General features: G+C 39.2%; 1 protein-coding gene across 1 annotated transcript; it reads left to right on the forward strand.

Annotated features, from left to right (window-relative positions):
* Window positions 1–14,658: 14,658 nt before the first annotated feature.
* LOC134866282 (BMP/retinoic acid-inducible neural-specific protein 3-like) lies at window positions 14,659–37,316 on the forward strand. Its single transcript, XM_063886368.1, has 8 exons — window positions 14,659–15,006; window positions 15,130–15,400; window positions 21,435–21,637; window positions 25,089–25,306; window positions 28,984–29,089; window positions 30,787–31,023; window positions 34,008–34,230; window positions 36,158–37,316. The coding sequence occupies exons 2-8, from the start codon at window positions 15,162–15,164 to the stop codon at window positions 37,281–37,283; spliced, it is 2,352 nt and encodes a 783-aa protein (XP_063742438.1). The 5' UTR covers window positions 14,659–15,006; window positions 15,130–15,161; the 3' UTR covers window positions 37,284–37,316.
* Window positions 37,317–72,089: the final 34,773 nt, after the last annotated feature.

Raw genomic sequence — 72,089 nt, forward strand, 5'->3', positions numbered from 1 at the left:
TGTTAGCAACTGCTGTTTTTATGACACAGAAGTTTATGACATTTAAAAGTAAGATATTTCCTGACCTATTTAATGTCAAAGAACAAGATGTGAAATCTATTAAGTTTGTATTAACGACAGATTTATTCAGGCATCTTACTATGAACGCGTTCAAGAAACTGTTGACTTTGACGGTGACTTTTTAGACAAGGGAACTGGAATTGGCAAAATGCTAACTCATTTCCTGGTTTGAGGACTCATACTTACACCATTCAATATGTGTTGTACGCCCTAGAATGAATTTCACTTCATATTGAGACACAAGTGAGGCTGCAGCCACCTACTCCTCATAATAATCACACAGACAGGCATATTGTAAATGCTCACACACACTTGCATGCTCCCCTCAGATGGACTCTCAGAGCTCCCGGGGTTCCAGCTGAGAGGGATCGATGATGCTGTCCTCACCTCCTGACCCCAGCTCCGAGTCACTGCAACTGTTCTTCCAGCCTCTAACAGCCAAGAGGCTTTACAAAAAAAAACACGCTGCACAAACTCACCGTGAAATGAGATACTCGCTCTGAAAAATGTCTGCGGCTTTCTGCAGTCAATGCCACCAAAGGTCCTTGAAATCCACTTACACTTACAAGAGTGCCATCTTAAACAAAAGGTTGAAAGAGATGGGTTGGAAATTTAACTTGGAAGTGCTGCTAAACTTTGTTGGGTTTCAGCTGCGTGCAATGTTCTGTCACATCAGTGCTTCTTAAGAGTACTCTGCCAAGGATAACGCCTTTAATTCATTGTATTGCAATAACTTGGGTTTAGTTATAAGATAATCACAATTAGAATACAGTGGCAAAAAAAAAAACACACACAGAGGGGAAATAAAATGAAACTTGTGTAGGTGATATTAAAAACCCAAGGGGTTCATGAAAGCTTCCCACTTCAAAACAAAGAACAAAAACACAACACTTTGATCCTCTTCTATTTATACCCTCACTTAAATTCTACATTTTTGTTAATCTTAATGATTAAAGCTGCAATAAATTAGAATCCTTTTGATCACAGAGTTGCTGGATACGAGCCGTCACATGCTATTGAAATGATTAAAAAGTCTTCTTTCAAGTGAAAATGTGTATGTAATCTCTCCAAAACCGCAACTGTTTGAGATTCCATTATTAGTACGGGGAAACACAGCCATGTGTCATTTCATGTGATCCCCGTTATTGTTACTCATGTAAAGCGACCTTGGATTTCCTGAAAGGCGCTACATAAATTAAAATTAACATTATGATTATTATTAGTCATTAAAAACATGGCCAGGCAAGATGATTTCCCTATGTGATAAAAAGTGACTAATAGCCCAAATGTAGGTGTCATCAGCTGCTTCAAACCAACAGTTATGTAGACTTGACTCTGTTAAATCTGTCCTACAGTGAACCTGGCTGTATTAAATGCAGGAGGCTGCAGAGCGGACAAAGTCCAGCTGATGTAGATCTAGACTCCGCTGCGTGGATCATGACTCATTAACCCAGACTTACTAAACAGACTGTGCAGCAGAATAGGTCTCAGACACATAACAACTCTGTCTGATACAGAATAATATCCTAAATTACGTTTTTTATTTCAAGCTGGACTTAATTTAAAATGGGTGCAACAGTGATGATGTATTTGTGTAGGGTGTTAGCATTGTAAGCGGTCCCTCGACTAAAGGTTAAAGGTTCCCTATTATGCTCATTTTTTAGGTTTCATAATTGTATTTTGTGTCTGTGACATATTAACATGATTTAATACAAAATAAAAAGGGGTTATTTGTCTCATACAGCCTGAGCTGCAGCACCTCTTTTCACCCTCTGTGTGAAAAGAAACCAGAGCCATGTCTGCTCTGATTAGTTAGCTGGGGGTTGTCTGCTGTGATTGGTCAACCACTTAGAGATATCCCACCCCTTAGCCTATCACGTACAATGTATTGGAGCACTTTTCAATAAAAGAAAGAGTGATTTTCTCTTTGCTTACTGCGAGGTTGGGCACAGAACGTTAACAATAAGTTATTTTTTAATTTTATGGCTACCTCCCCTGCTTGTGCTGCTTGGTACTGCTGTCATCTGATTGGTTGCGTGTCAAAAAGGTCAGAGGTAAAGGAGGTCAAAGTTTAAATAATTTGAGCTTCAAGCGCAGCGCTCATCGGCAATGTTGAGCAATGCACGAACCCTCTCTCCATAGAAAGAAGACCGCATGCCACGGCAGAGCCGTTTCACCACATGTCATGCGAATGCAGCTTAACAATCATTAAGTCAGTTGTTAGCAGTAACCGTTTTTGATACATGTAAAAGCTACAGACATTCAGCAGTTTGGTGTCTACAGACGTATTTTATGTTGTAGACCATAGCGCAAAAATCTTGTAAGCCTGTATTAACCTCAGACCTTAATTTGGAAGCTAACAAAAATGTTGAGTTTGAGATTAGGGAGCCCGTAAATGGTAAAATGCTAACTAATTTTCGGATTTAAGACTCATTACCACACCACTTTATTGTGTCTAAGCCAGTGGTTCCCAAATGGTGTGCCACACCACACTGGTGTGCCTTGAGACAAATCCCGGTGTGCCGTGGGATTTTTAAACAATTAGGCCAAGTGCATTTACCTGTACAAAAGTTTATGAAATGGATTCTTAAATTATCTAGTTTATAAATGATTAATGAAAAAATATAATTGTCTGTGAAATTTTTATAGAAAACCACTGGACTGAGCGACTAATGGGGAAACGTTTTTTTTCTTTTAATTGGTTCAGTATTGAACGAGAACACTGAAAATGCAAAATGGCAGCAGTGTTATTGCTCAGAGAAATTCCACATAGTCAATGTGTGTAACTCATACTGTAATTGTGAGTGTCTGACAACATAATGAAAAGGACACCATGGAGAAATTAATTATTTTTATTTCCACTTCATTCGCAGTCCATTTCTAAAAAAACAGACACATATGCTGACCAAGCAGATACACAGACAGATACACATAATGATGTCTCTGCATACCTCCAGTAGGGGTTGAGGACATCTGCTTATGTGTGCAAACTATCGCAAAGAGCAGGTGTTAAATGTAGCTTCTTTTAGTTTATTCTCGCCAAAACTTCAAAATTAATCCCTAATCCAAAATCCTTATCCTCAATTAGCAAATGGTCCGGGAGAAGCGAGGACTGGCTAAAATGTTCTCTCTTCCCCCAAAAGTCCAAAGCTCAAAATGTCACTCCTAAGCAAAACAAAACTTGTCACACACACACACACACACACACACACACACACACACACACACACACACACACACACACACACACACACACACACACACACACACACACACACACACACACACACAGTCTATCTCTTTTTGTTCTTGATCTCTTTTCCAGGCGGGGGATTGGACACACTTGAGCCACTGGACAGCATAATCTCACACCCGCTGTCTTCAACTCACTGAGAATTTAGTACATGAAAGCAGGGATGTCATGTATCCTACTCGTGGTGCAAGAGTTGTCATGACAGCCAGACGACTGCCGTTAAAGAGGTTAATGAGAAGCAATAGCTCCTACACAGGTTACAGAGACAGGGAGGAAGTGATTTCCATATAACCACAGGTGTGCTGCAGAGGAGCATAGAGCGAAAGAAAACATCAGTAAGCAACTGTGCTTCCTGAATTTGAACTAATCAATGAAAAGTGTAACGCAGGAGGGTTTTAACTAAATCAGCTTCCTCCTCAAACAAGCCTCAGACAGGTTTGGGTGCCAGAAGTTGCAGGCCGAGATTAATAGATAAGTAGCCAGACTGATATGCACGGAGACGGGGAATTGGAGAGGAAGAGCACATGAAAAGAGCAAAAGACTTAAAGTTCAAGTAAGAGGCTTAGTTTTAGTCAAAAAACCCTTCTTGGTGTCCTTTGGTTCTTTATGAAAGCTGACAGGGCAGATTATCCTGACAGCATTGGGGTCAGAGTGAATGTCACAAAACTCAACAATTCCTAACGTCAATAACACAGTTATGTGACAAGAAGGTAGAGGCAAGACAGGCTCTCTATTGGAATCAAATACAAACAAGACTAAAGCCCAATGGATAAAAAGCCCACACACACCTACTAACATCTGCCTGCTGTCTGTAGTTGCAAGGCAGTAATGGAAACAACACACCCGGGTGTTGATTTAATTGTTGCCCATTTTCCAACGAGAAACTGTATTTGACCCGAGTAAAGGTGAATATATTAAATCAAATCAAAAGGAATTTGGATAATTATAATTTTTCAAGTAAAAAACATATATTTCTTCCTCAAAAATCCACCAGTATCCACTACAATAAATGGTCATTATATCTTGTTGAATAAAGCAATCTTCATTTAGAGAAACAAACCTAAAACTGTAACAATGAATCTCAATCATATCTTTGTTAGACTTTCCAACACTCTTACTTGAGAATTTGAAAAAGCCCAAAAAAAGTAACATATATAAAAAACAATTTATGGCAAGTCGTTTCCGTCACATTGGCGGGGTTGAACATGACACACCAAAAACGATTGTACTAATAACAAGCGGCTCCTTGTATGCTAACATTAGCATGAAACACACTCATGGTGACCATGCTAACACAGGCATGTGAAATAAAGAGACTCAATAATTAACATATATAGAAACATTTTCTATGGTAACCTGCTCTCCGTCACATTGGCGGTGTTAAACATGATACACCAGAAAAAGAAAAATGGTATTTATAATGCCAGCGGCTCCTTGTATGCTAACATTATCAGGCTAACAAGTTCACAGTGACCATCAGAATCAGAAACAGAAATACTTTATTTATCCCAAACTTGGAAATGTTTTAATGCTCACATGTATAGCACATGAAGAGAGAAGAAAGGTATTTAGTAACCCTAACCCTAAAGGAATCACTAAAAACATTTCATAAACCTAATTACTCAAACATTAAAACAACCTTTTCAATCAATAAACATGCAAATTCATGCATACTGAACCACTCTCTATCTATGTCCTATAAATAACAATACGTCAATACAACTGCTATTTGCTTCGATAGAAAAAAAGCTCCTCAGAATAGTTTTACTTTCTGAACGCCTACATTTGCACTGTTCATTTGTGTGATTCATCCAGTACTGACGCATACAAATGAAATACATCACTGCAACAGTAAACCATATATTTAACAGCTTTAAATGGAGAAAAAGGATCAGAAATATGGAGGGAAAGAATTATTCAAAACAAGTATATTTTCACAATATGATAATAATTATCATGAAAGAAATATGTCCTTAGCAAGTTAACACATGAAATACACAAATAAGGTTCAGAAATCTATACCGTATGATTGAAAAGTAACTTGTTTCTATTTGTTCTTTTTACCACATATCTAGCTAGCATTTGCCGAAGTAATTTTGTAGGTACTAAGGAATGGAGCCTTGTAGTATTGTAAAAATTCAAATCTAAGGCTTCGTAAAAAGTTGATAGTTATTAAGTCGGTAAAATTAATTGTGGGGAGGATATGAATGTTTCAAAGGTCATGAACAACCTTTCAATACATTTGGAGACCTTTCACTGTAAACCGCATTTAAGAATGTTATGGTGTGGTGAGTGGAAACATCAGGGGATCCCCAATGTCATTAGGGTACTTCCTCAGGGGACCACAAATGTCTGCACAACATTTCCTCACAATCACTCCAATATATGCTTGATCATTTTAATATTCATCCCAATGGAGCCACACCATTAACATGGATACAACGGTCCTTCCATGCTGTTAAGCACTTTTGACAATAGCAACAAAGCATCACAACATCATTAAAATAACACTAAGAGGGACGTTATGAAGCCATGATAGGCGAAACCATTGTTTATCTGTCTCTTTTGACCAAAGGGAGCACGATAAGAGTGACCTTTCTGCTGGAATACATTATTATATATCGTAGTGTCAGCCAGTATCTCCTGCAGAAGTGTTGTTGGCAACTAAATGTCCATCTCGAGCGAATTACTAACTCAATGTGATATAATGAGAACTGAAGGTCAGGCTTTGTTTCAGAAAACTTCCACCTGTAGGCTACAGTTTGAATAAGTTTGCAGGTGCTCAAGCGAGATGGTTTATTTGGAAAGGGTGCGACAGGTTTCAGAATGTGTTCACACAGCGAGGAGGGATTTATTAGCAATTGTTTGAATTAGAAGTGATGTGATGTATTCAAATTGCAGGGTCCTAGCAAAGTGCTCATGATGTTTTCTTCCCACGTGTTAATGCGCCACTGACCGAGGAATCATTTCATATTCACTTAAGCTCTCAAGGCTCACAAAAATGCATTATGAGCAATTATGATGCATGAGGAGTATCGCAAGGCTGTCAGATAGAGTCCTCGTTACATTCATCGTTAATATTAATCAAATGATGACTTGGTTCTTCCGTATAGTCCATCAAGTAAACCTCTGTGGCTCTCTTTGTGTCTCTGAGTGGCCGGCTGTCGGACTGAAACCCCCCGGAGAACTTGACTCTGATTCTGAGGTCAACGGTGTCGATCGATGGAGCGGCACAGCATGGATAGTGCAAGTTCATAAGTGTTTCACAAATGCAGCAGAGAAAAATAATGATCTGAAAAGATTCAAAGAAAAAAACAAGAATCTGCAAGGTAACATTGACCATTATAATACCATGGAGCTAGCAAAACAGTTGCAGGGATATACCAGTGTTTACTTTTCTTTTAGGTGATTCATACGTCAAAGGGTTCTAGTGGGTGTATTTATGCTTTTAACTTCCTTCCAGACAGTCACATCATGTTATTCTTTTCACTTTTGGAATAAGACCTAGCATTTTTTCATGGTTAAGTCAAAGTAATATATTGGAAATCTTTTGATTCAAGGTAATTTAACTGCACTAACTCATGATGGTAATGCATCAGACCTAAAAGCACGAATCGGCAACCTAGGGGTCTGAAAATGAGAAGCAAATGCAAAATTACCTAAAATGCAACTCCTGTTTTAGCCAGCAGGTGAGCATTCCACTGATCATAAAAAAGGAAGCTAAAACATTGGTAAAACATTTCTTTTTTTACGCGTTTATGGTCTCAGTTGCTTGTTTTAAGTCTAATTAACATAGCAAATATATAGTAAATTAAAATGAAAATAGCCAATATTATGGCGTATGATTTAGGACAGGCTATATTGTGTTTGTCAGATCGCTATGGTGTTGTCTGGTATGAGTGTTGCCGTGTTTCTGTTTCACTACTCTGTATACCTCTGGGACTGTTAATTTGTACAGAAATATTTGATATGGCTCTTTCTTAATTCATTAAAAAAACAATAGTTTATTATACATAATAAATCCCCACCATTTACGTGATGAAGAAGAGTGATGTACTCAAAAACTCTCCTAAAAATGGGTTTCTTTGAGTTTATACATGTGGAATGAATGGAATGTTTTGAGCAATTCTTTTCTGATTCTTTGTGCTGATTGTTTAAATGCATTTTCCGAAATTGACCTATCAGCTTCAACAGGATTGCTGAATAATTTGGTTGGCCTGGAGCAAAATAACTTACAAATCTGTACAGGATGTGGTCCTACACAAACTCCTTTTGTAGATATTTATGTTTGTAAAATGATGTAGTAAATTTGCAGTAAGGTATCAACAAATCTTTTATATGGGCTAACAGTATAGCATTTTTCTTGGGCTTCCTTGTTTAATCTGGGATTTATTTGAGTGGCCATGCTTTCTTAAACATACAGTATGGTGCATAAATTGTTTGTTGAATTATCTTCTTCTTTCTGTCTGTGTGTTCGGCTAATATTAAAAGCTTTTAACTTCTCTCTCTCGAAGCAGTCTGTGTAGATTTTAATCTTGTAATTGCATCTTCCTTGTGTATTTCTGCACAATTTTTCTACTGATTAACGTCCTCAATAGCTCATTACTAAGTGCCTCAGTGTCAAAAGATGTCTCCCTGAAAGGAAATAGACAAATAGAATTGCATTGTAAAATATCGGAATGAACAAATCTTTTGAACTTCTTTTATAAAGCAAACCATAAAAGCAATCTACCTTGAGTCTAGGGTCATGGTGACTGCTCGACTTCTAATAAAAAGAAAGCTCAAATGTATTATTTCAAACCTGTGCTATTTGAAGCATTATATAGAAAATAACAAAATAGGTCAAAAAAGAGTTCTGCCAAGGACCTAGCTGCTTTGTGTGTGCCTTCGAAAAATGTGATATTTTCAAAACGTAATAAGAATGACTCTTACTAGATGGGGCAAAGCAACTTTTTTATATATTTTTTCAGAAAGCTCTAAATTACTTTACATTTATTGTACCCAAGGTTATGGTCTGTTATATAATCAAACAGGAAAAGAAGAATTCGATATTATTTTATAACTGTATTATTCTTTAAATGCAGTGAAATAACAACGTTATTTTCCTTGTATAGATAACATTGAAAGAGAAACTGTATAAGGAACACAAAACACTTTCTGATTCAACTTCCATGCATTCAGTCAGCATTCTTCTTTCCTTTCTCTAAAAGTATTTCTTTCAATGCACTGTCACTTTCTCATAAGTGAGTTTGAATTTATATTTTTGTCAGTCAAAGCTCTCACATTTGGAAAAGGTTACCTCTGCATAAATGATTGGTACGCCTCCAACCAAAAATGTAAACCGACATAAAAAAAAACAAGATAAAAAAAGGATTTTGCAGGAATAGTTTGACATTTGGGGAATTTATTAAAGCTAAATATGGAGCTAAAGCGCCAGCTGCTTAGCTTAGTTTTGCATCAAATCAGCTATAGCATGGCTGTATTCCAAGGTAACAAATGCCATAGAGTGGTGCAGAGATTACATGTTTTTGTAGGCAGAGCGAAAGTTAATGGGTCCATTGACAAACAATGTATTTTCCCCATTGGATTTCGTTATATTGCAAAAAATAAGCTTTGTGGTCAACACACGTTGATAATACATAACATGTTTTGTTCAGCATTATTATCTCCACATATTAACACCACTTTTTTTATTTTTGAAGCTTAAACTCAGCAGAAATAAAAAGCTATATAAACACATCACGATCGCATAGTTCCGTGTCACCACCGCTAAGCCAAAGGCTGACACGTGTTGGCGTGATGACGTTAAGTAGTCTCCTTTAGTCACTTGCAACCGGTGTTTTTATGAGACAAAAAAACATGAAAATCTTGTTAGCTTGTGTAAAATAATGTATGTGGTTAACATACATTATTTTACCTTTCTAAACCACAAACACATTGAATAAAATATTGACTTTGAGACATTGCAACCAGAAGTTGTAAAAAAGTATTTTCCGGGTTTTAGGACTCATTGCTGCACCACTTCATTTAACAGCATGTCTAAAGCCTACCAAATAATACATTATGGCTGCTGGCTTTTTATTAAAAAAGTTGTATATGGGTTATGTGCCTCAACTTCACAGTGACAAAGAATCTCAGTTGAAAGCTGTACCAGGAGTGTTTAAAAAAACATTTTTCCTCTGAAGTAAACTGATTTGCATATGCAGGTTATGCCAATAGTGGGTTTGTTTGTTTTTTGCGACATTTTTGGAGAAACATTAGTTGAAATTATATTAAGAGTTCATGAGAAGTGCTAGTACTTTATCAGAGTCCTTAAAAACAATAGGTTTAACCTTGATAGCACCCAATAATTATCCAGCAAAAGTGCATTATTGAAACACATGTGCAGTTATTCAAAGGTCATCTTCATTAGCTGTGCTTTTTAAAGAAAATAAAAGCAAGTTTTATTTCTCCTGTTACCTTTTCCGTGCGCAGATGTTCCTGTCCTGTTGTGTGACAGGCTTTCAGTATTCTAGGTCATCCCTCCAATGCTCCAGTGTGACTCAAGAATGAAAGGGCATGTACAGGGAAGAAGCAAAAATAGCAGCTAGGCCACAGAAGCCAAAGCTTTGACAAAGCCTCGGACATGTGTGATTCCTGACCTGAATAACCAAGAGTGCCGCGGAGCGCTCAACCAGGTAGGCCCCGGACACATTCGAAAACAACACAACTTTTCTTTCACATCCATCGACTCTTTTTATTTGATCGCCCAAGTTACTGTAACAGCAGATACTTGTTTCTTCAACAAAAGAGAGGAAATCCAATCTCAATTCATTTATTTTAATATTTGTCAGCGTTGAGATCATGTTTAATGTGCTGAGACAATCGCTAATGTGTCCCGGCCCCCCCTCCTCACACTCACATAAAAGCGCGGGAGCATTAGCTTTTCCAGGCATCTTTTCTGAGACGCTTGTCCAATTACTCACACCAGAGAGGTTTCGGTCCAATCGCTCTTTTCACTTTCGGGGTTAAATGGAATTAGCTAAGCCGAGACCTCATCATCATCGGTTCCATTTTGCCCGCACTCTCACAGTCACCAACTGCCAAGTTACATCGCCTTTCCATTGTGGAAAGCCTTTCAAAGAACACGGCACAAAGTGTGTCCACGATGTGTTTCACACTGTGCTCATCAAGCGCGATTCATTCTTTCACAATAAAAGGAGCAAGGGGAAGTAATTGCTCGGTAAAAACACATTTGTAGTACGGGTTGGAAGCTGCGGCGTGTTATCAGTTGAAACAGAAAGACGTGTGTGGAGTTCTTTCAGGAGAAGCCAGAACTCTTGAGAAAAATTAGTCATTTTTCTGTCATTTCAACAGAGCTTCACAGACACACAGGCATGTTTTACGCCAGAGCCTTCATGTCAGAAAGTGCTGCTGAATCTCATTCCACTGACTTTCTAGTGTGGGAGGAAATCACGATGTCATTCTTGACTTGTGATTAGTTTGGCACATTGCATGTTAGTGTTCTGGAGGCGTTAGTGTTCAGGCGTATTGACACCACTGCCACGTCAAGCCCTTTCACATCATCTTCCTGGACATTTCTGAGTTTCTCCGCCCGTTGCTCTTCTTTGGTTGATTCAGCCGCTAAATCGGGACCCAAATGATCAAAATCAGCTACATTACTCCTAAAGCTCAGCAAGCGGCCGAGGAGGGGGGGGATGACTCAAACGAGACAGAGAATTCAAAGAGACAGAAGAACTCGCTGAGAGAAAAGAGGAAGGACTGCTGTTTGGCTTGTGGAAGGGGAAAGAGAAGTCATACTGGGAAACTAGGATAGAGAGAGCGGAAGGGAAAGCAAAGGAAGAAAGAGAGAAATGGGGGGCTGGAACTTTTCAATTACAGCAGACAACAAAGACCCAGATTCCAAGAGACTATAACAGTCTGCAGCCCGTGGGGAAAAGCTCATTTAGCCTCCTTCATTTCTCCTTTCCTTTCTCTACACAAATTACAAGTTGGAATATTTAATGTGTTTCTATTGTTGCACAAACAGCCTTCTTTTATGAGCATAGATGTCCCAAATGCCAAGATCACCTTAGGGAGGCCGATTCTCCTGTTGGAAGATTACAAGAAAAACTGTCCCTTGGCTTTAAATTTCAAAGTGATTCAGTTGATTAAGACGGTCAGCAACACTGACGGTGACTACAGCTATTTAGGCTTTGAGGATGTGATTCCCAGTTATTGAATAGACTGTCTTAATTTGAGGTTGAAAAAGAAGAAGAAAAAAGACGTCCCCTGGCATCCTGGCGGGTGCTTGCCAAATAACATTAAAGCAAAAGGGAATCAATGGAAGCACGGTATTGATTCAACCCCATCATGGATAACTGACAGCCCATTTAACACAGGGAGGCCTTTGTCAATCGGGTTTTCCATGTGGATGACAAGCATAATGACGAGACGACTTGCAAGAGTGAGACAAAGGACTCTCTTGGCAAACATAGAGTATAATTGCTTCAACATCAAACAACTTCTGGCCCAGGAATTGAGCTTTCCCCCATTGTTGCAGTCCCCAGAGAGCAGACACAGGAGTCTCATTAGAGTTTCATCTGCTTTACCTGCTGACCCTCATCACCAAACACATATACCCGTTTTTATGCACTGTGAGGACCAATGTATGGCAGCTGTCTAATGGGATACACCCTTTGTTAAGGGTCTATAGACATAATTTTATACAATACATTTTATATAATTTAATGTGAATAGGAAAATCATCTCAAACTCCTTTTCATACATTTAAAACCTGAACTAATTTGGATATTTCAGGTCATTGACCCCATCAGGATAGAAAAACAAACTCACACACACATTTTGTTGCAGCTACTTCATCCACCATAATTTGAAGGTTTGTGACAGCTAACTTTCCTTAAACGTCATCCAGCTTCAACTTGTCTGAAAGATTTCTCAACGGCTCATCAAGTACTTCTGGTGTTGCTGCAAGAAAGGCAGGTGTGGGGGGGAATCATCCCCATCAGCATCTGTGCACCTGTCTCACCCATCACTGTCTGAGATATACTACATCATTAGCCAAGTAAATTCATCCTGAATAATTTTGATCGCACAAGGTCTGAACAAGTTACGCAACAAACCTTTGTCGCAAATGAGGCATTCTCTTATTGAATATGTGCATATTTGCACATATTTCCGTAACAGAAATCTGGAAATGTTATAAAGCAAGGTCTAAAAGTCATGGGGAAAAAATGCTTTATAAATTAGGTTATGAATAATATATGGAAACCCCCTCCGTAAAAACCCTCAGAATATAGATAGGAATGAAACAGAAATGTTTGGTGTTTGTCAATGCTACGGAAGTGAAGATGTATGGCTCAGAAGAAGAGAAAAATACATTTAACACAGGTGAATAGGAAACTGTGGAATTGTCCCAGTAGAAATAGTTTAAATGTGCAAATGAAGAAATATCAAATGTTACATTTTTGTTAATTTAGGAGAAATCTGACACAAAAAAAACGTTTAGTTTTTTTAGTATGAGTACAAAAAATCACATTCAAAATTATACAGTGCATAAAAAAAACCGCTCATTTTCCCAGCACTGCCTCAACGGAATAACAATTACGATGCCTGGAGTTGGCAAAAATGAACATGCTCTCCTGAACTCGAATCATATCATCCGAAAAACATGTTCTATGATAATGGGCTGTAATTAGACTCACTGGTAAATCCAGCTATGTGCATGTCACCATAGGAGAGGTTGATTGGGACCATTTAGTCTTGCGAACTGAAGGCTTCCAGGCACAGGACAATAAAAAAAGAGGAGAAAAAAAAAAACACTGCTGGGAGATAATTAGCCTATTATCAAGCTCCTTTAACACTTTTAATGTTTCTCGTTCACACTGAGAGGAACACGCTGTGATGGCAAATAATGAGGATAAATGACGTATAATGGTAGATGATCATCATCACCAGCTTCATCCTCCTGCCATCTAAAACTTGAATATACTTGCTTGAAGTATTTACAGTAGATGCTTTACTTGAGTTAAAGTACCAATACATTATTGTCAAAATACTTAATTACAAGTAAAAGTCCTGCAATAAAAACAGTTTTATCAGAAAAATATACTTAAAGTATACCAAGTAAAAGTAATCATTGGGCAAAAAATTGCCTTTATGTGTGTATATAATTGTATTTATATATGTGACATTTCTTGATAGTATTATTGCATTACGTAGCATTTCACTGTTGTATGTAAACAAAGTTCTTATTTACTTTTTGTAAAATATTTAAATAATTTGACTCTTTTGTGAATTAAAGCGTTATTGCGCTAGTAACAGTTTTAGGGATGCATTTCGTTAAAAGAAGGTAACGCTGTTAAGTAAAGGAGTAAAAGTACATCATTCCCCTTTTAAATGTAGTCGAGTAGAATAAAGTAGCATAAAATGGAAATATTAAAAGTAATGAACGAGTATTTAAAAATTGTACTTAAGTAGACAACGGACTGAACTGGAGGGTCAACACTGACACTGTGTACAAGAAGGGGATGAGCCGACTCTATTTCCTGAGGAAGCAGAGATCCTTCAACGTTTGCAGCAAGATGTTGGAGATCTTCTTCCAGTCTGTTGTTGCTAATGCACTTTTCTTTGTTGCCGTCTGCTGGGGGGGCAGCATCAGAGCCGGTGACACCAGCAAAATCAATAAACTGATTAGGAAAGCTGGCTCAGTCATCGGCATCAAACTGGACAACTTTGAGGCTGTGGTGGAGAGGAGGACTCTGAACAGACTGTTGTCCATCATGGATAACCCCACCCACAAGGACAGGTACAGGAGAACATTCCTGCCTACTGCCATAACTCTGTACAACAATTCACCTCTGGCTGGCAGACAACTCTCTGCTCCATAGCCTCTCTTTGTTAACTAGAACACAACATTCTCACTAGACACTTTACATTGTACAATTATATTTTATTTAATATTCCATTCGTTGCACTATTATGTATATAATAGCCTGCTTTAAATTCTAATTTGAGATGTCCATACTTTAGAATTAGATATTTTAAATGTATGTATTTCTAATTATTTGCTATGCCTTGTATTGTATTATGCTGCTGCAACACAACAATTTCCCAGTTTGGGATTAATAAAGTAATTATCTTATCTTATCTTACTTGAGTAAATGTACTTAGTTACTTCCCACCTCTGTTGACACACTGTATATTTCACCCTCATTGTGATGCACTTGCTCGCCCTCTTGCTATCTCACTTGTAAAAAAGAAAAAAGCTGTGGAAGAAACAGCTCTCTGTGTGGAAGCAGGAGCTCATTCATCCACCAGCTCACTGTGCGGAGGGGGAGGGATAACAGCTCGCAACATTAACGGGAATCCACAAGAGCAGCAACTTTAAGGATCGTATAGTGCATTAAAAGGGTTCTGCACAGGATGGGGACATACATATTTTGCCATATCCTGCGCGTGGACATCCCCGGAATTATCTCTGTGTTTAAGTAACGTCTGTGTGCACGGATGCAGGAGGATCGTCACCCAAAATAAAGTTGAGTGCCAGCAGAGAACAAGTTGGAGTAGCTTGGGAACATCACGGATGAATGCATTTGGTCGGCTCACTGAACTGGAGAGGTTTAATTTGGGACTCTCTCAACACAGAGTTCACTTATTCCCGAGTGCGCATTTAATCGTTATTGCAAAATCGGGTAAGTGTGTTATGGTTAGGAAAATCGCTACTATAAATACTGGATATAAAAGGAATTTTTCAAATGTTCGCGACGCACTACTTTTTCACCCCTAAAATGTGTGAACTGTTTGTCCTCTTGCAGTCCGGAGAGGATGAGGTGTCGCTGGGTGAAGCATGAGCTGTCAGAGAATCAGTCATAAGCGGCTGTCTCTGCTATGGGAGGGGGCGGCTCTCAGCCTCTGGCTCTGCTGCTGCTGCTGGAGCTCCGCGTCCGCCGCCGGACAAGGAGACGGTGGACCCGGCTCCCTGGGCTGGCTGCTGTCCGATAAAGGGCCCTTCCAGCAGTCCGTGGAGTTCACGGAGGCTGCGGAGAGGTACCAGCAGGGTTACAGCACCAGATACAAAATCTACAGGTGAGGTGTATGGCGTGTGCTTTATGCAGTGGCGCAAAGTAACTGAGTACATTTACTATCAAATCTAGTACCATCTAAAAACAATTTGGAAATAATTGTAGTTTTATCATTGTATACTGTTTCATACTTCAATTACACTGCATTTTCGGAGTAAACATTGTAACTTGTGTACTGTGTTAATTTAATTGACAAGACCAGTTCCATTCCCATTCAAACTATTAACACAACATATAAAACCACTAATGAATTATGATCTATAGGTATGTTAAGACACCTTGAAGTAAAAAAAAAGAAAGAAGTAAATTGGTTCAATTTAACATGAAGTAATTTAAAATTGAACCTAATAATTTGTATTTAGACTTGATATTTCGAATGCTAATACTTTTTGTACTAAAGTAACATTTTGAATGCCAAACTTTTACTTGAGTATTTTCACAGTTAAGTGTTAGAACTTTACCTTAAGTAAATGGTCCTTTTTCCTCCTTTGGCTTTGTGTGTATTGGTGTATTTACCTTTTTGGGGTTTGAATGTTTGCAGCTATTCATTCCACCTGAAATACCACCAGATAATTCCAGCGAATGACTTTGAGCCAGAAATGAACTAATCAGTGGAAGCAGCAGCTGTAGAGTTTAGAATTAAAACCTGGACACTCTCAGAATTTGGCCTCGCAGGTATCAAACACCTGCACCGTATTAGTTGCAAGTGAATGAGCAAATCTGAAAAGCTATCGTAGCGATGCAAAGAGTGCCCCTTGCTGACCGAGAGCTGATCAGTCATGTGAATAGCACCAAATATTGATTTATGCCTTTCTTGCGCTTTTTGCTTCATGGTGTGACATTTGATTATTGGGTAGGAGTTAATTCCCTTGACAGTGTGTAGACAATTACTTCCTTTCAGTGACTTCCTTCAGTGTCCCTGAGCCAAACTCCACTGATGCTTCATTTCTCTAAATGTTCCTCACAAGCATTTTGAAGTGGCAGTACACTGCAACTCTTAGGAGTCCATTATGTTAATTGACACATTTTCTTCAGTGTTTAAAGGTATGAAAGTTTCCCATTTAACGGTCTAAAAACAGCTAGACCTTGAATACATACGTAGTTGAGTTGTTTACTTATAAAATCCCAAATGTTTCAAACAATGTTCAACCCAGGTAAAAACTATAATTTAATCAAGCTAGGGGTGCATGTTATTTCATTACCTATAATGGAGTCGTATTTCCCTTCAGCATGCGTTAGCGCTGTGGTCTTGTGCTAGAAGCTGTCAAAAATTAAATTATTATTTTGTTTTAAGCCTCATTTTTACAATACACTTTTAATGTCAGAACAAAGGATTTTAGACATTGGATGTCCTTAAAGTTCTTGGAAAACAAGCTAAGGTAACATTAGCGGTAGCCAAACATTGTCGGAGAAACCAAATCATTTTTATGTTAAACTGATTCATTTGGTGTTTTTGGCAGTTATATTCAGCGTGTCTGTTTGTTTTGGAGAGGAGGAAACCCATATGGATAGTTGGGTGTACAGTAAAAACTTCTTTAACAGATCTTACGTTATCAGAGAAACAAGCTAAGCTAACGTTAACGTAGTTTAAAACACCTCGGGAACATACAACCTCTGGGAATTCTGCACCTGGTAAAAACCTCCGGAAAGATTAAAAATAGAGGACTCTAAAGGAGTAAAGCTGACTGCAAACTCCTATGATCCCATGCATGCTACATCACAACTGCAAAACTACATATTTTCTTGTTATATTGTTTGAGAGACCCCTAGTGGCATCAAAATGCTATATTGTGCATTAAATTAGGTTACGCCCATGCAATAATATTGGTCTTAATTGGATATTTTATATATAAACGTTTTTGGTTTCTTGAAAGTCCTTTGGTATTTTGAAGCTTGATCTAGTAACAGGGTCACTATTGCTGAGGAGAAGACATTCTTGTGAAGTCTGTTCTTTCCAGCCATGACACTGGTATTGTGTGTGTCATCATTGAGTGATGTGTGTCTGGAGACCAAGTGTAGCTACAACAACCATGAAATAAGTTTTCATTACTTTTTCAGGTGCTATATTTCTGCCCAGTAGACAACTTCTTACATAAAAGCGTCGCAACAATGCAAGATGCCTTCACTAATCAAGGTCTGAATTCGAAAATGGCCGTGATGCGAAAAAAGGGTTGAAAGTGGCTCTGGTCCCTCGAATTTCGCCCTCCAGACCAATAGGGCTTAACATATCTTTACAGATGTACAGTTGACATCAAATGAAGGCTGAGATTGAAGACAGTGAGGTCAGAGGAAAGGCATCCGAAGTAAGGGGTTGCGAAGGGACCATTTGGCGGCTCACTTTTATGGCCCAGCCCAATTTGGCATCGTGGCTAGAGTGGCCCCATAGAAAGATGGTAATAATTTAGGTGACTTATCAAAGTCTCAAGGCCAAAGTTTCTCCTTCTGAAGAACAAACTTTATAGTCTGCTATATGTCTAGGTGCATAAATCAACCGTTATCTCCACTCAGGGATCTTTCAGGCTGTGGTGTTTATCTTGAAGTCAGCTGCATTTTTTCCAATAGACCTGCTGAACAAATATCCCAAATGCCCCCTGACTTGAGGCTTCTTTTTCGACACTCTTACATAGTTAGCAGAAATCATTGAAAGTGACAAAGGAGCGGACACATTGGGCTGGAGGAACACCCTTCTGTATTGGTCCGCTGACGTCTCACTGCTCACGAGTGTTTCATCCCCAAGCATTAGATCCTGCACCCTGTCAAATCCCTGCCGGAATTTCTAACACAAAAGCTGTTTTTAGGATTAAGGATTTTAGAAACGACCTCAATATGAGACTCAATTTCTGTTTTAGAAAACTGCTGTAACAAGATAACTGACAGTTCATTTTTCTGTTTGGGCCTGTTGCAGTGATGCTATCAGTATTTTTCCCCAATGCATTTTGGGAAAACAGAAGGCATTTATTCTTATAATAAATCATACATTTTTTACCGGTCCCTACAGGCGTGTAGATGCTCAGTATTTTCTGTGTGCTCAAAAATAGCCCGGAGGCTAAACTGCTATTATGCCCCTTTCTGACCTCTGTAATAACTGAACCATCACCATTAGCATCACATTGCTGTCATTCATGAAGCAGCAAGTGCTTAAGATGTCAATTCAATCTTCAAGGCTCCTTGCATAATGTTTTCCCTTCTAGGAATTATTTTTTCATCACTATTGATTGCTTACAGTATACATTAAGCCTTTAGAAAGCCAATATATTCCTGCAGCACACACCGCTCCATATGTGCATGCTGATGCAATAGCTTCAGGCTAAACTCTGGGCCAAAAAGCCTGTCTCTCTACCAGACACGGACACTCAGCCTGTCCCCTCGTTGCGATGATTGGCTGTAATGAGACTCTCCACACTGTCCCGTTTCCCCAATTATATCAGTGCCGATCATTTTTCTCTGGGCAGCGATTTGATTGCGTCCCAGAAGGAGAATGAGGTACACATAGCTTTAGGCAGCATGGTGGGAGAGGTAGACTGATGCTATGTTAGGACAGAGGGAAAGAGAAAGAGTGATGCCACAGAGGTAAGGGGGGAGAAAGAGAAATAGAGAAAGGGAGAGCAGCGGTATCTCCCAGATGGCTTGTGAAGTGCTAGAGTTCAGCAGACTTGTGTCCAAGGGGCACAAGATAACAAATGATGGCAGCTGATAATGTGCGACTTTATTTTGGTTTTTACGCCTCTCTGTTGCTGTGGGAGTCACAGCGCTGCATGTCAATAAGTTGTGTTTTATGGGCGCGGGAGTTATTTAAAGCTGTGAAAAGCTTGTTCAGACAACAGTGACAGATGATAGAGATTCACAACTAGTGGGTTACGTGGAAATGTTGCAGAGTAGCCATGCTAATTTGAAAAAAAGAAGAAGGTAGGATCTGTTAATATATAATTACAGGTATAGTTGTTTTAACGAGGGCACATTTGCAGATACATTTGACAACCTGAGTTATTTGTAACACCTCAACATGATCTTAATAACAAAAGAAGTAATTTCAAATGTTGTGACATTTTGAAAAATAGACTCATTAGTCTTGACGAAAGTTGGATGAGACGATATGGTGCAACTGAACTAGATAGATATTGCAAAACGGTTTTATCTTCCCTTTTTTTTCAGGAAACTTCCAGCGTTAAAGTAAACTTTATTATCAAAATCTCTGAGTGTTTTACAAACATGGAGACAGAAATGCTGATTCCCCCTGTCCTAAGGATAATAAAAAAATAAAATAAAAATATATATCTATATATATATATATAAAGCTATATATATATATATATATAGCTTTATAGATATATATATATATATATATATATATATATATCTATAAAGCTATATATATATATATATATATATATATATATATGAACAGTACACAAAATAAGAATAAAATATTTTTTTTAAAGGCACAACAATAAATACATAAAAATTGAATTGAACAGCGCATATATCTACAGGTAGTGCAATGGGTGTTTAAGCATGATGTAGAGAAGAAAAAGTGCCTGGAGCTGGATGTGTGTGTTGGTCTCTGTGTGTGTTGGGGGGGGGGGGTTTGGTTAAAATCCAAATCCATTCGGGGTAGGGGGGAGAGCCAGGAAGGAAGGGATAGGGTTCAGCATCCTAACAGCCTGGTAGAAAACTGTTTTTTAGCTGGACCGGAGGCTGCAGAACCTTCTCCCTGAAGGCAGGATGCTGAAGAGGCAGTTGGAAGGATGGGAGGGGTCACCCACAATGCTCTGAGGGTGAGGCGGGTGTTGAATATGTCCAGGAGTGATGGGAGCGAGGCACCGATTATCCTCTCAGCAGTGCTCACTGTGTGCTGCAGGGTCTTGCAGCTGGAGGCTGTGCGGCTTCCGAACCACACTGTGATGCAGCTGCCGAGGATGCTCTCGATGGTGCCTTGTTAGAAGGTGTACATAATGGGTTTGGGGGCTCCAGCTCTCTTCAGTTAGCGGATGAAGTAGAGGCGCTGCTGGGCTTTCATGATGATTGATGTGGTGTGTTTCATAGTGATGGTCACCCCCAGGAACTTACGTGGCCAGCTTGTTCACCTTCTTCCTGTATTTGCTTCTTGTCGTTGTTGCTGATGAGACCCACCACGGTCGTGTCATCTGCAAACTTGACGATTTGAGCTGGAGGGGATATTATACAACTGTTTAAAAATAAATGCTGTTTCAAAGTCTCTTACAAAAAACCCAATGCAGAATATAAACAAGGACAATTATAAAAACGATAAAATATAAATAAAAACTTGCAAAAAAACATAATTTCAGGCCTCCAATTAAGACAGTACAATACAAAAAGGAAAATATTATAAATAATATGTAACATTTAAAAAAAACAAAACTGTGAAAGCAAAAATGTGTTAACGTGTCATAAACTACCAAGAAAACAGGCTATTTGAAATGAAAAAGTAAAAGTGCTGGAGAAGGGTTGAAATCAAGCTCCTTCACTGAGTGTTAGCAGAACAAAGAGAACATTTACTAAATGCATTGTTGAAGAAAAAGTTTTAAAGCTTAAACATGAACAGTACAATTTAACATCCAGTTCCAATCTATTTCATTGAAGTTATTTGGAATAGTGCAAGTAAAAAGCTAACAATGCATAAATAACCAACCACAACCTGATTGACATGAATCTTTCCTCCCTTTGTATAAAATAAATCGTTTTTATACATCAGAGGCATATAGAGGTCCCCAGGGGTTACATTACCTCTTCATCTTGTGTTAATGATTCATGTGCATGTGTGTAAGGTCAGTCCAGTATTATATATAGTACACATTCACCTATGCTTTGCTTTTTGTACAGCTTGTTAAATAGCCGCCTGGGGCCTTATACACCACTAAAGGCCAAGCCAAGTGAGCAAATGTCTCAATCTCAAAAGTGTGTGTGTGTGTGTGTGTGTGTGTGTGTGTGTGTGTGTGTGTGTGTGTGTGTGTGTGTGTGTGTGTGTGTGTGTGTGTGTGTGTGTGTGTGTGTGTGTATGTGTGCTGCTCTGTCTCCAGGGAGTTTGGTCGATGGAAGGTCAACAGCCTGGCGGTAGAGAAGCGGGATGGTTTGGGTGGCAGCGGGGGCCTGGCTCTGCCCCTCGACCCCGACTTCATGCACACCATCCGCCAGCTGGGGAGGCGTCCGACCCCCCAGACAATTACAGAGAGTCTAATCAAGAAATATGGCACCCACCTCCTCCTCTCCGCCACTCTCGGAGGTACGGTTGAGTACGCAGAGCTTCAAAGCAAGCCTGTTTCACACAGCTTCAAACGTGATTTGGGTTTTTTTTCAGCACATGGGGCACCGATTTTACCGTCTGTTGCCTTCTAAACAACAGAGCATATAATAATATTTCTGGATCACTGTTTTTCTGGCTCTCAAAAGACATGAAATCATCCTGGTTTAGTGTACAAAAAATTAATTGGAGAAGGCAGTGAAAGGCAGATTTAATATATTAGTTTGGCCGTGAAAATGAATGGAGGAACAGGATTTGTATGCAATTGGCTTATCTCTTTTAATAAATCAGCATTAGATATTGTAATTTATTTGAAGAAGATTGAGTTTGAAAGTGTTTGCTGTATAAAAAAAACAACACAAATATGAAGGAACTATCCAAATGCAAATTCAGTTGAAAACAGCTATTGGCAATGAAACCCTGGATTAATTTGATGTTCAGTGTGCTTTTATGTTTTTCCCACACATGTAATAACCATCCAAAAATCCACAGTAAACATCAGTTTGGCTGCGAGTGTCTCAACACTGCAGACAAAACAATTCTTTATAGTTTTAATATTTCAAACCAGTGTTCAAACATCTCTCAGGCACAAATCCATCAAAACAACAGACCAAAAAATCCGATCCTCCGACTATAGACTTAGCAGAGTGCCATGCAACACAGAAATGATCACCAACCAAGTAAAGCTCTTGAAACAGGACTTTAAGAGCCTTAATGAGCTGTGGTCTATAAAGGCATGTCATGATCCCAGTTTTATTCCGTTGCCATTGAGTTTTGAACGGTTTTCTCCCCTAGTGTCATGTCTGTTTTTACTTCTTGTCTTTGTGTGTTATCCCGCCTGTTTGGTTTGTCTGTCCTGGTTGTTTTGTTATACGACATAAAATATGTCCGTAAATACCCCACTTGTGAATGTCAAAAGCTCCAATGCATCTTCAAAAAATGCTTCGCTAAGAACTTGCTGAATGACACTTCCAAATGTCATCACATCGAACATTAACCACCTTTAGATTAGCGGTGCCGTTTTTCCAGATTCAAGATTCAAAGGTTTTAATGTCATATGCACATAAACCATAGTGTAGAAATGGCAATGAAAATCTTACGTCCAGAGCTCCTCCAACATTGCAACATAGTTATATAAGACATAAAACAATAAAACTAATTCAAAAATAAAATTTAAAATGCAACTGTGATTTAGGATGTTCATATCCAATATAACATTAGCTTCTGGTTATTGCATTTACGCTTAATATAATTATAAAGTGCTGTGTTATTGTGATGATTTCTATCAGAAAAAAAAAGTTTCAAAATCCAATGAAAAAATCCTATTGCCTTTTGCACTTCGCTATATGAAGATAATTGGACAGAATTTGCATTAGATTAGTCCCTATTGACAATCGCAGGGTTGTTTGTCATGAATAGTTGCTAATCCGAACATATTATCTGCCCAATTGAACCTTTTGGTGAGGCAAGTGTGGCAAGGGACCAGTTTGTGAAATTGGCCAATGAAGCCTATACAAAATAGCCTTGCCTTGCTGTTAGAGTTAATGGAAGATTGAATCTTAAGGTTTGCTAAGAACCCTAACCGTGCACACTCAGTCATTTAAACTGCACTCAACACTTTTTTTAAACTGAATTCTAAATGACTTACATGTTTCCCAGTAACTCATCCTTTTTCTTCTGAGTAATTGGGCTTATTAATGACCTGTTAGTTATGTAGGTCACAGTGTAGAAGCTATTCTATTGCTTTTACCTGCAAATGTACAGTAACAACCCACAGCTGGATATAGCAATTTCACATCCTTTCTTTGTGACACACATTGTGTGTTAGCAAAAGAAGCACTGTGGCAGTTTGAAAAAAAGGTCAACAAAAAAAGGAAGTTATATCACGTCATCAAAAAAAGTCCCAGGGTCAGACACACAGATATCCTACATTCTTTGCCCTCACAAAGACTCAAAAAGCAGTCTCGTTTATAAAGCCGCACATACTACTTTCCATTCCAACAGCTAGCCATGTCACAATTGAATATGTCATAAAATGACATTATGTCATAACTTGAAAGAAATGTAATATATTTTCACTTCATTTTATACTCAAATTATTTCATAATCTTTCTTATATTTTAATCAACAATCGGAACGCAATATGTAATACTTTTCCCCGCATTTTGTATTTAATACATATTTGGTTTTAGAAGCTTTTACCCAAAAATGAAATCATGTGTATTATTTTTATCCCAAAACAAATGTATAACATCATAGCAACAACGTTTTATTTTATGCATTTAAGCAGGAATCACACTGAACCAAAATTCATTTGAAAAAAAGGTGCAGTAGATGGCCAAAACCACATCCCCATATTTCTTATTTTTCCTTATAACATAAATAATGTAGAGCTGAGGACTTCCATTATGACTAACTTCTATAAAATGCATGTATTACAACATTTTCAGAAAATAATGGCAACTCTCGAATCTTGTAACAATCACTTCAATATGTCATAATTTATTACAAAATGACGGAAAGTGTGTTTACAAGTTATTAAATAATGAAAATGTTTTATATATTGTCAAGTGAGTACATAATGTGTAGTTTGTCACCCTTCAACATCTGTTTGCAAATCAATACTGCCCGCTCCAGCACTCATTAGACCTGTCAATGAGAAAATAAGTATTGCAATTTCATCGCCAATGCTCTCCAACATCTGTCATGCCGCCCAGCTGTAGCTATTTATAGCTTCCATATTGCTAATTCATCACACAAACCTGTAAACCATCTCAATCTTCATTTTTAAAAGTCACGAGGAATGATCAATGATTCATTTAAAGCTGTACCAGACTTCAGAAAGTTCTTCACAGTTTAGGAGAAATTTAAAAGATCATTACCGGGGAATTAATGGCTTGATTGTAAATAAAAAGGAAGATGACATTTCTTTAGAAAACAGCATGTGCACCGGTCTTAAAGGGGTCCTATCTTGTTAATTTTCAGGTTCATATTTGTATTTTGTGCCTCTACTGTGACATACCTCCATGCTTTATTGTTCAAAAAGCTCTATATTATATACTGTATGTACTGTATGTGTTTTGTGCGTTCCTTTATGTGTAGTTTAGTTTAACTGGCTGCTTTGTGTGGAAAGTCTCCATGAGAGGAACATATTTTATTATTAATGTAACTTTAGGCCGATTTAATAAGAATATTTAGAACAATTAGCAGAAGTTGATCATTGATCTCGGGTTAGCTCTCTGTTCCTGGGGAGTTTATTAGGTGCAGAGACCTTGTCTGTGCCTTTTCCTCTAATCATCCAAACCAACAGTTCCCCACAGCACTTAATCACGACTGCGCTCTACCCGATCTGAAAAGATACTAATGAAAGGTGATTAGTGCCGCTCTGTCAGAGCTAATGAAGCCCTCCTTCCCTCTATCTCACTGTCACCAGGGGAGGAATCTTTGACAATATTTGTGGACAAAAGGAAGCTCAGCAAGGAGTCTTCGCCCGCGGGGGGCGATGGCAGCCGTAACAGCAACAGGAACTCAACGACGTCGGGGACGGTGACCCTGGAGGCCCTCCACCAGCTGGCTGCCTCCTACTTCACCGACAGAGAGAGCACACTGCGCAGACTGCACCACCTCCAGATCGCATCCACCGCCATACGGGTACGTGGAAGTCAACCAAAACTGGGTTGTACAGGCTGGTGGGCGGGACTTAAGTTAGTTAGGCTTGAATGTTTTTAACATGGCAGCCGGGTCACAAATGTTCTCATATCATGGCAAAATACAAAAACTGACAGAATCTCAATTAATATTTCATTAGCAATGCCTAGTTTTATCTGAGTTTACAAACACAGACTGACACTGCGGTACTGTAGAGACTCCTTTACTCTGATTGGTTGTTTTCTTCCAGCACGTGAATTCATGGAAATGCCATACAGAGCCTTTGAGGGTAGAGGAACATGAGTTATTACCAAATGATCTGTGTCTTCTATCACTATCAGCATTAAGTGAAAAGTTTACAAAAAAACCAAACCACACCTTTTAATCATAAAAAACATTAAATGTTTAACTAAAATTCTTCCTACAACTGCTGATTACGCACAACACCAGGGCCGGTCCTGCGCTATTCTGGGCCCCTGGAGCAACACCCCCCCACCCCCCCCCCCCCCCCCCCCCCCAACCCCGAGACGATACACAGGATCAGAGAGCAACATCGCGCACCGCAACCCACACGTATTTTTGGATGGACAGGATTTTGTAGACATGGTGATCTGTTGTGGTGGAGATCATTTAAACAGCTTTATATACAGCCGGTTTTTAACATGTTAACATAAACACTGCCGGCCCAAAAAAAGGTCACAAGCCTGTGGGGGGCAGTGCTATGATCTGGGGTTGCTGCAGTTGGTCTGGTCTAGGTTCAGCAACGTGCCCAAAGAATGAGGTCAGCTGACTACCTGAATATACTGAAGGACCAGGTTATTCCATCAATGGATTTTTCTTCTCTGATGGCACGGCATGTTCCAAGATGACAATGCCAGGATCCATCGGGCTCAAATTGTGAAAGAGTGGTTCAGGGAGCATGAGACATCATTTTCACACATGGATTGGCCACCACAGAGTCCAGACCTGAACCCGATTGAGAGTCTTTGGGATGTGCTGGAGAAGACTTTGCGCAGTGGCCTGAATCTCCCGTTATCAATACAAGATCTTGGTGAAAAATGAATGCAAGACAGAAATAAATGTTGTGACATTGCAGAAGCTTGTGGAAACGATGCCACAGCGAATGCGGGCCGTAATCAAAGCTAAAGGTGGTCCAACGAATATTAGAGTGTGTGACCCTTTTTTTGGCCAGGCAGTGTACTTAACAAGCATATTTTAGTAATTGTGTGTAAAATCTTAATCTGAAAAGTAACCAGAAATGTTAGCTTTAACATAAATGAATTGCGGCTAGAGTACAGTAGCATAAAATAAACATACTTAAAAAAATACCTCAACATTTTTTGGATTTGTTATCTTACAGAGACTCAGTAGCAACTCATAACATGTGAGAGCAAAGTCAAGAGTAAAGTTAAAAATTATGACAGCTTAAGACACCGTGCGCTTACAAATCCCTTAATTGCAGCCCAGGGAATTAACATCCATAACATATTAAATCAGGTAGGATTAAGAACAAATGCATATTTACAGAATTGGCTTGACACCTGGAGATGCACCTGTTGTAGCTGCAGGGGTTCAGCAAATATATCTCCTTGTTTTTTTTTCTTCTCTTTGCTGTGCAGTTTATTGGCACATAAACTCATGTGTGCGAAAGGAACTGGTGTGATATGATTTGCATCAGATGCTGTTTAATACATCTGTTTAACTTTTATGGTAAGAAGGTCAAACACATCTTTTCTAATGACCTATTAGTGTCAGGGTTGGTTAAACAGGACCCCAGTGCAGTAAATCAAGGTGAGGCAGGTAAGGGTCCAAACAAAAAGCGAGCTTTATTCAAAAGCTGTTGACGAATACACGATGCAACAGTAACACAGTACATGGAAAACACTTAGCTTCAGACATGAAGGGCGACAGGAACAGGCAGGTATCATGGACAAGATCAGGGAAGAAATGACGACGACCGAACAACAGACAAAAGGGCAACAGGGACTAAATACACAAGGGTAATCACAAGACAAGAGACAGCTGGAAGGGGGAGGAGAAACACAGGGGCAACAGGTGAACACAATGACACAGTCAGGCACAGGAGGGAAACGCAGACAGGAAGTGAAGCTTAACATGACACAAGAGGGGAAAACCTTTCAAAAGAAAACACAACACAAGGACATGACAGACACGAAACCAGGATCATGACAATTAGGGGCTAATTGACTGGAGTTTTTAACTCAATAGAAAACAATTACAAAATACAAGGCCATTGCCTCCCAATGTACCAAGCTTTCAAGAGGAGGGTGAAGAAGCAGAACAAGTGAGCAGTGGTGCGTCCTGTACGATAAAACACCAATCATCCATTTTATCATCTGAAGTGGCCATTAGTGTGTACACATTAATCAGCCTGAGGGGCAAACATAGATGCTAAAGTGAGTAGCCAATGATGAAGACAAGTGCCCTCCCCCCCCTGAACTGAGAACATGCTCCTACGGTTATGCATCAGATTGATGGATTAGAAATATCGTTCCATTAATTTCCGGCCAGCCCACTTCCATTCATTCGCCACTTTGCAGAGTGTGTGGAGTTCAGGCATATTGAAAGTCAGAGCGAAAGAAAGGGAGCGAAAGAGCCAGATGAATGCTACATTTTATGAGGGATGTAAAGCTGCACTTCTGATACATGGCCTTTCATTAAAACCACACACGGTATTGAGGTGTTTGTGAGAAATAGGACAGATTGGTGGCATAAACTTATGCTAATACCCAGTAAGTTATGTGTTTTTCTGTTTCAGAGTGTCAGAGTTTGAAGGTTCAAAATCAGGATTAATTACAGATAGAAATAAGCCGAGAAGTGAATCGGTTCTTCAGACGGAGGAAAGCTGATTTTTTTCTCTCAAATCAGAACAAATTATTCCGTCTGAAAAAGCTTTCTAATTGAAGACCTTTTCAATATTACTCAAGTGAATCACTGCATTCAAAATTAATTTGAAGCATAAAATGCCTTGGATTAATTCTTTTCAGATTACTTTTTTTTAATGCACAAGTAAAATGGGTCAATATATGCAAGATTGGTGTCAAAGTTCTAGTTTCTGGTTCAGCCCATTGTTTAGTTTCTTTGGGCAAAGAAATCGCACTGGAGTACAGTTTGGTTATGTGCAAGTAAAAACATGATTCGACCCAGATCTGACCCAACTGAAGGAAGTGTGCTTTTTTGGATTTTACCAGCTCCTGTTGTGTTGTTTGCAGCCATTGTTTATTTTTCACCCGCATGTGAATGTAAACTAATCAGTGAACAGGTCCTTCAAGAGCAGAGGAACTGTGAACACAAACCAAACTTGAGGCAATATGCAACATTGTAAGAAACTGGTCCCTGATTTGGACCAACAGCATACGCTATAGGTGTAAAAATACCCTTAGTACATCCACTGTGATGTTTTGTTTTTTAGGGAGCATCCAAACACAAGACCACAAATAATAACTGACTGGAAATGAAGAACAAAAAGGTCCTGCAAATCCTTATTGCTCCTTAACATTACAAGAATGGCTAGTAGCCATGTTAGCATTACAACAGAGCTAGTTTCCAGTCCATATCAACAGAATTAGATTGAAAAATCAAAGAATGCTACTGTTGGGATGACTCGAAGGAAAGACAATCACAATACAAATATTCACATTCTCTTTATTTCCTTGCAGGTGACAGAAACCAGAACTGGGCCGCTGGGATGCAGCAACTATGACAATCTGGACACAGTCAGCTCTGTTCTTGTTCACAGTCCAGAAAACAAGGTTCAACTGCAAGGTAATCCGGCGTCCTTAGATAGCAATGGTGACATATGCAATAGCCAAATATATGAATGTGATTCTGATCTGCTCATTCGATAACGGCAATGAATAATATGTCCAGCATTATCTGATATGTTAGTCAACAAATCCAATGAAACAACCAAAACCAAAAATGTAACTGACTTTATTAACCTCCAATCCAATTATTTACAGCCAAAGAAATAAATCTTTACAAAAAAAACAATCTGTTTTTTAGTAAACATGACCCAAACAGCGGCAAATTCCTTTCCCGGGAACCAGCCGTGGATGAATTGACATTTGATGAATTAGTGAGTGTGTGTGTTGTGTATGTGTGATCATGGTAATGACAGAACAGTTAACCCAGTGCAGGGATTTGGCTCATCTATCTAACTTAAATGGAAGGCATTTCTGTCTGACTGTCGTTCAATTTACTTGACAAATGTTCAACCGATCGACTTCACACTTGGCGGCAGTATTGCTGAGGACTCAAAGCAGTGCAGTGTTGAGTCTGAGCTCTTCCTTTGGACTCATCTATTAGTATGTCATTGATTCTCAAAGTGGGATCCAGGCACCCAAAGAGTTATGTGACTGTCTCCCAGGTTGTATGTCAAATATATTTTTTAAAAGATCAAATTCTGCTGTATCATTAAAAAGTTCATATTCGAAGATGGTGAACAGTTGTGCCAATTTAACAGGCACATTGTGACCATGACTACAATCCACCAAATTAGCCAGTTAGCTTAGGAGAATGGAGCAGTTCACTCACACAAAAGCTAGCTAAATAAGGAAACATGACAACAGTAATCAAGATTGTTTATCTGTATGAAACTGGTCTGAAGTTTCTAGGTTAAAACATTTTAGAATTTAAATAGTTCTAATAGCATCGAATGTGAGGCTACCCTGAGCTAGCTAACAGAACAATCAAGCCAAGTAGGAAGTCATTAATATGTTCATCTTGCGCTGTCACAAGCTTTGATAAGGTAGAATAAAAATAGTTCCTAATTGAACATGCTCACTACCAGGTCTGTGGAATATTTTTCCATAAAGAGACATTGCTGTAGAGTGTTTCAAATTTATTTTTTGGGCACTTTGAACACCACAAGCCAAGTGCAATAGTTTCATTTTATTGGAGAAAAAGGCAGACACCTCTGCTGTTGATATATCTTACAGTCACCGACTCACTCCTTTACCAGATAGAAAGATATATTACATGACAGTCGCATGACTTCACGTCACACAAGCTAAAGAGGGACTCTGTTTCTGGCGCGATGATGTTAAGTAATCCTATTTAGTCATTTTGCTAGAAACTGCTTTTTTTTTTAAATACATAGAAGCTTCAGACTACTTTAAGTGGTAGAACAAAACATGAAACTATTTGAAGCTTGTTTTAGGCACAGACCAATATGAAGGCATCTATTCAAAAACTGTTGAGTTTGAGGGCACCAGAAGTGGCCAAATGCTCACTTATTTCCGGGTTTTAGGACTCATTCCTGCACCACTCTATGGAGTTCTATGTAATATGGGTGACGTACAGGTTTTTGGCTACTTTACAGCAAGAGCAGTTCAATGTTGTTTTTTTGATTTTTTCGTGGACTTTGATACTCTGATAAAAGAAACGCATAGAATATAACATTATTCTTAAATTATAATATGACCTCCGCACATCTTCATCCAGTCTTCTTCCTTCCACAGGGATGCAGGTCATCCTACCGGGCTACTTGCAGAGCAGCTTCATTCAGGCGGCTCTCAACTACATCGGCTGTAAATCCGAGGGCCAGTTTGTGTGCCAAAGCAGCGATTGCTGGTGTGAGTGCAGCGTGGACTTCCCCCAGTGCAACTGTCCTCTCTCTGACCTGGAAAATTTGGAAAGCAACCTGCTGCGCATCAGAGACACTCAGAGGGTTACTTACCAGGAGTTTGAAGAATCCGGTGAGTCGGGGGTTTTAAATTATTAAGACATAACAAAATTGGCCCTGAAAATGGTAGGCTAGTATACACAGGCTAGAATAGTGCTTTCAATGACCCAGAGGTGGAACATTGGCTTTCCGGCCTCAATGCCGCTTTTCCAACAACCTGGAGTCGGAGCTGGAGCTGGAGTCGGAGCTGGAGCTGGAGTCGGAACTAGAGCTATAGGATAACAGAGTAGTCAATATAGTCAGAGTAGCCTCGCTATGCTATCCTACATCACCTGTCTAATGCCTGAGACACTTTCATAACAGCGGTGTGATGGGGGGGTATGCATCAGCTAATCAATAAGAGGGCACGTAAACGGTTAAATCATGACGCAAACGATGACGCAATGAGGCAGCTCCACTTGGGCTCCACTCGGCCTCTGAGCAGTGGAAACACAAGGGGTGCTACAGGCTAGAACCAGAAAAGCGCCAGAAAAGCAAAAGATCGGCTCTTGAACCAGATCCGGTTTGGTGGAAAAGGGGGATAACAATGCTTTATTTTGGAGTACAAGGTATATATTGGTAAAAATTATACATTTAAACTTGGAAATAAAAGCTTACATGAACTAAAACACAAGTATGGTTTTTGTTCTAAATGCATTCTTGGCTTTCAAACTCTGGCAGCTGCTAAATATTTAAAGTACATGTTGCTGATTTTACTAACTAACTTCTAATTATTAATTATTTCAATGCAGGATGTGAATACTGTCTCCACCACTGCTCTCTTCTCATGAAACTTGAGAGAAGAAAGGCAATTATTTCACAAAATCGTCATTTCACTCATTTTAAACTCATAACAAATGAAGGCTACTAATAGATATGTTTTATTTAAATAAAAGATGAACCAAGATAGAATATTAATAATGTGAGGATATGAAACAATAATGCAAGCGTGTTGTGCTACTCTTCCGTGTATAGCTACATTACAGTTAGAGTACCACTGAGTTTTTCCTCATGGTTGCTGAAAGTAACTCACGGCCACTGTGTAGCTCTATTATTGATTGTGTGGCATTGATTCAAAGGCCCGCTAAATAAAAGCACACTGTACTTGCCACATTCACGGCTCCTATAGTAATCTCCTTCAGCTTCAAAAAGGCTTCTACACTCATAAATGAACCAGCAGTTACAAAACGCCTGGCCTGCATCCAAGCACCTAATCTTGTATCACTGTGTCGATATCGAGACAGTACTATAACTACTCTTAACATACTGTCTCAGTAGGATAGTGGCCCGAATGGCCTTTACACAAACGTTTATGCAGATACTTGCAGCACACACTCCCCTATAGTAAAACACCTGCCTAAAACACCTCCATTGTACTCCTTTGTTTACTTCAGTAACATAATGACCTCACTATGTAACACTCCCATTTTCTATTGGCTCACGCTTACATAAATTATAGCTCCAACACATTGTACATGATAGGCTAAGGGGACAGACATCTGTTTGCGGTCGACCAATCACGACAGAGCCGGCCAGCTAATCAGAGCAGACTGGGCTCTGGTTTTAGACAGAGGGTGAAAAGAGGTGCTGCAGCACAGGCAGTATGAGAAAAAATAAAGAGCTTTTTGAACATTAAAGCATGGAGATATGTCCCAGTAGAGACACAAATGATCCTGAAAATGAGCATAATGTGTCCTCTTTAAAAGAACTTGTAACAAAATGTCGTCTCTATTAAGATGTGGCATTCTTCTGAATGCTCATTTCTGTCAGGAAAATCTCTGTCCGTCAAATAAATTGGAATGTTACGGTTAACTTTACGGACTACTTGCTTTGCAGACTATTTACATGCTGACAGTTGTTATATTTATTTGCTTAATTTCCATTTTCCATGCTGGTAATTTTATGACTTAATCTATCCAATATTTACTGTGGCAAAATGGATCTGCCTATATCAATTCATGTGATTGCTGGCATATATCAGTAGCAGCGTCGATTTGCATTTACATATAATAATTTCATCTGTAGCGTTTCATTAATTCACTGTCATTCAGCGTTTGGAGAATATTCCTCCTACCTCTTTGCCTTTATACTATTTTATCCTCTGCTGAAGAAATACTAAGCCTTTTTAAAATCCTCCTCCTTACTTGGAACAGTTTTTACCATAAGAGCTCTCTTAAGGGCGGATGCTTTGTGAAAAAACTTTGATCCATACCAGAATCTAGTCCTAACTGTGAGGGAAAATTTAAAAAAACGTAAGAATAGAAGGAATTTCCTTTGAATTTTGTCACTGATAGCAATTCTTTGTACTAGGAAGCTTTATAAATAAGGCCCCGTATGATTATTAGCCTGAACTGAGAGTAATTAACCAAGATATGTGCAGCCACTCTGATGTTTTGTCACAAAAATCAGGAGTAAGAACCTGCTGTTGGAACTTTATCCAACATTTCTAGTTCCCCATGTAGGCTCTTTGATGTTAGATGAAAAACACAGTAGCGTACTTTTGATAACACCCTGTGGTTTTTAATTAAGACTGTTCCAAAAATAAAACAATATATAAAGAGAGAGCAAATACTTTGTTTGACTTTAGGTGTAATAAATGTGTCAAATGTGTTCTCGAAACATGTCAAGGAACTTTTCAGACATATCTGTTTCTTTTGGTGTATTTGACACATGGGATTTAGGTGAGCGTTGCTGAAGGCAGGACTTTTTCCTTCAATGTTATCATGCCTCAAAGGTGGGTAGAACTGTATACAGGCACCAGGTGGTGATTAACATATATCCTTTCGTAGAAAGATAATGTGTTCTCTGAGACATCTGCATTCCCGCTTCAAAAGAAAATCCCAAAACATGCTTTTCCTGGCATGTTGCAGCTGTTATTTCTCCTCTCGAGCTGTTTGCTTTTCTGGGACAAACAATGAGGAGTAGACAGTTTCTTTTCCGGGGGTATTGTTAGCCCGCGGCGCATCGCCACAGGCAGATTTTTACTTATTCATGTTCTTTTTTTCCTCCCTCTACCAGAGGAGTTCCAAAGCTTTGTTGGGAAACTGCCAACCCATTATGCTGTGAACACATCTGTCGTGGAACACATGTGGAGGATGGACGCCAGCCTGCTGCAGCGCTACCGGCAGCTGGAGGCCGGCAGCAACCAGCTTCTCGCCAAAGCCCACCGCACCGTTAACAAGCTCTTCAGCCTCAGCAAGAGGTGCGGAAAACAGCCCAAAATACTCCTGCAGAGGGCGAGGTAAGAGGCAACACAAGAACAAGGGGAGGTGGGGTATTTCTACTACAGCCTGTTAACCCAAGGTGCTCCCCAAAAGATTATAATTATGAAAATGATTTATGTGCCAGGCACTGTGAGAAAGCAGCAGAGCGGGACGCTACTTATTAGAAGGCACTTGAGGCAGATCAGTCGTGGAGTGAGGTGAAAAGTGCTGACAGGAACAAAGGTGCTCCTCTCTATCAGGGGCAGGGTTAGGGGGGTTATTTTCAAGGGGCCCTATTTTGCTTTTTAGGGATTTCCATTTCCTGTAGTGTGTTATTTAGGTTTTTGTGCATGTAAATTGTCTGCAAAGGTTAAAATCCCTTGTTCCCTCCAGAGAGAGTTTCTCTCCCAACCATTCCCAACCCTGCCTGAAACGCTTCCATTGGACTCCTTTGTTTATTTGCGTATCATAGTGAAATCACTATGTGACACTTTTGCTTCTACTGGCTAGCACTCCAGCACAAGAATTATAAGTGGTTAACTAATGCAGCACAGGCAATATGGCATTAAAGCTGGAGACATGTCCTATTAGAGGAACCTAATACAAATATGAACGTGAAAATGAGCAGAATATGTCCTCCTTTAAAAGACCTTATCCTAGAATACAACTTGTTAGGGCTATTGAATATTTGTTCTGCAAGTATTAGACGTTTTACATTCTGAAAGTTGTATTTATTTGATTCTGTTTTCCATGCTGGTAGTTTTATTACTTAATTTATTATGGGAGAATGGCTCAGCTTCTATCAAATTCTGTGATTGCTTATTTTTTAATCCGTTCTGGCTTTTTGCTCAGTCGCACACCCCCCTTGGTAGTCTGCTTCAGCAGAGACCATGGTGGTCTTAACTTCACTCAGATGTATGCCTCTCTCATGAACTCTATGTTGATAGCTATTTCTGGCAGGGGAATTAACTAAATTACGTTATCCATTAGCTCACTAGTTAAACGCAGGCACTGCCCCCTTAGTCCACAATCCAAAGGGTGTGATAAAGACTTATAATGCTTGTAAAAATAATTCAATCATGGTTCACGGTTACTGGGTTAGACGTGTTTTGTGTTTTGTATTTGCCATTTGCTTTTTCAAATCAAAAGACATAATTATAATTTTCAGGTTCATATTTGTATTTTCTGCCTCTACAGTGACATGTCTCCATGCTTTAACGTTCAAAAAGCTCTTTATTTCTCTCATACTGCCTGTGCTGCAGCACCTCTTTTTACCCTCTGTCTGAAACCAGAGCCCAGTCTGCTCTGATTGGTTAGCTGGCTGGCTCTGTTGTGATTAGAGATATCCCGCCCCTTAGCCTATCACGTACGATGTGTTGGAGCTGAAATTAATATAAGCGTGATTGTTACATAGTGATGTCATGATGTTACAGGGTTAAACAAAGGTGTCCAATTGAGTCTTTTGAGGATGGGGGGATGTGTGGGAGAGAAACTCCCTCTGGAAGGAACTGGAACTGGAATGTCAGCCTTATTAGACCAATTACAACCACAACAGTCTATATTACACACTACAGGAAAGGGAATTCCCAAAAAGCACAATAGGCCTCATTGAATATGATTATCTGCTGCAAAGGAAATATGAAAATTTGAATATGTGTGTATGTGTTTCTTTCTTTCTTTCATCACTACCAATATGTACCTCAGAAAGAGAATTGAAGTGATTAAAACATTCATTTTGGTCTTATTTTGCATTTGGAACACCATCAAGTTTGAGTTTTGCTAAAATTGTGTTTTTTCTGCACATCAAATCAACCCCTTATTCAGTAATAATGTTTTTGGGCCAAACATTTACTATTGTTACATAATCATGAAAATGAAAAAGACTCAATGTAATGTATTTTGTATTAGCCTTCTAAGCCATATTGTATCTCTGAAGTGTTTAACACAATTTCATGTCGTCCTCAGGCCTCTGCACTTCTGGTTGAGCTACGCCCTCTCCATTTTATACTGCAGCGAGAACAACCAGGTTGGTGTTTACAGTGATGAGAGCCGCAGCTGCTCCTGCCCCTACTCCCATCCCCCATGCCAGGGCCTCATTCCCTGCTCTGTTGGCGACGGTACCCGCTGTGCCTCCTGCTCCACGGAGAACAGGACCCGATGCTCCAGCTGTAACCTCGGCTTCACCCTAACCCAGGGAGCCTGCCGCCCCGCTGTGCCCGACCCTACGGACCCCTACCTGGGGTTAGAAAGTGACCGTGACCTGCAGGATCTGGAGCTGCGCTTCCTGCTACAGCGTCGCGACCCTCGCATCGCTCTGCATGGCGTTTTCGTGAGCAACGACGTGAGGGTCAACACTTGGTTCGACCCGTCGTGGAGGAAGAGAATGCTGCTCACCCTCAAAAGCAACCGGGTGAAGTCCAACCGCGTCCACATGCTCCTTGGACTGGCGCTGCAGTTTTGCCTCACCAGAAACAGCACTCTGGAACCGGCGTTGTCTCTGTTTGTGAATCCCTTCGGGGGCAGCCATTCGGAAAGCTGGACCATGCCTATAGGTCAGCACAGATACCCTGACTGGGAGCGAACCAAACTGGATATCCCCTTGGACTGCTATAATTGGACTTTAACTCTTGGAAACAGATGGAAGAGCTTTTTTGAGACGGTACATTTCTACCTGAGGAGTCGCATCAGGGACCCCGCGGGATCCAACAAGAACACAACGGTGTACTACGAGCCTCTGGAGGCCACTGAGCCGTCTAATAACATTGGCTACATGAAAGTCAACAGCATGCAGCTATTCGGATACAGCGTGCACTTTGACCCTGAGGCGATTCAGGACCTGATTCTGCAGATAGATTACCCGTACACTCAGGGATCACAGGACTCGGCCCTGCTGCAGCTGGTGGAGCTGCGCTACAGGGTTAACAGGCTCTCTCCTCCAGGGGCCCCACACGTGGATCTGTTCGCCTGTCTGCTCCGCCACAGGCTCAAACTCTCGAGCGCAGACGTGACCAGGATACTCACAGCCCTGCAAGCTTTCAGTGCCAGGCAACCAAACTACGCGGAGTACGAGGCGAACAAACTGTGTAGTTAATGGAGATTAACTTGATGTTTTGTACTATTTCCTCTTGCCACAGATAGGCCTGTATCCTCTGTCAGCTGGATCCATTTGTGTCAAGTGTGTGGTATGTTGTTCAAGGCTTTGTTGTACATACACTATGTGCAATTAAATTTGATGTTTTCATAATTTCAGTGTAGTTTTATGGATTCAATTTACTGAAAACTAAAATCTCACATATTTCACTATAATATGAAACAAATACATTTTGTCTAAATATGCAATAATAAAAGGGTGAATAGGAAAAAAAAACGTTTGCTTAAAGATACCAACATTCAACTTCCAAAGTCGATTACTTACATTGAGATCATTTTATTGTATAGTACAAGTCTTCCAAGATGTCACTTTTAAATATGCAAATAAGGCATTATCTAATTAAACTGGTGTTAATTCAGATACAACATTTTGGACATGGGATAATGCCAAGTTCCAAAAGTATAGAAAAGGATTAGTGCCACATTTTAATTTTCTTTTTTTTAGATCCGACCAAAAATGAATTATTTTTATTTGAGTTCTGAGAAACTTTTTGGAGACTTAATTTCAGAATTAAAAAAAGAAAATCAATTTTGGCCCTAATCCTCTTCCGTAAAAAAGAAGGGTGTCAAACGTTTTGGAGTTGGATATCTCCTTTTATCACTTCATAAATCTTATATATCGTCAACAGCCATTAAAACATTTCGCCCTGTTTTTAGGAATAAGATATTCTATAATTCACCCTTTGAATTATTTATGAACCAAACTCTCCAAAACCATCAGAATATAGATAGGACTGAAAGCGGACGTCTGGTCTGCTACTGAAGTGGAGATTTCCGTCTCAGACTATGAGCCTTTATAGATATGTTTTGTAAAATCACATATTGGGAATACATATTTTACGAATATGTATCAATTTGAAACTTCCTGTGTCCCCACTTCCCCAGACAATTATTTGGTGAATCAAAAGTTTCTGTGAATTGTGCGAATGAGGAATAATCTAATGCTAGCTCTTGATGAATTCAGAAGAAATCTAGTCATGCAAAATAGAGAACGTAAATAAATAAACACCTTTTTGATATTTTCTTTCCACTAGTCCAAAGAAAGAAATGCAATATGTTAAAAATAACCATGATTTTGCCTTTTGTGCCTAGCTGTATTACTCTGAACTGTCATGGGGTTGGTATGATCAGATTTGATTGACAGAGGCCGGACAACATGAACAGATAACCTCACAACTGCTCTCAAGTTTTTTAAATGAGGACAAACTGTCAGTGCATGTCAAAGCGTGAATGCATGATTTTCCAAATTTGAGAAATTCAAACCAGTGACCGAAACAATCCAGAAATCTCTCATGGGGAAAAAACAACAACTAGCCCATTGCTCATCAGAATCTGAAACAGAATCAGAAACAAGTTTATTGCCAAGTAGGTTTACACATACGAGCAATTTGCCTTGCTGTATATGGTGCAAACATAAGGACCAAAAATATAACAACTATAAAAAGCTATAAAAAACAAAACGATTTTAACTTCAAAATATAGAAAAAGTATTAACATGAAATATAGATGTAAAAAAAAACATAGAAACTGTTCTATGTTTCCATTTCTATAATACATTAAAAATATACCACATAATAATGTGATTATAGCACTGTATAATGCAAATGTGATTATTGGTCCAACTGGTCAATATTTGTTTGAAACGGCATTTAATCTAAGTGACCAGCAATTATGAATTGATATGAGACTAGACTTTCAATATAAATTGCATGATGATGATTGCTATTATAAATAAGGCTTTTAGATTGAACGTGTAGTGCTATAAACAGATAAGAAAACATTGAACTATGATTATACAGTAATGCCTGTACAATCATATTAAGGGTTACAAATGTATTAATGTTACATTTGAGTGTTTCTTTTTGCAAAACTCTGAACTATAATTTGTAAGTAAAATGTGGATTTTTGATTGGTAAAAATGTCTAATTGTTATTGGTTAGTTGTTAAGTGCTTTAAAATATAATCTTTCCGTGCTATAAGCATATTATAATGCATTATAAGTAAGTTAACAATACTCAGCATAGAAAGGGCAGCCAATAATGTATTGAAATCATGGAATATTTGAATCTCTTTTACACAAAAACCCATCTACTACTATCCTCACATAGCCTTATCCCACTGGAGAGTCTTGGTGGTGTGTGCTGTGTTGTTTTAGCCCATCTGGAGCCTCAGAACACAAGGTCTCCATTCTCTATTGAGGGAATAGCCTCGGCACAGATTACTAAGTATATAGTGTGAGAAGAGAGGGTCGGAGCAGCCTGCCTCTGTTCCTCCAACGTCCCCGTCCGCCATTCACAGTTACTGTGATAGATGAGCTGGGGCGCCGCAGAGACATGCCCAGCATCAAACAACAGTAAGCTGGGTATCAGTGACAACTGGATAGTACACTTGCTTGGTGCCGAAGCGAGTCCGACCCTCAAAAGAGTGACTCTGACCGAAAGGGAAATCAGCTTTAATCCCCTAAAGGCTGTCAACAGTGGAGCCTCGGGCGAGCGGCATGCTGCGGCTTTGATTAGACGAGCATCTAAATAGCTTGCAGCAAAGACGTAGCTTCATCAAGATTCACCTGACATGTTTCTCCTGAGATTAAAGCCAGACACAATTTGTTCTGATGCTATCGTTCAGAATGAATGTGAAGAGGTTGTTGATTGTGAAATGAGATGCTGAGCATACCACCATGACTGTCATTCAGATTGATGATGCATCATGCTGCAGTGTTACAGTAAAAAAAAAAGAGAGAATGTTTAATCAGTATATGTGGCACAGAGCAGATTGGAAAAGCTTAAAAATTGGGCTCAAGTCATTCATTTCATTACAAGCATCGTCCATCGGCTGCCTGTGAGCTTAAACATTGATTTTACAATGTAATGGACCAATTTTAGGACACAGCTGCGTTATCTCCAGGCTGCAACGCAAGTCTTTTACGGAGCAATCACACATCACAAGAGCATAGTATTGGCAAGTTATAATGTTAGAGTACCTCTCTAAAAATCCCTTTTTACAACCCTGCCTCTCATTTCATAATGTTATTTTCACTTTATAGTTTTAACACTTGGAGTGGTTGCTGCAGTATCACTTAATATGCTGAAATCTTCCAACGTGTACAGTGTTTTAATTGACTGCAGGGGAAAGTTTGTATGAGAGAAAAATATTGAATCTGGATCACATCCCAGTAAAAGGTTAATTCTCTTGGTGAGCATCTGGTTTGATTTTTAAAATATTTTAAAATATTCTCCATCTGGGTGTAGAAAACGTGGTGAAGTGTTATTGGAAGCAGTCCAGTGTAGCTGTAAGGTGATACATAATGAAAGGAAAACCAGAGTTTGTTATTATGAGCAGCTCTGGTTTACAGGACAGATTTTTGGTTTAACTTTTAGTTTACAAAGGCATCGTCCTAGACTGAATTTTGTTTCCAGGGTTAATGGAGTGAACCCTTTAAAAAGTTCTCTTTTTATTTGTTATTGGTTTGGGTAAAAAAAATGCAGGTTACATTAGCATATTACATAAGGAAGCAATTACGCAGAAAAAATACAAAGAACAGGTTTTAGTTTCTCTAAGGGGTTATTAATTAATTAAGGCCCAAAAGCATCTGAGCAGACCTTTTGAGAGCTTCACTAAAACCTCAAGGATTATGTGTACAAAGAAGAAAGGCAAAACAAGGATACAGAATAAGCTCAACCTTTTTGGGAAGTAGTTTAATCAGGGGTTTTTTTTGCCAAAAGCTAGATGAACAAAATGATGTCTAATAACTTTATACACTAAATATGAAGCTTCAGCTCTGCGGTTAGCTTAGATTAGCACAAATACTGACATTTCACAGTTTTTGCATATAAAAATATGATGTACCAGGATGATAATCAAGCTTTAGAGTTACTGAAAGGTCGACTGTTACATTTGGAGAAAGTCAAGCGAGCATGTTCTGTTTCCAGTCTCTTTGCTAAAGTAAGAGTTTAGCGGACAGTTTGCTAGCATTAGCCTTATTAGCAAATAGATATTTGTGGTATCAATACATCTCCTTATCTAACAATGTAGTTTTCTTTTAAAGCTGAAATTGGTATTTTTGTCAAGGATCACTAGTGTGAAATTGATGTACTTAACCTGGGGATTATATCTTCTCATAAGGAAATAGCCACATTAGCATATTCAAATGTAGCAATTACATTAAAAACTAGGTCGACTAACATTGGCTTTATATTAATGAAACAGCCATAAGTGGAGCCTATCTTCTTATCTACTGTAGTGCTTAATATTTCTTTCTGAGATTGGTCTTTTGTGTCATTAATGATGTGTAAACATTACTATGGGGATGGATTTGCTTAGATTTTATATAGTGATCCTAAATTAGGAGATTTTTTAAGGAAAATTTTAATTTCCAGATTTTAAATTGTGCTTTTCTTACCTGCCTTTCCTTTTTATTCTCCTTTTCTAAGTTCTTTGGTGAAGTACAGTAGGCCTACTTCATTCAAGTTCCCTAGTTATAGCTTAAAGCTGCATGACCGTCATATCCCACCACTTTCTCAAAAACCAAATTAACTTCTTACAGCATAACATTTTGAAAATCTTCTTAGTTAAGTCAGCAAATAAATACTTTCAAACTGTTTCTTGTGAAACAATGTATTTACTGCTATTCAGTAGCTCATTGGACTGTAAACAATGAGTGGGACACAAAAAAGAAAGTCTTGGCTCAGATATAAACTGGAAACATCCAACCCCCCTAAACTGGGTAAAATGTGTTGGATTCAGTAGCAGCAGATCTCATTTACACTAGGGATGCAAGACACATTTCGTCACCACTTTTTTTTAACACAAAGTGATGCCCTTGCCAGAAAATATTGGCTCATGCTTAAGGCTTATCGTCATTAGACCAATAGCCAATGGGTTCCGAGATAGAAAAACAAGTGAGAGTTGATTTTTAAATAATGGCCAGCATGTGAACTTTCTGTAACTACAAAAAAACGGAGACATTAATGAGAAAATCCTTAGGTTAAATTACTTGATCTGATTGTAACAATGGGAGGCTTGCTCTGTTTATTTTCTCACTAATAGCTGTGTAATGGCCTGCTTCTGGTGTTTACCAAGAGCATGCTGTTTGTGCTTCTATAACCAGATGTTCCCCTGCACAGGCCTGGATCCTTGAACACATCCAGTTTGTTAGTTCTGCAGAGTTAGTTCATTGCACTGATGTTTTGATTTGGGTTTGTGAACAGTTGCTCTGCTTTCCCCAGGGGAAGTTTCTATTTGATGCTCTAGAATAGTGCTGATGTGCTTGACCTCAACGCTTTTGAGGGACTTGTTTATATGTGTGCAGATTCAGTAATGCTGCTACCTTCAAACTGCACTCGAGCTGCAGAGATTTATGCATCAAAAGGGACATTCCTCTTGGCAGCCACATAGAATATTTGTTGCGATGACATGTTTAACCATATATCTGAATGTTTTCTAGTGATTCATTCTTCTCCAGGATATTTCTATTTTGAATCAAGTAGATTTGCATATATTTGCCCCTCTGCTAAAGGATTATGGGTCAAGATGTTCAAGCCAAACAAACCTAGCACAGCCATTAGGAAAATGGAAAAAGTATGCATATTTTGATAGCCTTTATCTAAGGGGAACACAGGAGCATAAATATGTGCAAGCAGCTATACACACCTCACATTTACTTACACACACATAGGGCAGAGTGATAAGCAGCAGCTTTGGGTTGGCGGCTTGTGGGCCTCGGAGGGAACATGAGTTAGACTAATGTGTGTGTCAGTTTAACAAGCATGCTGGTGACGGGAGGCAGGGACTCAGTGAAGGGGAAGAGTTTATGGAGAGGTCGGCCCCATGGGAGGCATCAGGGATAATAGCTGACGATACGTCAGAACAGCCCAGACAGCTTGCTTTAAAAAGCCACGAGGGAGAACCTTCCTTGGAAACGAACTGTAGAGCATCACTTATTTTTAAACCTTTTTACGATAAACAGAATATACAAATGAACAGTAAACATGTTATTGATTACTACATATGTTTCATAAAATGCTTAGACACATATTTTACTTTCACCTTTACGGCTGGATGATTATAATCCTAATCAACATTTTATTTAAAAAAAGAAGCCTCCTACTAACTAACTATCAAACAAACTAACTAACTATCAAACTAACTAACTAACTAACGAACCAACAGCAGGTTGAGAATATGAAAGTTTGCACAAATTGCTGATTCTTACGGGTAGCATAGGCTTATAGTGCTTGCTTAACCACAAACAGGAGGCTGTAGAGTCCTAGCTTTTAGTTTGTTGATTGGATTAACCCAGAATGGCAAAAACATGAAAATAACCTGCACCTTGGCCAGGAAAACCAACCCGTCAGAAGTCATATTTTATTTTGACTTTAGAAAATGCAACAAGTCTCGCAAAAAACGATTCTGATTCTAATACTGAAATCACTTCTTTTGGCTTAACATCTGCAAGTACTCTGACTTTTCAGAGACTTGGTTTATTTGATTTCTGCTCTAATTGAATTTCCATGAGTGCCATCAGTCCTTAATAAGAAAAACTTTTGTCTACAGGATGTGGGTGGTCACATTAGGGGGCATTGGGGGCATTCATTTAGCTATACTCTTTTTCATTCTAAAAGCTGTCTACCGAGAGCTATTAAAACCCCATTCAATTAGCATAAGGACATGTTAATTTAGAAAATTAAGAATGGGGCTATGTTCTGCCAGCAGTAATAGGGGTCTAATGTAGACTGGAATAATGAAAAGACATCAAATAACATGAAGCTAATCTAGGAAAGTATAATATGAGACTGGCAAACCAAATGAGATCTGACACACCGTGTTTGAATATAGTGTCACGGCTCGGGGAGATACCCAAACTGAACCTTTTGATCGCCCAAGATCTGGTTTGTTGGAGAGTTTTACTGATGGCTTTTCAACGCAATACTGACATTTTAACACTTGAGTCCCATTGTCAGTAATGCATATATAAAATGTGGGTATTTTAATGTCAAAAGTAGAAGTAATGTTTCCCCAAGGATTTTAATTTAGACAGGGTGTAAAATCCTCTCCTATCTGCATTGAACTGTAGAACATCTTTTGACACTACAAAAAGCATAAAAGAAGATAAAATCAGTCAACAAGACATGTAATGTCTGTGGAAACTGATAAACATTAAGTATTTAAATAAGAAAAAAATGAGAGGAAACTTCTGTTTTGAAAAAAGAAGAGAATAATTGCAAATGTGAAGTATTCCCCCCCATACTGCAAACAATATATTGGTTTGTTTTGCTACTCCAGAGGACTGTCCATTCTGCAATAAACAATAGTAAAGCTACTAGACTTGAGAATAATTCAGACCTGGCTATTTGCTCCACACTATCAGCCATAATCAACATCATCATCTTATTTCATTTTGAGAGCTGTGTGCTGCACAATAAAATGTTGGGTATCGCTTCCTCACCAAGATTAACAACAACAGAGGCTTTTGGATTTACATAAAGTCTTCCTATAATGAGTAGTGCCGGTACAACCCCCATCCACACACACAAACACACACACACAGATACACACACACTGTACAAAAGCAATCCCACCAGAAGGTTGCAATTCTTCACCCCGCTCTCTCATTATTGCCGCGGTGCTAATGACGCAGAGAGGATCAAGGTGCTGTATGGAGATGAAAGAGGAGATGCGAAGGATTTACAATGCTTTCCAGATCACTGATAAAGCATGGCGTAAACAAAACTTTGCCTGGGGTTTGCACCATGAGGGAGATAGGATTTAGGCACCAGATTCAGCGTCATCCTCTTTAAACTCGCAGCTTTAGGGAGGCAGAGAGCAGGGAATCCTGACGAGGCTCCAAACGGCAACATTTGAACAACATCCCTTGCTTTTGAATTCCATGGCTTGTACACAAGCACTGTACGGTGTCCGCACTCATTATCCCAACACTTTTGGAAACCCTGAGGTGTCCTCTAAGTGGCTCTAGAGCAGAACATACTGTATAGTAGTCCATTAATCAGTGAGTCGGGAATACTTGTCAGCTTGAAATTTGAGGATGCTTCAAGTGCAATCATACTTAATGACAATCGCCAAGGCCATTTTCTCTCGCATTCGAGGTCCCTCTGGCTACGTTACTCTGGTATCTCCTTTTTTTCTATGTCAATGACATAAGGGAACATGTGCAATGTGAAGCAATCTGTTGTTGAATATTTCATCATCTCATTAACAGAAGCCCCTATCTTCATTGCCATCTCCAGCAGTTTCCTCCTTCATATGTTTACCCCTCAAAACTTCCTAGAAAAAAACACAATGCATGCTACTTTAATTATAAATGGACACAGTTTTCTTTCTTAAGGGGCTAATATAATTGCATCAAAGTCCAACTAATGTAGCCTCATTTATTAAACGTCCCAATGCCGGAGCAGCCCAGGCTGTTAGTGTTAATGGCGATACGAAGCTACACCAACCACAGCGCATATTTGTCCCAAATGGTGATTTCGACTGACGGCCTCATTTATTCAATGTTATTAATATTTCAAATCATAAACAAACAATTAGTTGTGTTCATTAATTCAGCAGTGTTGGGTGACACCTCTGAGCCTGCCAGCAAATTCAGCGCTCCCCGATCACATTAATCAGAATGGGGCTGACTTGCGGAGAAAAAAAAAATCGGCATCTGGAGACCATTTTGTGATTAAGAGAGAATAAGTTCTCCTGTAAAAGCACTCGGAATCAGCACTTTCGGTCTGTGGGGATAGTTGGAAAGCAGAAGCTGCCATAACTGGACAAACAGCAATCTCACAGCCGGGATTCCTGCAGCCAATTATTGAGGAGGAACTGGCATAGCCAAGGACGAGATTTCGAAAACCTCAGCTGGATGTAGTAATCACAGGCCATTCATCTATCCAAACGTCATTCACTAGCAGAATAAATAAGCAGATGAAGACGAACTGTAGATTGTCGATCGCTTAGATTAGATACACAAGTCTGCCATTGACTGTCAGAGAGATTGCAGTCGGATGCTCAGTGTGCTTTGGGCAGAGTAATTGGGGTGAAGTCATGTTTATGATGACCAAGCCAGTGATTAAGCCTACCTCCACTGAAAAATAACATACCTGTTAAATGCCTTTTGAAAGTTGTTGTGTCTTCCCTTGCTTAGCTGTCTGTTCAATTAAGAAGGGCATTTAGTAAAGTGAAGTTAGGACACGGCAGCTGAGGATTCAGTTTAACTGGGGCACAGTGAATCTGGATCAGATGGTCACATCACGTCTCTTGCTTGTGGTCAGAGGAAGGCCACTGAGCTTTAGTTTAGAGGCTCACACACACACACACACACACACACACACACACACACACACACACACACACACAGGGACAAAAAAGGTTGAATTCACCTTGATAAATTCAAACAGGATCACAGAAAGGACACGAAATGGAAGAAAGAAGCTTGAATAACTGTCGTACCTGGTCAGAATAAGTTGAACACAAATGCACACAGACTCAATAATACGCACACAAGGCCAGTGCATATGTTACTCGCTAGCATAAATATAGCAACTGTACATTCATACGCATTCATTTGTTTTGGCTATCTATCAGGCACTACCTTTTGATGGTAGTAGAAAAATCAGTAGAACAGCACACTAGTTACAACAGATATAGGGATTGAGCCAATCTCAAGTGGTCATTTGGTACCAGAGATTGCAAAATGGATAATACCAATAAGAGATGAAATGTCTGGAGAACATTTTGTACCAATTCATATCAAAGAATTGATGATATGTAATGTAATAAGTGGACATTTTCGCTTAAACCAGATGAAAAAACAGGGATAACCAAAAGTCAGTAGGGATCATCCTCTGGGGAACCGGAATGGATGTACAATGTTGTGTTAAACCATCAAATAGTGGTTCAGATATTTCAGTCTGAATCACAGAGCTATGTTTCAATCCCTAGAACTATGGCACATCGTGATTAATAAAAAACTGACTTGATGTGCCTTGCTTTGAACTTTAACAACTGACAGACATCACAGGAGAGAAACTTCTTTACCCTCAAAGCATTTCAGCTTTCCAAACGTACAAGAAACTGCAGGGCCTCTCATTGCTTTCTGTCACCCTTAAGAGCGATACTTCAAACACCCCCATGCTCTTGTTGTGCAGCATTGTGAACCTGCCATTCAAAGCCTTCACTACTAATTTTCTCGCACATTCATCAAGTGCATCAACAAGGCTAATTTCAGGGTAAATAATTGTCACTTGCTCATGGCCCTGGCAATGGGTGTGAGTGGTGTCTTTAATGACACCACGCTGTGCTTCCAAACACTGTAGACAAGAGAGAAAGTGTGAGAGTACATTCTTTGAAAGTGAAATCTGCTTTCCCCCCTGCAGGTAAATGCATCTGTGCTGTGAGAATGCACATTTTTTCAGATGATGATGATGAAAGGGCACTTCAAGTCTGCTTGAAGATGAAAGAGATGTCTGTGCTCCTTTCTGGGTTCATCACTCTCTATTCAGGTTTCCTTTTACACACTCCTCTCTTTTCCATGTATACCTTCCTTAAACCTTCCCCCCCCCCCCCCGATCATTATTCACACCCACCACTCAGCTGTCGGATCCCACTGGCCACGGCCCAATGAAGTCATCCTCCTCCAGAGACGTCCACTAATAGGATCACAATGATGCTCAAAGGACTCTGATGGGGAAATTGAGACAAATCGCTTGAATTTCACAGAGGTTGCCGCTTTGAGCCGCCTCGAACTAACTGCTATCCTCGTAGCGAATCTCATTGTCAACATTCAGGGATTCAACAGACAAATGAGTTCTTTAAAAAATGCATTTTCACACCAATAAACCCAAGGTCACATCTTAGTTGCAATGCCAACTTTTTGGTTTATTTCCCACCTGCAGGAAAAATAATATGTAACAAAATTGGGCAAGGTTAGATGGGTCAGGCTGCGTGGTGTGCTATTTTTCTCTGTGATTTGATTTTTTGTTTTATCTCGGGATTCCATCATTATATTTTCTGACTGACTGTTTATCAGATCTAGGTTGGCTTGTCTCTGTAGATTCCTTTCAGACAGGCTTCTGTGATGAAGGGCTACACTGTATAAATAAATCTGACTTCCAACAAACTAGCTGAGTAGATTGCAGCTCATATACTCTTTGTTAAATGTTCAATATTTAACCTGGTACTTCACGTTTGTCTACAAAGATGTACATTTGCACCATGCAGGTTTTGAAGGATGATGAAGAAAGTGATTGAGGGCGAAAATAATAAAGTGTTTACTTTGTTCTGTGTGTGTAGCGCATGTTGCAATATGACAGGTAGCGAAAATGAATTACAGGGAACAATGCAGAAGAATGAGTGTAACATAACGTTGTTGCACGGTTAGTCATCCTGATTGACTTTGACAGGGATTATAACCTCGTCTCTTCTCTATCTGTCATTGGCCATTCTCCTCAAGTGGCCTCCTCGTCTCCTGGCAGGGACGGAGAGGAGTAAAGAGAAGAGAAAAACTGAAAGAATGAAGGCAGTGCCAGCTCTCAAAATACCAACATCTTCAGCGTCTATTTCACGGATCGTAAAGCATCAAAGGCAAGGTGGTCACAACGGGTCTGACCAGAGCGAGCGTCCTCAGAAATCCTCCAGAAGATGATGGAGTGATTTAGGAGTAATATCCTAAACTGTGTGGGAGTGCTCTGTGTGAAGTTTTTAATGAGTCAATAAATAATGAGTGATGTGCCCGAGCAACAACCTACAGGTCAAAAAAGTAATGCGCGAGTGCCTCAAATTTATATTATTTGTTATGGCCATCTTGTATAAAAGTCTATGAGAAGAAGGACCCTACCTCTCACTTGATTTATTGACTCAGTAAATGTTTTCCTAGTGAGTTTATGGTCTCATCATTGGTTTTCATTATTATTCAATAAAGCTTGATGTTGTTTTGAAATGATGGTCTCGTTCAGAGTAAAATAGATGATGAAGTAGGATAATCTTAAAGGTCCCCTATTATGCAAAATGCACTTCTTGATGTCTTTTATACATAAATATGTGTCCCCAATGTGTAAGGAGACTCACAAAGTGTCAGAAAATACAACCCTCTCTCTTTTCCTCCTTATCCACTTCTCTAAAAACGAGGGTACAAACGAGCTGATCCAGATTTGCTGCCGATATGACGTAATAACCAAAATGTGGGCTGGCTTTATTTTGAACTCCTGGCAACGTCCCACCCATGTGACATGTCCCAAACTATCGTCTGCAATATATACAGTCAGCGAGCTGAATCCCCTCTGCAGCAGCTCTGTGTGTCTGTGGTTTAGCAGGATGTCTGCAGGAGGGACTTAGAGTTGTTGTTTATAATACATAGAATGTCTCTGTTCTAGTGGCAAACACTGAGAAGTGTTTCAGAAATAATGCTGGATGTGGTTTGGAACATAATATGTGGTTTAATCACAGCAGCGTTTAGCTGAATTTCTCTGTTGGAAACTTCTCTCTCTAGGTATGAGTATCGATCAATACTTGCGCGATGAGATCGATACTTAAGTTTTCCTTTCCCTTGATATCATAGTCGTTGTGCATGTGCAAACACCGCTCATTTCCCTCTGCCCCTGCCCTGCTATACTGTGAGGGTTGCCGCCGTGCAGTCACGTGACTCAGCAATGCACTGATGGCTGCATGACTACTACACATACTGAGGCAACACCACAAAAGCCACCCTAAAGAGAACTTAATTTTCATTCAAAAGTGCATATTGACGACACATTGCTGTCCCCTTCACAAAAGTAGATTAGCTGTTTTTCTAAGTAAAAAGTATTGGTATCGGTATCGGTATTGGTATCGGCAATACTGGCCCTGTATGTACTTGGTATCGGATCGATACCAAATTTCGCCCACCCCTACTTCTCTTTTCAGACAGACAGCTGCATGTGCTCCAAAGGGGCGTGGCCAGCTTCAGCTCAGCTCAGATTTAAAGCGACAGTCACAGAATCAGCACTTCAGGAACAGGGCTGAAATAGAGGGGGATGAGGCATGCTACAATGGGGGATCTGTTTGGTATTTTAAGCAAAACACTTCACAGGAATGTTTTGTATAGATATTGCCCTACAATATATTGTTCAAATATAGCATAATAGGAGACCTTTACGATTGTGATTCAACAAGTCAATGTCACAGTGTTTTCCAGTTTGGGTTTTGTCCTGTTTTATATTCAGTGTGTTTTCTGTTCAAAAAATGTATTGTTGCATCTTTTTATCAAAAAATGTCTTGTCCAGCATTTGATTGTTGTAATCTCCAGCATGTCATGTTAGTTCTGGTTCTTCTTCTGGCGTTTGGCTTTAGACCTGCAGCTCAATTCAGGCAACCCAGGCCAACGTCTTATTACCCATGTTGATCAGGTCATGGTATCCATTTGGTGGCAGGTGTTTAGGGCAGTTGGGGATTATGTGCTCCACTGTCTGTGATGGATCCCACTTCAATGCTACACCATTAAGCCAGAGACGGGCTCTCGAGCGGTTGAGGGTTATCCAGTGCTTTCGTGGGCAGATTTTTCCTTTAATGTAACAAAGAAGCATTGATTGTTCTGCTGTACTTCTGGTTCAAATACATGTCTACCCCTAATACAGTATACAGTCTATACACAAACTGTGTCAAAGTTAAGAATAAATCCCAACAAACTTATTTTAAAACACCTCACATATTTGCTGTTTGAGTGGGAAGTTGTATTGAGTACACTTTCAAATGTAACGACTCTAATTGGTCTAGCTTTTTTTGTTATTTTGAAGGTGTTTACTGCTCTTCCAAAACTCTCTAAGTCACATTTGTACAGAATTAATTACCTTTTCACTCCACCCTGGATATTGTAATGTGGAAGGGCAGGTTAAATTAAATTGCAATACAACCCTAAAGACATAAGCAAGAGAACAAACACATTTGGAAGTGTGTGTCTTACTGTGGCTTACTTGTTAAACTACACGCCTTCCATCACTCAGGACCCCATGCTATCTTTAGACCTCAAGTAGAGCTGAGAAATCTGAGGAAGTATTATATAAACTCCCCCGTCAGTTATTTCTTCCAAACCATAGCAGAGCTAAACAAAGACATTTTTAATCCCTGTGTTTTGTTTTTAGTCACACTAGAAATGTGGCCCTCTGGGATGACAATGTAAATCTGTTGGTTAGTTCAGACCAAAAAAGACTCAACATCTATTGGATGGGTTGCCGTTGCATTATGTAGAGAAGTTTGTGGTCTCCATGGGATCAATCCTTTGCTATGTCACCAGGAACAGCACCGACTGCACTCCTCATTTAATGTTCCACCATCAACATTAAAATGCAAACAAAATGTAATGTCAATGTTGTCAAAACAATCTCTTAAAGACGCTAGCCTACCGACATACTATTGTTACTTAACTCAAATATGGTTGATCTCTAAAGGTATATTTAAAAGGGGCTACTTACCACATTAAGAGTGTAGGCACATTACCGAGTAAGACCCCAACTTCCTCCTGTAATTCCATCATCATGAATTGCATGGCAGTAAGAGGCAAAGAAAGTTAAATACTGGCACAAGCTACATGTATTGCGGTGACTGGAGACCGCTGGACATCAGTAAGACATCCTTGACAAATGGCAACTGCACTTGTTGGATTTAGGTGCGATGAAAATGGAGGAAAGGTATTTTTCCGAACCATTTGTATGTTTCTTGATGTTGGGAGTGGGAGATAGTGGAGAAGCTCACCACTGTAGGAACAGATAGTGCTCGCAGTATGGCAGACGCAGCAAGATTCTTATCAGTTTGTCATACATGCAAGGGAAAATTAGGATAAGGTCACACAGTGTGTCATTTAATATATTTACTAAATGTGACATTAAGCAGTAATTGTGAAAGATATTATATTCAGTCAGCTTGACAAAACTGTAGCTGTGATAAAGCGGTGCAATTTGAAACAAAAGCTGAAACTAACATGCATTAACAAGCAGGCACAGCCAAGCCCGGCTTCAAAAATAAAGTGCACAAAGCTAGGATGACACACAGAGCGAGAGTGACTTCAGTCTTTAAACTCGAGGAAATTGCTCTACTATTTTAAACTACATCCCCGTGACCTTTTCCATTTTTTCCAGGTAGAAGTGCACATCTTACAAAAATACTACACGAAACAGATCGCTCACTAATGTGTACTTCAATGACTGACTATCATGATTACCGTGCAAATCATATACAAAGCACGGTCAAACGAAACTACTCTTGTCTATTTATCACTTTCATGAAATGTAATTCCAAATTGACCCTTGTCTCTTTAACTGTGTTATCCTCTATTAGCCAGACGTTACACTCATAGCAGGCATTCACTGGTGATTCTTAATTAAAAATGATCAGCGCAGACTTAAGTCTTAATTTCTGTGTTGAAAAGTCGTAAGAACTCTCCTGGGTGAAGTATGAGCTCACATGCAGTGTTTGGGGATTACGATTAGCTTCAAGCTCTGCTTCCTCTCTGCTGCCCTTGTATGTCCTCAGCAATCTGAGACGCCCCAGTGAGTTGAAGGAACATGTATTTATATCACCGATGTGGCTGTAAAAGCTCTCCAGAGTTTTCATCTCACTCCTGCCACGGAAACTGACATTTTAAGCCGTGTTGCAATTAGCCAGCTCACACTTGGGCTGGGCCCTCCAAGAGGACCGTTAGCATATGCTAATTTGGCTACAGAAGGCTTGGTGAATTACTTAAGGGGGTGAACTATATGTAGTTTTATTACTGCTATGGCAGATGCTTAATGACTCTCAACAATGATAAAATATTTTATAATGACCAAACCCCAAGAAAGCCAGGCAGGGGTTCTGCAAGATGGGTGGAAGGAGACAAATAATTTAGCAGCCCTCTGTCTGTATAGAGTTCAGACTTTAAATACATAATGAAGATAAATTCACATAGTCCACAAGGGCCCTCATGTCACATATTTAACCGCAACCTAAAAGTCATATCAGCACCATGGCTGACAGTTGGAATGGTTTAATATTGAGAGCTGTTCCCATGTTTCTTAAAATATTCAATATTTCTAATTAAAATGATCCATTAGGTATACTGAATACACAGAAAAGCTCCCAGAACAATATTCATCTAATGTAATATAGTATACCTGCAAGCATTGCTGCTTATGGCTTGCATTATATGTGAGCAATGAACAGACAAAGCCTTTTGTTGTTTTTCACTGATAGTAGTGCTGCACTCAAGACTTGAATTAAATCCTTATAGCAACTTAAATATGATAAGTTTAGTGATATTCTTAGTCTGGCCTGCTGAAAAAGGCCTATTTGTTCAAGCTAATGGTCCTATAAGAGTACTTTGCTCCAAGTAGCTCCCTCTTACTGAAAAGACCATCAGGATCTCTTTGGAAGGTAGACAAATCACTTCAATGGTTTTCATCTCCATTTATGAAATTACCTCTCAGCATAAGTGCTCTGACAAATGTGCTCAAAACTGACGATACTGGAGCTGTATTTTTCTTTTTCTTTCTCCCGCTGTATAACTGTAATTATCTTATAATGTCCAGAATAGTACTTGGACTTGTGCTTTGAATGGTAGTTTTAAAGAGTTCATATACAGGAAATGGGCACTCTTTTAGCAAGTTGTACATTTAAATGCCACACCCTGCAGAGAATAGACACACTTTGAATAAACATTATGTTCTTAAAACAACCTTTTTTCTGTATAACTTCCCTTTTTAATAAAGTATCTTAATATTTCAACTAATGGATACATTGCCATGACATTGTGCAAAAAGATTCATGGTCAATGCATCAAACCTGCTGAATCTGGCAGCATTCTTTTGTGATATATTGTTTTCCTCTTGAATATCCCCCCAGAATATCATTAAATTACAAAATATGTTGATGAAGTGATGATACACAAATGTTCAAATCCTAATATGCAGAAAAAACTGTAAAAATTGTTAAAATATACTTAGTAAACATAAGCATGCGTGAATTGTGTTAGCATATAGCTCAAAGCACAGCTGTAGCCTTCAGCCTCAAGGAGAGGCTAGCAACTCTGTAGACTCTTAATCCTGCTAACATATGCTGTCTTTATATGGGGTAGTTTTTACCATAATAAAAAAAAGTCAGTAATAATCCATGATAATAATTAATGTTTTGTTCAAAACCTTGGAAGTGCTAATGTTCTGAAAGCTCCAAACTCAAGAGTTGTGAAGTGTTTGCTGGCGTTGACAGAGATAAGCAAAGGCCATTGAAGTACATTTTTCAGTTCATAATAAGTTGATATGTTGTATATTTATGTCAAATGTTGATTTCCTAACGGTTTAGTATTCTTCTTTTGTCATTATGCCTATACATTTTTCTTTTTGCTTGCCTTGTGTTAGCATGTATGGCTTCAGTCGTAGAACTGCTCTGTGGTCTTCATATGGAGAATGTTGTGTGGCTCAATAAGGCATCCTTTAAAATTCAAGTTATTTCAGCTTTAATCTCGAATGCCATTAACCTTTCAAAGCATAACCAATGAGTACAGTAATTTGTGGTATAGCCAGAATCGGCAAAGGCAACCAAAGAAACAAAACAGCTGCCTTTAATGCCCTCACAGTGAAAGACGAGATTATTCCTCCACCTCAACCAACCGGACAGCCACTCCCACCTCATCAGCTCACCTGGGTTCCAATCCCCAATCATGAGAGAATATAGGCCTGTCATGCCAAGTTAGTCATAGCAAGATTATTCTTCGCCTCGAATGCAAGACCTTCCAGCACTTTGTTCCAGACAAATTTTGTGTTGTCGACCCTACCTTCCTCTTCCAATTCGTGGTAAACCTGCCAGCGTTCTGTCCCCTACCTTGAGATCTGCTTCCGTATCCTTAGTTCCTGTCATGTGGTTACTTTGTCTTTTCCATCAGGCGAGGTTGACCTACCTTCTGGCTTCGAGAGCCTCTGCCTGGCCGTGACCTTCCTATTGATTAATTTACCTGAGTGTTTACCTGTGTTGACTTCCTGTCCCGCTTTTTTTCTCCCTTTTCTGTAGAGTGTTATATAGGAATTTGTGCATGACGTAGTTCTGCAAAAGCAAAAAAAAAAAAAATGCCTGACATGTCTCTATTGGACTTTTTTTCTGTAATATAATGACATCACTATTTAATGCTTTCGCTTCTATTGGCTAGCCCTTTTCACACTGTACCTTATAGTTTAAGAGGAGGGACATTTCTGACACTTCTCTAAGTGGTTGACCAATCACAACAGAGCCGACCATCTAACCAATCAGAGCAGACTGGGCTCTGGTGTCAGACAGAGGGTGAAAAGATCACAGGCAATATGAGAAAAATATAGACCGTATTGAACATTAAAGCATGTAAACATGTCACATTAGAGGCAAAAAATACTGTTCTATACATCTGAAAATGAGCTGAATCCTTTTTAAACAAATGTAATCCAAGTTTATCATGTTTGTGTCAACAACTGGCTGATGAACATTTAAGCAATAACCTTCACTACAGCTTGGATGACTAAAACAGCAGACCCCAATGTATTCATAAAGATTCACAAAGGACTAGCCTAAAAGCAACTTTGTCTTTTTTTTACATTAAAACCCAAATGTAGAATACTTCCTCAGAAGTTTTCAAGATATAGCCTACGCTGCTTTCCCTGCCTCAGATCGCCAATCGTCAGTAATTGGTTTGCCAAGATAATGTGATTCCCAAAGATTTATAACAATCAAACAGTGGAGCGGCCCAGGAGATTGAGCCATTTCACAGACCAGGGGATAGACATCCCTATTGCCTTAACTGCAGCCCCATTTTCCACCTCTTATTGCAAGAGAGAATACTGATTTAAGCTATCATCTTCAGACAGGTGCTCTTATGGCCACCATCCATCCCCATTAGTCTCCAATCACACCCACTGATCCCAGTAGACAAAATAGATCTTGAAGAAGGCTACACTTATAGAGAAGATGCATTTAACGTGCATCAGTACAATGCATTCATACAAGAACATTGCTCGTGGTGGTGCACTGTACCATCCAACTGGCTTTTTTGTTCATCTGCGAGAACAGAAACGCCTGCAAACACAGTTAAAATAATTGGATTTATTTAAAGCTAAACACTGCCATACATGATAAAAATATGCTTACACATGCAAATCTGCATCCAGTGGATAACACATGAAAGCATTCTTAACGTTTTTTTTCTCTATTGTCTGCAATAACATGCAAGACAACGTGGCCCTTTGGGGGAGATGCAAGGCGAACGCAATACAAAGTATGCGGGGCTTTCTGCTGGGTGAGGAGTGTGATCAGGAAAACAAGCGCACCATTCTCCTTCTGCTTCTATTCTCCGTCTGCTTCTATTCTCCGTCTGCTTCTATTCATCTCACATACCTAGCAGAAGATGCTATGTGTATTATAATAATGCACAATGTGGATTCACGGCGTTTAAGACATATTCAGCAGCTTGAGGCATCTTACACACTCACACAATCCTATTATATATGACACAAAGCGTGCAAAGTGCGTCTGAAGACTCGATTTTAATGGTGAATTTGTGCCAACTGTCTTTTTGCTATGTGAAGGTCAAAGGAAAGACGTTTGCCTTTTAAGCAAATGTTAAGCCCAACAAAACATTTGAGCTTTGTTCTTCTTCCTCATGAGTCCAGTTTTAGTCTATTCTGAACTTTAAAAGGCTGAATGCAGCCTGATGAGAACAGTGCAGGCTTGTCAGATAGCTGACATGTGACTCTGCTGCCATCTGCTGTACCCACATTATCAAACTGTTAAAAGTGACGTTTGGGAATTTTAATCCACCACAAACTCTTAATGAAAAGTAATTCATTATGTTTTATTCAATTTAAAAGCACTTTTTGGTTTGTTCAGAACAAATCCTGAGTCTAACCTTTTAGCTACTGTCCCTTTAAATCAAACCACTGTTTACAGGTGGCTTCTTTCCCTGGTTTAGTACTTTATTTTCATTCAACTAAGACTCATCAAATGTCCCTATGTTAGCTGTGGTTGTAATAGTAAAGTAATACACATTAGAATATAGTTTATTTTGTAATAAACAAGTTTGAACTTTTGCTATGATGTGACATGCCTTTTTTTGCATCAAATCAGTGGTTCAAACCACAAGTATACTAAACCACATGACATCTGTATCTGTTTTCAATTCCAATTTCCCATTTAAATGATTTCTAATTTATATGTTAATTTTTTTATTAAAAAAGCAAGTGAACATTGGTGTAGATATGGTAAATCCTGAATAGTTCTGATGCTGCTAGGATCAGTAATTTGTGGTATCATAATATCAAAGAATACACTTTATTTGTTCAAATGTAGTTAGAAAATGCTTTACAGAACAAGATAAGATCACATACACACTTAGCATATGCAAACAACATAAACCTAGAAAAAAACATAGAACAGACCTGAGAAAAGGGGGGGGGGGGGTGACGTGTTATGTGCCTTATTCTTGTCTCTACGGAATTTTAGAGCTTTCTACCATTTGAAAATTGATAAATAAAGCCCCATTAGAGATAGAACCGAGATGAAAAAAAGTCTAATTTAAAACAAAATTCCAACATGAAGCAATATGCTCTGGTGAAATGTTTTTAGGTGACATGCGGGTTTGTAAGCAGTCTCCAGGGTGAACACAAGAGTGAGCCGTGGGACCACAGACCCTTTGTCATCGCTGCTGTGAATATCTCTAAGGGACCATGTCCTGTGTGAGAACTAAAAAGTCTGCATTGAATTATTCCCTTAATAGAAAGTGAGGTAGGCCCTGAAGAGGCACGTGTTTGACTTTTACTCACCTCAAAACATTGAAGATGTATTTAAATTAAAAGACAGTTTCGTGTTTGGCAGCCCTTTGAGCAAAATATAGCAAAAGGACAGCCACTTTAGAGTTTTGTTGATGTGTCACCTGCCAAAGACGGAGATGTGTTTGGACCTAGACGGCATTTGGGGAGATTAGGCAAACCTGCCTTATCTCACTCAGTGGTGAACGGACAGTATTTTCTAGGTCAACCTGGAAGTTAGCATTGCATTAGTTTTCTCAAGGAAAAGCCAACAGCAGAAATGTACTTTGTGAACAACAAACATTTAGGGTTAGGGTTCAGTTAATAGTAAACAAAAAAGTAAATAGCTAACTTTGGGCTATAAACAAATTAGTTCAAGGTTATGTGACTTCACTTCAAAACCATAGGCTAAACATGGACTAGTTTTCAGAAAGATCCCGTTTCACATTCTCATTTAGCCACTTGTGAGCAACCTTAATGATATGACATTAAACCTTTTGAATCTTAAGCTATTTTTTGCCTTTTTAAAGACACTGAAGCTTCAAGATTAACATGCGGATCGTTAACTGGTATGTTTTATGTTGTAAAAATAAACGTGCAAATCTCTTGACTCCTTTGTTTACTTCCACAACATAGTGACATTACTATGTAACACTCACACTTCTATTGGCTAGCACTCCAACACATTGTATGTGATTTGCTAAGTGGCGGGACATTTCAGACACATCTCTAAGAGGTTGAGCAAAACCAGAGCTGTCCAGCTAACCAATCAGAGCATACTGGGCTCAGAGGGTGAAAAGAGGTGCTGCTGCACAGGCAGTATGAGAAAAATAAAGAGCTTTTTGAACATTAGAGCATGGAGACATGTCACAGAAGAGACACTAAATACAGATATGAACCTGAGAATGAGCATACTGTATGGCCTCTTTAATTTTATGTGAACACAGACCTTATTTCAGGTATCTAACCCATTCCAAAATCCAACTGATTTTGCCACTGAGGGGCAGCTGTGGCTTGTAGGGCCTTGGTCTTTGACCAAAGTATCGTCGGTTCACATCTCGATCGGACCAAATATGGAGTGTGGACTGGTACCTGGAGGGTTGACAGATCACCTCCTGGCAGGTGACTTGAGCAAGGCACCGAACCCCCATCCGCTCCGGTTTCCAGCAAACTGACTGCCCCTTCACTCTCCCTCTCCTATCCTGCATGTGGTGTGCTTAAGTATATCAACCAATGTGTGTTATGTGAGTGATTAAAGTATTTCAACCATTGGGGATTAATAAAGTTTATCTTCTTCTTCATTTACCTAAGAAGGAACCAGAGGTGCAAAACTGCTCATTTCCGGGTTCAGGACTCCTCAATTTCCAGTATTTTATTTGCCCACAGAGCTCTTCATTAGAAAATATTTTAGTAAATGTAAATAAACAAGTGGTTAAAGCTGGTATGCAGCCAAGAATTGTTTTCCCTCGGAGAGGAAACCGGAGTTTTTGGGCTCACTGATGATAAAAGCCGGATGTTGAATTTCTCAACTCTTTATCGTAATCTTTTGGATAAAAAAATATTATCACTTATGTGACAAATGTTGGGTTGCGAGTGATTCAGGATATTCCTCCTTAAGGGAGTGCGACATTCCCACAAATGACTCTGTGGCTTGAAGTCGGACTCCAGGGAATCCACCGAACATGGAATATTGCAACATGGGATTTTGTTGATCATCGCTGGCATATTAACTCTCGGCTAAATGAGGAAAGAGCTTGAACACTGTCACTTTTTTAAAACTCTCAAGACCTATGATATGACAATTATAACTACTAAAAACACCATGATGTGTCAAAAAAATATAATCCATTTTTCTTATTTTAGATAGTCTAAGGGGGGAGGGGTGCTTTTAACATATTGGCAGAGAGATGTCCATTTACTGTATCACACAAGTGCACACTCTCCATTACATTGAAATACTGACATAATAACATTTAACTCACATTTGTGAGTTGCACTGCCTCTGGGAAACTAGTCAAAAATAAAACGAGTAGGAGATTATGCTGCTAAATTACTGTAGTTTTATTGAAAATATCTAAAATGGTCAGAAAAAATGCTGCATAAAAATATCCTTACAATGAAAAAATAAATGTTATCAGTCTTACTGGGGATATTTATTATTTATTTATATATTCATTATATATATATAAACTAAATACAGACAGACTTCTGCAATAAGTCCCCTCTACTGCATCTGGTGCTATGATAATGTAAAAATACAAATCAAGATGGTATATATATATATATATATATATAATTGTGGTTCTGCTTAAGCATTATAACCTAAACTACATTAAAGAATCAGATTATTTATGCAAACTTTACCATTAACAGACGCCATTTTAGAGTCGTTCCTTGGTCAGGTTGAGTCATGAACGCCTGAAAATAAAATAGAAATTGCACCTTAATCTGATCAAAAAAGTGATAAAACTACTGAATGTATAGAATAAAACCCAATTATATTATGTTGTGACTTGACCAAAAATGTAATGAAAGGTCCACTCAACAAACATGACAATATTGTGCATTGTTTCAAGCAATATTTAAAAATGTTCTCACACAATAATACAATTACAGGTCGAATAGCTTAGTCAACCTTTAAACATCCTCAGTTTTTTTTGTTTTTGTTTAAGGGATGTGCTGAGAATTAATTGAGCCATCAGTAGGTAATACATTTTTTTCTGGATTATTTTAGTCAGTTCACCGATCACCGATGAATGACTTCTTTACAACATTGAAAGTTTTACCTGTGAGTCAGAGCAGCTTTCAGGCAGCCGGCTGTGGTGAGTATTTTAAAGGCATAAGAGCAGCGGTTGCTATGTGGGTGGACGCTTCACGCTGGCATTCAACGGCCATGAACAGCTTTAAACCATTTAAAACCATTGTTCCCACATCTCGAATAAAAGATGGCATACTCTTAAGCTGTCATAATGCTCACTAAGTACGCTACCTTTTCCGCCTCCACTCTTAATGTGACACACTTTGTCTTTGCTTGAAATATTTCGAAGGGCTTTTCTGTGAACGCAGCCATGACGGGATTACATTATGTTAAATCTTCCAACACAAGTGGGAGGAATTCAGGGATCAGGTGCATTTAGCCGTTTTTAATTACTCGCATATGTCAATTCAGATACACTGGGACACAAGCAATGCTTTGTCAATGCTTTAAGAGCTCCAAAAAAGCATGCAGCTCACCAGGTCCGAAAGGTGAAAATGTAGTTGCGCTTTATTTTGGTTGTAGAGCACTTCCTGTCCCCAAAAGCCATTCCTGTTGGTACGAAACAGTACGTCATGACTTCATGGCCCTGAAAAGTAACAGTTAAGTCCTTGTTGATATTGATTACTGTTAGAAATAATCACTATATTGAAACGGAACATTAAAAGATAATTCACTGTTTCTGGACGGATCATATTTGTCCACTTCCGGTAGTATTACCGGATGTTGTTTTTAGCCTCAGATAGCATAAAGCTAATATTGTATTGTATATATGAGTAGAGGGAGAAGGACGCGTGGAGTTACCTACTAAACACACCGCCTCTACCTCTCACTCATTGATGCTGCAATAATACTATTGCCTGTTTAATAACTGATCAACTTCAGAAGGATTGCATAATAGAATATCGTAGTTGAGAGCTCCAGGACATCACTAACAAGATGGCGACGGTGACGTCATAAGAGGACCCGCCCCCGACGACGTCAGCCTATAGAAGAATCCGGAGAACCCCATGTGACAAGCGGCCAACAGGATCCAGCCCCCCGCTACCAACCAATGAGAGCACGAGACCGGAGCGCGTCTTATTTTGAAGTTGTTTATTTTATGGCCGGAAAGGGGTGGTTCTATAAAATATGTTTGTATTGTGAAATCGAGCTCTCTTTTGTTCCGGACCGCCAGACAGTAACTACTGCTGAGCTCCACTCTGTCAGCGGCCTGTGGACGCGTGTACCGGACTATTGACCCCCGGTGTGAAACTTGTAAAACCTACTGCTGCATCCTTTTATTAAATACTCCTTTTGAAACTCATATGAGGGGCTTCACTTCGTTTCTTTTTAATCGACTCCTGGGCCTCGAATAAAAGAACATTTCTTACATTACAGAAGTCCTCACTGAGGACTATTTCATTTTTTTACAGTGGATTATTAAAAAACATACTTGATGAAGCTGCATATTCTCTCTGTAATAAACCTTCAAAGTACCTGTTGTTCACGTTAACATATTACTAATTAGTCAGGATTAAGCAATAGTTCATAATGGCAGGACATGACTGGTAGCCAAAAGTATTAATAAAATGGCCAACTGAAGCACTTTTGCTATCATAAAGATCTTAAAGAGGACATATGCTCATTTTCAGGTTCTAGCCAATAGATTCAAGACTCAAGAAGCTTTATTTATCCCGAGGGAAATTGAGGAAGAGAGCGACTGTTGCTGGCTCGTAGCAGCGCCGGAACCGGAAAAGAAAAGAATAGAAGCACGAGTGCTACATAGTGATGTCACTATGGCGTTTCAGGCAGAGGGGGGACTTTAGGATTATAGCCTTTGCAGACTATTTGTATGCACAAAAACAATATAACACACTACAGGAAAGGGAAACCCTAAAAAGCATACTAGGGCCTATTCGATCATAAAAAATGTACTTTTTTGATAAGGAGTAGCAAAGTCAATGAAAATATTACTCCACCTGATGCTTTAAAATGTAATTTTAAAAAAATAGATATTATATACAGTATGTTATTGAGTCGGTATCCCCACGGTTTGCAATTATTTCAAAACTTAGAGAAGTTTGTCATTTTAAAGGTGCATTTCATTTGGCGAAGTTTCCCCTTTGAGTAACATCAGAGTTCTACTTGTCTGCCAGAAGCTGTTATAAATTGAATTATTGTCCAGTTAATAGCCACATTTTACAATACAGGTTTAAGATCTGGGTTAGTTTTTTACTATATTATTTAACAGGATTAATTATTTGAATCATCGGATATTAAGTTATCAGAAAATAGGGAAACAGGAGAGTTAGACAACATTGTTAGAATTTCTTATAGAGTTCAAAGTCAGAGGTAGAAATTCCAGTTCTTCATTTTAGGCTCAATATACCCATATTTTCACAGCTTTATAGTTTTGCTGCAGAAAACATTTATTATTTTCTCCACAACATGAATTGAAATGTGGTGACTTCAACTTTATTTCGCAACCAGTGCACAAAGAAGAATTAAAAGTCAGATTTTACTACAGCTTGGATTTTCTCGGATATTCTCCAGCCAAACACTGAGAAAATGCAATTGCATATATCGAGAGGTGTCTGGACCTTAATTTTATTTCATTTATTTATTTTCTCTATGTGTTTTGCACAAATCATGTGTGTATAACAATATATGGTTTGCGGCTGAAGGTCGAAGTAAAAGCAAAACTTGAAATGCATGCTATCTGCTGTAGCCGAAGCTCTGGAAGCCGGACCTTCCCGGTTTTTAAATATTTCTCTTATCCATTTTGAAATTCCAAAACCTTTTCATCTCTTTTTGTTACTCCAGGTTAGCTGTTGAGTCTTAGAAGATTCCAGCTTGTTGTTCAACTCTGTGCTGCATAGCAATTAGAAGTATCTGGCACTGCGTGCGCCCCTTTGAGCTCTTGTTTCTTCTACTAGAAACGCTCACAGTTTAGCTTCATGAAAGAATACGGAACAATCCTCCTGCACGTTAATTCTCTCTGAGCTTCTCCTGGACTCCCTGCAGGCCAGACCCAAGCTATTGTAGATGCACTCTCTCTCTACATACACTATTTGCCAAACAGCCAAACCCTCTGCTATTCATTTTCGATGCGAAGTGAGCAATCGCCCGCTCAATGCCTGCAGGGCTCACACTGAGTGATAATGCAGCATTATAGATCCCATCAGGACTGTGTGATAACCCAGAAATAAAAATCAGGGCAGACAAACACTAGACACGTGCAGTTTGTTATTGAATGTTTCAATATAAGAACCTTCATCAGTAATATAACCTAATGTTTCACATAAAATACACAAGGTCTAAAGTGACAATTAATCCAGATTTGCTGTACCAGCACAGCATTTTTTTCCATGATTTACTTGTTGTACTACTGGAAATCAAATGCTTCTCAACTTAAATGGACCAAACAAAACTTGAATAACCTTAAAATATCTCTAAAGTACATCTTGTAGTATAGAGTGAATTGACTGTCATGATGCCATCGTGTTTCCCAGAAGATGAACCCCAATGAAAATGGTTGTCTTTTCTGCTAGCACCAGTGGTCCATGTTTGTGGATTTTTGTGAAATGTGTCAAAATTGGTTGTTCACATCAACGAACGAGCATCGGCTCTATTCCGAGTCCCTACCAGATGATACTGTTACCCCTTAGTTAGCTAAATAAAGGAAGGCCAACTGAGTCTATCACCTATTTTTAGAGGGGAAAAGATGAGTGTGGGACATTACCTACTGTAAGGATTGAGTCAGATATACCCTCTGAACGCGCCCAGCTAATGTGTTCCTGCTCAAAAATTAGTCAACATACTCCCCTTTGTGCTGAGGCTTTAAATGGCAGCTTTGCAAAAATAGCTTGCTTTCTGTTTTCAGATATGGGCAAAAAGTTAAGATGACATGAGGATTATCTGGATCTACATGTCCATGAAATTACCTCCTTTTAAACTCACTGTGAATAAATTCACATAAGTTCTGCTTCCAAAAATGTTTTACCTCATAAAGATGATAAGGCTAAAAGGTGAGCTAGAAAATTAATTGTTCCCACAGGTAGTAGATAAAAAGCAACAATTGTCATTCTGTCGGCCCAATACATAAATGTATAACAACCAGTTTTATTTGACGTTGGTAATCCACTGACTTTTTGACTAGTACCATCATCAGTTCATAACTGTGGTTTATAACTGAGTACAAGCAAGACAAACACCAATCCCATCATCCTCCTCTGTAGGCTACACAATTTCCAGTACTTAATAGCACTTGTTTACACACTGAATTGAGTTGGTAAACGTAGTACATCTTCTAAACATTATTATGTTACCATTATCATTGTCAGCATGCTAACGTTAGCTTCAGCTCAAAGCACAAGTATACAGCCTGTCAAAGCTGCTAGCATGGCTGTAGACTTTAAGCTGGAATGGAGTCTCACAAGTTTCTCCATTACAAATGTAAAAATTGCGTTACATTTTTTTAAGTTTTGATACATTTTACAGAATATAGTGACTTTCTCTGTGACGCCGTTACGTTATGCAAACAAGTGCAGCGCGCCATACAAAACTTCTCTTAATGCAATAACATTGTTTTATTTACATTGAGATTACTAAGGATATTTAAATGATTGATAGAGCATTCCATATGCAAGTTGGGTGTTTAAGCTCAATACAGGGCTACAGAAACAAAACAAGGATTTTCACTCATTCATTGATTGTCACAGGTCCTTTGTTTTAGGTGACTGTACCAAACTAGCAAGCAGTGTTAGCATTATCCCTAGATAACAGATACTTGGCAAGTGGGAAAAATTGGGGAGTCATTAGCACTCTGTATTTTCGACTGACATTCCTGATACATAGTGGACACTAAAAAGACTTGTTCAAAAAGGTGTGTTTTGTTCATTTTCACCTTTCACTTACTCTCAGTTCAGCTCTAATGATCCTCATTCGTTTCTGAGAAAAGCTCAGCCAAGATTTCCACACTCGAGTGTTGCCAAGCAGGCAAGCAGGTTGCCATGCTCTCAGCAGTTCTTGCCCAGATACTTTCAACAGACTTGTCCCAGAATACACTTCACCTGTCCAGCCTAAAGACCCACTGCTGTAAAGCGGACAAACATTTACTTATGTCCATGAAATGGAAAGCAAAAAACCCCACATGCTGTTGGTTGATATGATTGATGAAAGTTACTCTCTTTTGTCCTTTCACGAAAAACATTTCTTTGCATTATTCGTTCTTGTCCTTAGTTGTTTGTAAAGAACATTGTGGACAGAATGTGTTGGCTTGCGTGATCATTAGTTAATAAATGATATAATAAATATAGGAAAGACCAGTCTTGTTTACTAGCACCTTATTAACCTTCTGTTCCTCACCCCATCGTCTCAGAAAGTGGCCATATTAGAGATTAAGGTAAGACACATGATTGGTGTTTGGTGTCCCTGATTATTTCCCATAAAAATGCTATTTTTCTTGCCTGCTGCTGGATTTCTGGCAATGTACCCAATTAGCCATGTGTCTACCAATGTCCCGCTGGTGTGTCGCTGACTTTGCTGCGGGCATATTTGTTGTGGTGCTAGCGAGTGCAAAGATGTTAGCCTCCTGCAGAGGTTTCTTAGGAAAAATTAAAACCCTGTTTTTTCATAGCTGCCCTCTGTAATAATTCTAAGAAGAAAGAGCAGCTCTGAATGTATTACCACATGGTCACAGTGTGATAGAAGACGCCCTCAGTCATTCTTAAAGAAGATGCAGGCAAAATTTAACAAAAAAGTTCCAGATTTTAGTATGTCAAATGACTTTCTTTCTCTTACAAAATCATAGCCACATAGCAGATGGGTGAAAAACAACTCATGCATGTATTTATAAAAGCCAGTGTGTCAGTAATTAAAAATACATTCAGCTTTTGTAGCTGGCAGGTACAGAAAGCTCCTGAGAGACAGATGGGTGTTTCGGGAAGTCCTAGGTTTTCTTTTTCTTTTTTTTATGTGCAGTCATTGATATTCCACTGAAGCCGGGACTACTTAACATTGATTTATCTTCCTTGCTGCTGCATCCACAGATGTTCGATGGCCAGTTGGCATTTGATAATACATAGATAGGATCATGTGCACTGCTGGGGGCCACTGGCAGGGCTTCTTAGTTGGGATGCATTAGGTAAGCCTCCACCTGCTCTGTCAGATAGGTAGCCGAGTGAATATGGAGATCATGACTTCTTCGTCCACTGGCAGATGGTGCCACTCGAACTGTATCTGCATCCTGATACTGCACAATGCAACAAAACAATGTCCAAAGCTAGACCTAATCCAATGGATATGTCTACCAAGAAATAAAATCAAAACATGCTTCAGTAGAGGGAAAAGGGAAAGTGGTGAAAAAGGAGGAAACAGTCTTGCTTTTGGAAGTCTCACAAGAAGGGTCTATGGGTCAAGTCTCCTGGGAAAGGGACAGATTATCTGGGAATTCCATGCCGTTGTGTACTTCCCGCTTACGAAAGACTCTTCCAGAAAGAAAGCTCTGAGTCTTGATTAAAAGCCTGAGTCAGAGCGAGGGGCAGGAAGCTGTGTCTGTCCCCCTTGCGTCAACATATTGACTAAACAGAGATTTACTTTTCTGAAGAATCACTCAGAAATAACCCTTTTAAGCCCGACTAACCGACTAACATCTAGCTTTTGTCTTTATTAGAATCAGCATTTATTTCCAGGACAAATTACTCTGCAGAAGTCGTAGATTTTTAGAAGTAAAAATACACTACATTTCCAGAGAACAGCTTTCACACGAGTTAAAATTGGTATATATAATATATATAAAAACAAATATACGAATTTGGACAATTAAGTTATTGAAATATAAAACAGGCCACTAGGATGCTCCTTACATAACCAGGAGACTCGATTGAAATCTTTTTTATGTTTTAACACATTTAAAACATACATTTAAACACAAAACACTTGTCCAAGCCGTCTTTGCCTTGACAGTTTGAAAGAGATACTGAAAATGTTACATCTGTTTTTTTCTAACCTTGCTTCCGTAACAAAGAGCAAAGAGTGTGACACACTAGCTAAATAACGGAAGGCAAACTGAGTCTATCACCTATTTTTAGAGGGAAAAAGATGCATACGAGACATTACCTACTGTAATGATTGGGTCAGATCTGCCCTCTGAAAGCCCTCAGTTAATGTTTTCATGATCAAAGTTCAGTCAACATACTTCCATTTAAATGGCAGCTCTGCAAAAACAGCTTGCTTTCTGTTTTCATATGTGGGCAAAAAGTTAAGATGACATAATGACTATTTGGATCTAGATGTCCACGAAATGACTTCCTTTAACACTCACTGTGAAGTTCACCTAATTTCTGCTTCTAAAAATGTTTTACCTAATAAAGATGATATGGCTAACAGGTCAGCTAGAAATTGAAATGTGCACACCTAGCAGATTCAAAGCAACAATTAGCATTCATTAGAATTGTTTTTGTGTCGACCTAATACATGAAATTACAATAATCTGTCATGGGTCATGACAGAAAGAACGAGGTCGTGGATACAAGCAGCCGAAATGGGATTTCTCCGCAGGGTGGCTGGCATCTCCCTTAGGGATAAGGTGAGAAGTTCAGTCATCAGGGAGGGACTCGGAGTAGAACCGCTGCTCCTTCATGTTGAAAGGAGCCAGTTGAGGTGGTTCGGTCACCTAGTGAGGATGCCACCTGGGCGCCTCCCTAGGGATGTGTTCCAGGCACTTCCAGCTGGGAAGAGACCGAGGGGTGGACCTAGGACCAGGTGGAGGGATTATATCTCTTCGCTGGCCTGGGAGCGCCTTGGAATCCCCCAGTCAGAGCTGGTTGATGTGGCCAGGGAAAGAGAAGTTTGGGGCTCTCTGCTGGAGACGGATAGGCGGGAGAAGATGGATGGATGGATGGATGGATGGATGGATGGATGGATGGATGGATGGATGGATGGATGGATGGATGGATGGATGGATGGATGGATGGATGGATGGATGGATGGATTTTAGCCCTGTTTTTGTTCTCGACCTCGTAGAATGAAAAGCTAGCTTATAACCAGCTAAATGCTAACTATTTCCACTACGTATTTGACAATGTTGACTGTTTTATTTGGTGTTGATTATTTGTTGTAGGGGGGACAAGGTTTGGTTAGCACAATTGTTAATTCCCGTCATGTTTTTTGACTTAATTTATGTAAGAATATCCTAACCAGCTTAAAATGTAAGGCTTTTAAGCTTTTTTAAGTGCTTAACTAAAATTACGTTATTTGTGCCAGCCATCCCTGTCACAATACCAAATTTAGTATGCAAGCCAACCCCGCTCACATTGTCCTAACTTTGTGATGACATTATGTGAGCCAGCTACCATCACTCATCAAAGATTTTGCAACATAGATTCAAAAATCTTATATCAAATGTCCAGTAGCTGAATCCAGCCTATCAATTAGAAATAATACATATAGACCATAAAATGAGCTTTGTGCCAACCATTCCTGGTCTTCCCTACCTAAAATAGCATAAACACAAAGGCCCTTTGGTATTACTTTAGAACCGCTGCTCCTTCATGTTGAAAGGAGCCAGTTGAGGTGGTTCGGTCACCTAGTGAGGATGCCACCTGGGCGCCTCCCTAGGGATGTGTTCCAGGCACTTCCAGCTGGGAAGAGACCGAGGGGTGGACCTAGGACCAGGTGGAGGGATTATATCTCTTCGCTGGCCTGGGAGCGCCTTGGAATCCCCCAGTCAGAGCTGGTTGATGTGGCCAGGGAAAGAGAAGTTTGGGGCTCTCTGCTGGAGACGGATAGGCGGGAGAAGATGGATGGATGGATGGATGGATGGATGGATGGATGGATGGATGGATGGATGGATGGATGGATGGATGGATGGATGGATGGATGGATTTTAGCCCTGTTTTTGTTCTCGACCTCGTAGAATGAAAAGCTAGCTTATAACCAGCTAAATGCTAACTATTTCCACTACGTATTTGACAATGTTGACTGTTTTATTTGGTGTTGATTATTTGTTGTAGGGGGGACAAGGTTTGGTTAGCACAATTGTTAATTCCCGTCATGTTTTTTGACTTAATTTATGTAAGAATATCCTAACCAGCTTAAAATGTAAGGCTTTTAAGCTTTTTTAAGTGCTTAACTAAAATTACGTTATTTGTGCCAGCCATCCCTGTCACAATACCAAATTTAGTATGCAAGCCAACCCCGCTCACATTGTCCTAACTTTGTGATGACATTATGTGAGCCAGCTACCATCACTCATCAAAGATTTTGCAACATAGATTCAAAAATCTTATATCAAATGTCCAGTAGCTGAATCCAGCCTATCAATTAGAAATAATACATATAGACCATAAAATGAGCTTTGTGCCAACCATTCCTGGTCTTCCCTACCTAAAATAGCATAAACACAAAGGCCCTTTGGTATTACTTCACTAGTGACTACAACTGCATGAACATTTGGGTAGCATGTTCCTACTACCACTAAGTTATCTGGAGTGATGATTCATTTATCCTGCTTAAATTATTTGAGCTGTGAATAAAATGGAAAAAAAGATTAGAATACAATTTGAAAACATCCAAAAACTATCGCAGCCTGTTTTTTCAACACTTCAGAATGTGATCTGGACAAACATATTCTGCAATAGGTTCTTCAGAGACAGCCTTGAATAGCATACCAAACTATGTTTTTTATATTATATAGAGTGATTATTATAGACGATATTATAAACGATTCTGCTTTAACAGAGCATCAACATTCCTGGAACAAAGCTGTAGTAGATGAATGGTGAAAAAGTAAATATGGCCAGGAATAAATATGTCATGTTGTTCAAATAACCCCATTTCTACTACAGTTGACGACCGAAACGTAATAATGACAGCAGGCTGTTTTATGTGCCATTATCCATAATTTTGAGTGTGCAGTTGCAGTAGCCTTATATCTTTCTCACTCAAGCCTTTGTTGACTAACCGTAGTTGTAACTGGAGTAATAATGAGTACACAGTATGAAGTTGTTGACCAGGCAGTCAGTGTATCAGTCATAGTGAGCATAGTGAAGTGGCAATGCTCATCAGGAACCTATTCTGTGTTGAATAAATAGAATTACTGGTTATGTAACACCAAATATAACATTGACGGTGTAATTGAAGGTTACAATTACTGTACACAGGCAGGAGATGTATCACTTAAAGCTAACACAGTCCGCAATGAATGTAGGTTTTAAATAGAAATTGTGTCAGCAAAAGACATTAGCATTTGAATGAGAAGCGGTAGTGAGAAATAAATGCAAATGTCCTCAAATTGTATTGTGAAAATACATGTATAATAATAACAAGATAAGTGTTAAACCTTAAAATATATCCAATGTTCCCAAAGATAAAACATTGTGTCTAAGGAAAGTACATGACTGTGACGTGGACCAGAATAATATGTTTTGTTGCAAGAATCACGTCGGGATCATGTTTTGTCCTGTACTGAAACTCGTGATGGACAACATCAGATGAGAACATGTTTACAGTCAAGGGTCCTGAAAAACGAAGACTCCACTGGCTGAGGGGTGGAACATGTTCCAGCCACGGGGTCCAGAATAACACTGACCCATGAGAGGAAATAGACAGTCCACTTTTTAAGCTCTGAACTGATATTGTGTCCACAGTGGTTGAAGGTTGTCTTTCTATTCAGTGACTAGTAGTTTCTACATGACCTTCAGCTTTTTAATGACTTGTTTGCCAATGTGAAATGGAAAATGGTGTGGTATGCGCAGTACTTCAAAAACACACCATGTTGAAACTCGAACCAATATAAAAATTAGCACACACAAAAAGCCAGATAAAAGATACTTCAAATAAATAAATTGTTAATGACATGTATTCAGAATCAGTATCAAGTTTCTTGCCAGGCAGGTTTACACATACAAGGAATTTGATTTGGTGTCTGGTGGTGCGAACGTAAACAATCTAAGAAAATAAGTTGTAAAAGTAGGTGAGAAATATAAAGATAATAAGAAACTATTTAGCATTAAAAAAATGCTAAAGACCATATTTACAACAAATTTTAATTTAAATAAACAAAGAACCTTAATAGATTAAAAGAAACAAAAACAATTAGGACAATGAAAAATTGGCAATATATGGCAAACCATTTATACTCCAACTGCACCCTTAGTGTTTTAACTTACATGTTAATTATTAAAACTTGCAAGAGTAATAAAAATACATTACAATATCATAATATTTTAAAAATCAAATT

Source organism: Eleginops maclovinus, chromosome 6 (genome assembly GCF_036324505.1).
Source record: "Eleginops maclovinus isolate JMC-PN-2008 ecotype Puerto Natales chromosome 6, JC_Emac_rtc_rv5, whole genome shotgun sequence".
In the NCBI taxonomy this organism is placed as follows: Eukaryota; Metazoa; Chordata; class Actinopteri; order Perciformes; family Eleginopidae; genus Eleginops; species Eleginops maclovinus.

What these genes read in the sequence shown, in the direction of transcription:
- LOC134866282 (XM_063886368.1), top strand. Translation starts at nt 15,162, where the DNA reads ATGAGCTGTCAGAGAATCAGTCATAAGCGGCTGTCTCTGCTATGGGAG. An exon ending in ACCAGATACAAAATCTACAG is followed by an intron (nt 15,401 to 21,434) that starts GTGAGGTGTATG and finishes CTCTGTCTCCAG; the next exon opens with GGAGTTTGGTCGATGGAAGG. An exon ending in AAACAAGGTTCAACTGCAAG is followed by an intron (nt 29,090 to 30,786) that starts GTAATCCGGCGT and finishes TTCCTTCCACAG; the next exon opens with GGATGCAGGTCATCCTACCG.